The following is a 71,804-nucleotide window of genomic DNA, read 5'->3' as shown; positions in this document are numbered from 1 at the left end:
GTTATATAGAAAGGATCCTAAAAGGATTATAATAACTTTTTTTTTGACAATAAAGGTTTATACTAACTTATAAATATAAAGGTCAAATATCTTTTGCTCAATATATTATTGTCTACTAATAAGTCTCGTGAACTTACCTCAGTTGATAGGGACATCACAATATATGCAAGAACTGTGTTTTTTTTTTTGTTTTTTTTTTTGTTTTACAATGAGTTTGGGATCGAACTCATGACTTATAGGGTACTACCCAAACTTCTCACCACTAGACCAAACTTAGTAGCTTTGCGGGAGCTGAATTCTGTATTACGCCTTATTAACCAATTTTTTTTTTGGCAAAAATATAAAAGACAATATGGTACTCCGTACATATATATCATAAAGATCACTACTTTAGCTTAATTACTATTAATGTTGACTTTATGATTCTTTTTGTTGAGTTTAGAATTACTTGAATATTCATGTGAAATTTTGGCTTAGAGTGAGAAATAAGCATGGGAAAGTGGAGGAAAATTGTGTCATTACTCATGGATAGTTATAGTATGGTGACATATACGAAACCTTTTCTATTCATTGCATGTGGAAGAGGATTGTCTCTCGAGGATATCTCATCGGAATAAATTTAATGTTTATATTCACCCTTAATTTTTTATTTTTATGATTGAACAGTTGTAAAAAAATAAAATGAATAGTTTAGATTTAATGGAAGAGAAATATCACTGAAGACAATCTCTTCCTATTGCATGTGTCTAACAAACAAAAGATAGTGTAATTAATTAGTGGTCTCAAAAAAGATTGTAATTGGACCAAGATTGTATGTTTTCCACTATTCAGACAGATTCATGCGGTAATAAATCTTAGCTGTTGATTTGAGATTGTACGGTAGATCATTCACATAGTAAAACAATCTTAACTGACTATTTGAATTAGACGATTGAAAGTTGTGTTACATCGGAAAATCCAATTTCTTATAATTGATGATTTGGTCTCTTAATATATAATCGGTACAAAAGCACTCAAGGTATGGCTAAGCATTAAAGGATTATTTTTTTTCTTCCTATCTTTGACGTTTAAAAGACTTCATTGCACCATTACTATATGGATATCTCTTTTGACTTAATGTACTTTCCCTTTGTTTTAAGTTCTTGCCTTCGTTCGTGGTACAATTGGAGAACCACCTAATGTTGTACCGTGGATCAAAATGATGTCATGACAAAGAAATATATCAAATTTAGTCATTAGATTATAAAAATATATTAAATTAATCCTTAAATTATTATTAATCCATTAATATATTTTATGAACAAGCAATTCATTAATATTATTGATCCATCAAGACAGATCACAAACTCTGGCTTTAAAAAAGCCCCGCTAGTAAGAAATGGAATTGTTGCCCTTTAAATTATTTAGTCTTGAACATGATATCGAGCCTTAAAAAAATATTAGTCTTTGAACTATCATTTCTCTCATACCGACATCAATTGTTACAATCATAAGATAAGTTCATTGATTACTACTTCAAAATATTCTCATATTTATTTGAGATTATATTTACATGTTATTATTATTATGGATGTGATGGTAGATCCAATTTTTACAACGGGGACTACACCGTTGTCTGTTGATTTATTGTTTCTTTCTTTTTCTCGTGAGCTACTATGGAATAACACTTTTTTTTAATAGCAAAATAAAAATGTTACTATAAATAAGTCATAATGGAAGAAGTACAATGAATACTAAACCCTCTAAATTAAAAAAAGATAAAAAATACAAGGTAACTCAACAAAAAAAACTAAATACATAACAATTCACTCATAATAGAAAGTTTGTATAAAACACTCATATAATAAAGACAACCCCCCTTCTTTCAAAGGGTAAGAACCTCTTTTTTTTTTTTTTGACAATAAGAACCTCTTATTGTTAGTTATGTTGGTTAGTCGAAAGAATTGTCTCAAGACACACATATATATTGCACATATTATGTGAATTTGAAGTTGCTATTATAAGATCTTATAATTATAAGTGATATTTAATACAAACAACTACAACAACTTAATTTAAAAAAGAACTACTAAAAAAATTCTATATAGCTAGCGGCCTATTTAATGGAAGAAAATATTTAAATCTTTGTAACAATTAGCATATGATTCAAAAAATCAGTTGTTAAATGAGTCTCTAAAGAGGGACTAGTTTAGATGTATATGGCACCCCACCAACTTTTTTTCTTTTTCATTTGGCACATCACACATTTATTAAATTGCCTCCATTTGACTATATATGCTATGCATGTAACATATATATTATCGTTAGTTATACGCTAAATCCCATCCAAAAGAAAAATATTATAAGCTAAATCATGCATGAAAAAATGTACATTGTCTTTAAGAATTATAATCGGTAGTCAATAGAGGTTGGCTCACATGATAAAGATCGTGAATTTTCACAAAAACAAAAAAAAAAATCTAACCAAAGAGAGTACTTAATTAGAATATCAGTCACCTAATCCTGAAAAACAACCAAAGAGTCAACATACAACTCAAATTATCCAAACTCAAATTTCATTCAAACCTTCTAAAACTCCCCTACAATTATGTTACATAAGCACTACAAATAAAATACCCTAAACGTTTTCTCACATTATATAATCTCCTTACCTCTTAGAGTTGGGTATTGGGTCTAACTCATCCTTACAAAAGGACTTGTAAGGTGATGATTGTCTCTACCGACTTGTAAGGTGATGATTGTCTCTAGTATATAAACACTTAGTCAGACCATCTCTCAACCGATGTGAGACTCTTAACACACTCCCTCACGCCCAACACTATTGGGCTTGGTGCGTGGATTTAAACGGTAGGTGGCCCGATAACGGAAACCTGATAACAGGTGGGCCAACAGATCATGGAGAGGCTCTGATACCATCTTAGAAATGAGTATTGGGCCTAACTCAACTTTACAAAACCGGCTTGTAAGGTGAAAATTGTCTCTAGTATATAAACACTTAGTCAGGCCATCTCTCAACCGATGTGGGACTCTTAACATAACCTTTTTTTTTTTTACTCAAACAATTCAAAGATTTTCCTTCATTATAATATAAGGAGTGTCTTTCTAAAAATGTGATTATAAGTTGATCTCTTGGCGGTGTCTATTTTGATATTTTTATTAATGTTTTACTTATATACGACGCTTCTATTTTGTAATTGTCTTTCACTTATCTCTATTCGTCATGTACATATTAATTTTGGAAGAAATACAATCCAGCATAACATGTGGAAAATATTGCGAGCACATTAAAGATAGCTAGAAAATAAACACGATTATTAGATGGTCGCCTTAAAAAACAACTTGATATAAGATGGTATGAGAGTGAAGATAGCATTGATCACAATCAATCATTTTTTTTATTGAATATGACATGCTTGTATTATATTATTTTATGTTATATTGTATTAATTTTTCTCCCAAAATAGGGGCTCAATTTTATAAAAAATTAGCAAAAACATTTCTTTTTTAAATAGAGGAATATATGAACAACACGTGTCTTTCTATTGATAATTTCCCCACCATCAGAAAAAACCACAGCCACTAATATATACCAAAAGAGATTCTTTAATTTATACTCCTCCGATCCTATATATAAGATAAAATTTACTTTTTAAACTAAAATGTTGTCTAGATACATCAACTTTATAATGAATCTAAAATGTAAATTATATTTTCTTAAAAAGAAGTATTTTCTTCTCATTTTTAAGTATTTTCTAGTTCCATAAGCTTAGCTCAGTCATCTAATACATCAATTATACAATGAATTAAAAAGTAAAACTTTTCTTATATATAGGACCGGAGGAAGTATAAACTTAAAATTAAGTCAATTCAAAGGAATCCTTAATCTTAAATTAAATACTCTCTTCAATCATATTTATAAGTAAATTTGACTTTTTTACTATATTGAGAAATGAATGGACATCTTATATTTGGGCACATACATCTATTTTTACTAGATAAATATTTTTTCATATATTGTCCATATAAGCTTAGCTCAGTTAGTAGGGACATGACACTATATGTGCAGGAGTCGAGATTCGAACCCGAGACACTTTACTTATTCACCTTTAAGATGAATTTTCTAGCCACTAGGCTACTTGACAAAAAAATTATACAATGAATCTAGACTATATTATTAATCTTGATAAAGAAAAGTTTTACTTTTTAGATTCATTCAAGAATTAATGTATCTAGAGTATATTATTGTCTAGATACATCAATTATATAATGAATCTAAAAAGTAAAACTTTTCTTATATATAAGACAAGAGAGAATATAAATTTAATATTAAGTCAATTCAAATGAATAGTTAATATTAAATTAAATACTCCATTCAGTCATATTTATAAGTAAATTTGACTTTTTTACTATATTAAGAAATGAACGTACATAACTTATATTTGGGCACATACATCTATTTTTACTAGATAAATTATTTTTTCATAAATTGTCCCCGTAAACTTAGCCCAGTTGGTAGAGACATGACATTATATGTACAGGAACCGAGATTCGAACCTGAGACACTCCATTTATTCACCTTTAAGATGAATTTTCTAACCACTAAACTACTTGACAAATTTTTTTCTTCATAAATTACTTTTACAAACTTTTAATAATAAATAAAAAGACATTATTTATATAAATTATCTTATATATACTTTGAAATTAAGTCAATTCAATGAATCTTTAATCTTAAATTAAATACTCTTTTTAGTTGTATTTATAAGTAAATTTAATATTTTTACTATATTAAGAAATGAATGTACATCGACTCATATTTGGACACATACATCTGTTTTTCAATGTACTAGAAAATGAAATTTACCTATAAAAATGACAATAACAAGGAAGTTGAAATGTATCATCTCAAAAGGTGTTTATCTCTATCTCTATTGAGAGAAAACAGTGACTTGGATTGAGAGATAATGGAATGATTATGTGTCATTCAAATATGACTCTAATTTGGCTATTCCCAAAAGAAAGAGTAAAAAAGTGAGAAAGAGAAACATCTTTTCAAAGCCACAAAATCAACTTGTGGCTCAAATTCATTGTTGCATATGATGTAGCAACTTTTTTTGTATCAACAAAAACAACACACAAACCACAAACACAAAACGTGTCACTCTCTCTCTCTCTTTAAACTTTCTCTCTCTACACTTTTTTGCTTTTTTAGTTTTATCCAAAAAATTTATATATTTATATATAAAAAAAAAGACAAAAACAAAACAAAAAAACAGAAAAATGTTGGAAGCCAAAGACCCTGCGATCAAGCTTTTTGGGAAGACGATTCCGGTACCGGAGATCTCTTCTGGATCCGGTGACTCTACCGGAGCTCCGGCTTCATCTTCTGGTGATGCTGTTGATGATGGTATTGCTCAAAACCATGCTTCTTCCTTAAACTCTTCAAATACAAACATGGATGAAGAAGATAGAGAAATTGATCAGGTATGAAGAAATTTTTGATTTTGAGAGTGACCCTTTATTTGAAATGTGAAAATAATTAGTGGGTTGGTGTTAGTTTTTTTGTTTCATATCATTGAAGATTCTGTTGACTTGCTGTGTTACTTTCTATGTGTTGTTTTTTGAAGGGTTTAGTATTTGGTTTGGATTTTGTGTTTTTTGGATCTGTGTTTTTTTATTGGTTTGTTTCAATTTTACAATTTTATATTTAGGTTTGTAAGGTTTTCAATTTTCATGGTGTTTTTGAACTTGCTTGTATTGAAGTTTATGATGGCTTAAGGTTGATATTGGATTGTTAATATTGCTTTAATGAGTTCATTGTTTTGAATTAATTCTTAAGATACTTGATTTTATTAGCATTATTATCTCAAAAATTATTGTATGAGTATAATTATTTGGAAAAACCCTAGTCATGAATTAGTCATTGAATTTGAACCTAAATTGTATTATTTGAATCAGAGTCTATCTTAGATCCATTATGAATTCGTTATTGAACCTAAATGATATTATTTGAATCAGATTCTACTTAGGGTTATGAATTCTTTATTGAACCTAAATGATATTATTTGAATCAGATTCTATCTTAGATCCGTTATTAGGTCACTCGTAAATTTATAATATCAAGATCTTTTTGTAGATTGTTTTTATCATGGACAACTTACTTATATCTGAATACTTTCTCTATTTAACTGTGGAAAATGCTTTCTCTACTTGGCTTTTTGCATTTCGTATATCGGTTTTTCCGAATAAAAAAAGATAAGATTTAAGAACTGTTTTAGCTCAATTTGTCATTCTTTCTGCCTTGGTTTTCTTGTTCCTTGTGTTTTTGTCTATAGTCATCTAACATGGTTAAATGCTGTAGTACTGATTTGTTCTCTTCTTATAAAATGGCTTTTCATACTGTACCATAACGAAACAAATTAACAATATCTATAATCGGTGGCCTAATATTCATTTACAATTGTTTTGTTTGACTTGGAGAAATATATGTAATTGCAGAAGGAAGAAAGTTAGCATACCAAATTTATTTTTGAGACATTCTTTTCATAATAAAATAAAATGTATTGTTTGTACTTTGTACTAAATTTTTTGTCTATAACATCATACTCATCGAGTGCTTTATTGAACTTAGGACACAATGGAAGAGGAACTGAGCAAGTGTAAGAAGGAAAAAGATGAAACTCTCGCCCAATCGTCACAAAAGAAAACTGATCTAGACACTGCATCAAGATTAGTGGAAGAATCTATTAACCCCTCCACCGAGGAGGAGCAAAAGTCTAATGAAGAACAGGCTGAGAATGCACAGGATAAGACCTTGAAAAAGCCAGACAAAATACTTCCATGCCCCCGATGTCACAGCATGGATACCAAGTTCTGTTACTACAATAATTACAATGTCAACCAACCACGTCATTTCTGCAAGAACTGCCAGAGATACTGGACTGCCGGTGGGGCCATGAGAAACGTTCCTGTAGGCGCCGGTCGTAGGAAGAACAAGAGTTCTAGTTCTCACTATCGCCAGATAACTATCCCTGATGTAATAGCCGTTCAGAATTCTCAATCTGACTCCCCTAATGGAATCCATCCTCCTCCTCTGAACTGTAACGGCACGGTCTTTACGTTCGGGACCGGTTCACCCTTGTGTGAATCAATAGAATCTGCATTGAACATTGTTGATAAAGGAGTTAATACTTGCACCAATAATGGATTCATTAGACCGGAAAATCTAAGAATTCATGTTCCCTATGCTGGTGAAGAAAATAGCAATGAATCTCCTGACGCATCGACAACGCCAGCGGAAGATGCAACTGTCAACAATTCTCTAGAACAAGCTATGCCGAATTGTAAAAGCTTCCCACCTCAAGTTCCATACTACCCGGGTGCCCCTTGGCTTTTACCGTGGAATCCATCCCAATGGAGCTCTCAAGTACAACCACCACCTGCTTTTTTCCCACAAGGATTTGCCATGCCAGTCTATCCTCCACCGGCTTATTGGGGTTTTACTGTGCCCGGAGCATGGAACAATCCATGGCTGGCACAACCGTCTTCGCCAAGTAGTGCAGCCGTTAACTCTGGTCCTAACTCGCCAACCTTAGGTAAGCATTCAAGGGATGAAAGCACGCTAAAATTGAACGAAGCAGCAGGTTCTGACGAAGGAAACAATAAAGAAGAAAAGTCCCTTTGGGTTCCCAAAACATTGAGGATTGATGACTTAGGAGAAGCAGAAAAAAGCTCTATATTGACAACTCTTGGGATTAATAACAATAAGACAGATTTGATTCGCGGGGGAGGACTTTTCAAAGCATTCGCATCAAAGGACGATGAAAAAGATGGCATGCAAAACTCACCTGTCATGCAGGCCAATCCTGCAGCAATGTCTAGGTCAATTAACTTCCATGAGACCTCATAAACATGTAGCTTATAAATTAGCTTTTATTTATTAGATGCAGCAGTTGAGCCAGTTGATACAGTTGCTATGAAATGTAAACACATACACATTCCCGACACTTATACATCGACACTGGTAATAACACACCTTTAATCTGAAGTGTTTCCGCACTTCTTCAAGAAGTTGCAAACTGTAAGAACACATTGGTTCTTTTCTTTTTGTTTTGGTAAGAGTTGGTTCTTATTGTTGATCAATGGAAGAAATTGAGAAAGACGAGTCTTCTCTTTGCAGAGTAGTTTCACCCCTTAGGTGGCGGCAGCTAGGCAATTTTACATTCTTCCGTTTCATTTAGATTGCTATCTTATTACATTCTTCCTTTTCATTTAGATTGCTTTCTTAGTTCATGTACATATATGTAATCTTATGTGACAAAGTGTCTTTCAAGATCTTGAATGTAAGTAAATAAGATTGAGAGTTCAAATTGAACATTTTTGTTGTGTTTTGCTGCTAGTTTAAGACTGTTATCATTTTGGTACAATAAAGATGGAAATATCTTTATCATTCTGGTTAACTCTATCTTTGTTTGAAACTTACTCCAACCAACTTACTCTTACTCTGACCGAGGCATGCCTCGACAGGCGCCACGCCATACTCAGGTGTTCCATTTGGAAACTGAATAAATAGTGTGTGCTTGAGATTAGAAACCATTTGTGTTCATTATTATTTTTGGAGTGTTATTATTACTTGTGTTTCAAGTGATTTGTTTAATTAATAACACCTAAAATTAGGAAAAGAAAATATGGTATCTTAATGGTATAAGATGAACTTAGATAAGAAAAAAATTGTATTTGTGTATTGCATTAAAGACTGAAGTAAGAAAATTGCTTCTTAGATAGGATCTTCAAATAAAATTTACATAAAATTAACACAATACCAAAAGAGGAAGTTTGAAGAAGTATATTACTAATATTGCAAATTGTTTATGCAATGTTTTAGAAATTGCAAATATGTGTATGATATAAATTAATGAGTCAGATTTCAACTTTCTCCACTTCTTAGTGGACCTCAACCAGTTTTTGGTTGGAATCATTGCCTCAGTTGTGGTGAGATTCAATGAAGTAAATAAATAAGGTCTCATAATCGATAGTTGGTTTGGTGGTGATTGACGTTGAATTTGGTAGAAAGGACCACGGTTCGATCCCCCGCAATTGCGATCGGGAGGGGCTGAAACCACTTGATACCATAACTGACATCCGAAATAAATTATGCGGTCTTGTGGACCGGACCGGATACCGGTGTTGAAAACCAACAAAAATAAATAAGACCTCATATGCTAAATGCAAAGTCATATGATATACCAAATAATTATTATCTTTAGGTAAATCCAGATCCTATTCCCCATTAGTGTGGGTCAATTTTGAAATTCCATTTTCAAAGTAATGCTAACAAAGTCAAAATATTGTTGTTAGCAAAACTATTTAATAATTACAAAGACCGTAATATGTATGGATTTCAATTTTACTTTCTCCCTTATGTAGGAACCTTTAATTGGTGTTTTAGCACTAATGAAAGTTTTAAAAGTCTTTGATTCTCAGCAAACTTGAACGATAGTCCATTAATGACTAACCTTACAATAAGTTTATTATACACTAGATTCGTTGCACGGGTTTTGTAGAGTGTCAGATATACGATTTAAATTGTTATATAATAAAAATTGTAAATAAAAAATTTAAAATGAAATCAAAATATAAATATAGTGAAATTGAAAGTAGATGGTATAAATGAGCTAAATTCTAATATGGACCACTTCATCAAGTGGTCCATGGTGGACCAGTCATGAATAACATTATAACGAATACGATTTTTACAAAATCCACCGTTTGATTGAAAGCTTATATCATATAGATCATCCATAGAAAAATTGAAAATCATTTGATATGTTATTGAGACACATCAAGATTAACGGTTTATTAAATAAAGTAAATCTTGATGGATCTCAATAACATATCAAATGATTTTCAAAAAATTTTAAAAAATTTATGGATGATCTATACGATATAAATTTTCAATCCAACAGTGAATTTCGTAAAATTCATATTCGATAGATCACTTGTCCACGGTGGACCACTTATGAAGGTGATTCACCGTAGCATTAGCCTTAAATATATATCTTCATTTCAGCAAATTTTGCAAGGGGAACAATATGTTGATTGTTATATGATTTCTATTTGTAGGTATAAGTAAAAAATTGATTAGATTAATTTATTGGCAATATATAACAATATATAAACTAATTTAACTTATCATAAAATATATAAGAACGCATAAAAACAAAAGATATGTATTTAGGTTAAAACAACTCTAGCATAAACAATCATGTTGTCAATGGACCTGCAACAATTGGTAAACATAAAAATTGACATATATTGCAATAAAAGCAAACATGTAATATGATGCAAAAAGAAGAGAAGAGTGATGTTTTGGCAACAGTAGCAATCATGCGTAATAGAGAAGACACAGTCCAAGAGGATGAAGGCACCAAAGGATAATTTTGGAATTTTTCTATAAAACTGAAGATAATTTTGTAAGTGTAATAAATTTATCAACATATTCCCTCCCCTCCCCCTCCAAATTCCCTCGATTTGGAAGGGAGCCTCCAAATTCCGGGGAGCAAAAAGTGGCTTTTGGAGGGATTTTACTCCCTTCCTCTCCCCTCCCCCTTCTAGACAATGCCTATCTGTTATAGATTCCTTTGGCAATGACATCGAGACCTTTCAGTTATTGAGACCAATTTTTCAAGAATTATTGATCATGTACTCCTACTTCATCCTGGTCCGATAAACAAGTTTGAGGTCTCCGACTCTGGTTGTGATCTCATTGGTGCCAACTCTAGCGTTTATATTGATGGGTGGATTCTTCATGTAACCAGAAGGTCTATTAAAGAGTTTATGTTGGATATTTCGTTAGAGCAACGCTACAAGATATGAATCTGAAGCCTGTTCCCCCTGTAAGCTTTGAGTTGCCAAGAAAACTACTCGAGTTCACTAGTGCATCGAGGGAAGCTCGAATTATTATGGAAGATTCTTCATTACATTTTTGATGTTCTAGTTATGTTTATGTTAGACTGTTCTAAAAAATCATATGAACAAATAGTAGATAATCAAATCCCTTGGTCATTAAATTTGAGACCAAATCCCTAGCTATTGCACACAAATGATACCCTAATTTAACATAAAACTCCTTAGTATATAACTTGTTAGATGCTATTATAATGTTCAATATATTCGAATACTCACTTTGGCCTATTAATCTATTATCACCTGCTTTTTGTCATCAGTGTAAAGAAAATATCCAATAAATTTATCAAATGATGACTAAAAAACTGGCTCCAAAATCCTCATGCTATGTCATACAAAATTGAAAACGAATTCTCACTTTCAACGCACAGAAAATGAAAGCAGCTACCATAAAGTTGAGTCAAGCAACATCTAAACTACAAAATTGTCCTCTACAAGTATGCTGTCAAGTGCTAGCAGGGTTCTAAACAACATATCAACAAGATTGAATAGATAATTTTTCAGACATGGAGCATAAGATAAATAGTTTGAAAATCAAGACTCTTTGTCTTTTGATGTATTATGAGGCAGTCTATCAACAACATTCTCGTCTACAATTCTATAATGTTTCGAAAATTGGTGGTGGATAACTCCGCAACACTTATCTACATAATCTCCATATTTTTTGTACAATGCAGGGACAGTAATCATCATGAGGGTTCCTGTCACCAGAATTAAAATATTTACAAAGAGTTAGGAGTTTATAAATAAATCCACAAATTGCGTTGAGACTAGATATAACAGATGCTGTTCACACTTCAAAAAGAAAAATGTGTTTCAAAATGGCTCTTCACTTAACATTATGGATTTAGATAGAAATTAGGATGACACCGCATGTTACCTAGTTTTAAATCACAGCTATACTCATACAAATTTCCAATCAGGATAAAGAAAACCATGCAAATAAAGTTCGACAACGTTATATTGTGTATAGTTGGACAAAATGACAAATACCAAACAATAAATGGCAGCAAAATGAAAGCAATAGGTTCAAGTGAAGGAATTTGCAGTACACAGAAGAGAAGAGAAAGGAGGGTCTCAGTTAGAGACATCACAAACTCTTTTTAATTTGATAAATTTGTGATGCAAACTTACCAATATATGCAAGTGTGAAGAAGGAGAAGATGCTGCCAATGACAGACAAGAGCCACAAGCAAATCACCACCTGTTAAGTAGAAAACAAACACCGAATAATGTTTTTAACTTCCAAATTCCATAAAGTCGTAGGATAATTATGTTACGGTTATTTTTTTAAAGTTATTTCTATAATTTTGCCTATTTGATGGGATCTTACGATCCGTGTTACGATCCTACGATTTACGATCTTTCTATGTCCAAACGATCTTTGGTGGGATCCTGATTTTGACAACCTTGACTCAGAATAGACCATAAAGTTCTGTCAGAAGTCATAACAGAACATGTTGGCAGTTATTGTTGAAAAACCAAATGATATATTTGAGGAAATAGCTTCAACAGAGAAGGTTCAGGGAACATAGTAATAGCTCTTGTGTTGAATGAGCCCGTTCAAAACTATAAGCAATCATTGTTAAATTTTACTAGCATGTTACTTTTATATAGTGGCTTGCATGAAGAGGGGCCTCTTGACCTACGTGTGGCTTGCACGAGGCAGTGCCATAGGCCCTACATATTGAATAAACTAGGCCGAGTCTTTTATAAGGAGCTTGGTTGCAGTTAAGCAGACTCGGATTTGAGTATTGTAAATGGAAAAAATAAGCATTAGATGAGCATTGCCCTCTATTTTACTGCCTTATCTTAAAGTTATATATATGGGGTTTGCTAATTTAGACCTTAAATTAGCAAGGTGCACCTTTTCACTTGGATTTGAGTATTGTAAATGGAAAAAATAAGCATTAGATAAGCATTGCCCTCTATTTTACTGCCTTATCTTAAAGTTATATATATGGGGTTTGCTAATTTAGACCTTAAGTTTAGATAAACAAGTTTGGCACTACATTTGTCATAATCACTTTCACTGCTTATTATTTAGATGACAAATCCCCATCGAAAATCCCTAAAACATTGTAATCTGAAACAAAACTAACCTTAAAAAAAATTCTAAAATCCTTGCCAATAGTGATGTCATGAGCTATAAGGAGAACATTATTGACTTTGACCCGAAATGAAGCAGCGACATTGTTAACCATTTCCTCTGATACTATTAGCTCAGGTAAATTTGGTGGTTGTCTGCTCAAAGAGAAAAGGATAACCAATAACATAGTGTTAGTGTTAAAATGGTGAAAAAACATAATACAAGCGAGGACAGCAAGGGTACTAATCATACTTATTTCTAAGGGCAGCATAGTTAGAATTCAGAAACAGTATTACAATCAAAAGCAGCAAGACATCTGAACAAATTGTTAAGAATGGTAGATCTGTCCACTCAAGTAGGAACCAGGCAGCCGTAGAAACAACAATGACACCGAAGGAAACTTTCCACCGCTTCCATAGTAGAACATCGGAAACTATAATAGAGAAGAGGAAGGAAAACATTAGAACTGGCATAATCGTATTAAATCCAAAATAAACTACAAGTCTGCAAGAAAGCAGAAAGATGCTCCTCAGCAATTTTTTCCAGTTTTGTAAACATAAGAGTTTAATTTATTCAAACAGATTTTTTGCAAATTTGATTTAAAAAATTTATATTGGAATATCAACTCTCAACTATAAAAATTTTCAATCCCGAATCCAAACTATATTAAGATTAGGCCAACACAGGATAATAACAGAATAAGAAGACCAGAAAAAGAAAGATACATCAAACATGAATGACTGCATGTGCATAGTGAAGCTGAGCTACAAAAGATTCAATATACTGTCTGGGTTGTCAATTGCAGACCACGAAAAATAGCGGTATTTCCGCTATGCGGCATTGTTAGAGTGCCACTATAGCTTCTATTTGACAATATTTGCCACTAAATAACGTATCACGGAACAATAGTGATTTGTTCGAATTCCGTTATGCTATAGCCACTATTCCGTTACGCTATAGCGCAGCTATAACCACTATCTATATCATCATTTGAAACAATGCATATGATGAAACAAAACAATTTGTTAACACTTATCAGGAAATCACAACATTACCAAAGGTGGTAGGAGGCTGAGCATCTGACTCAGACATTAAATTAACTCTCCAAAATGGAAATCCTACCAACTAGATTGCGCAGACCTGCATACAAAATCAATGTGTTAGTTAGCTGAATTACTATGACAACATCATTCACAACGATCAAGTACTATCAAAATCATTGTTCAGCATTCAATAGTCTCAATTCTCGACCAAATCCCAATACTCCACCAAAATCCATATATGTTAACAAATAACTATCAAGTTGATCCCTAACTTTATCCACTCACTATCAATTTAGTCCGTAGCATATTCTGAGAAGGATTAATATGAGTAAAATTTGACAGAATCAAGGACCTTTTTGAAATATTCATAAAGTCGGGGTCCTATTTGAGAGCACCCTACAAATTCAGTGATGAATTCGGTGGTTTACTAAAAAATAAATATTATTTTAACCAACATTTGAGATTTGTATTAACCAAATTAGTAGTATTTTTCATTTTCAGAGACCAACTAGGTCTTAAATTATATTTTTCAATGGCCATTTAGACATTTACTTTGAAAAACTTCATTTTTTTTTTAAATAATATTATCCATCCCCATTGACTCAAAGTCAAATGATGATGAAACAAATTGAGATTTTTCCAGAACTTGAAAAACAACTTCAAGCTTAAATTAAATTCCCAAAACGAAATTCATAAAAATTATCCTAAAAACTAAAATTGTGATCAACCATGACAAAGTCCTGAATTATTATAACACAAGCTAGCAGCTACATCAGGATCAACAATTTTCAATAGCAAAAAAATCCCTTTGCAAATAATAACAACAATATATGAAATAAGAATAAAAAAATTTAAACTTGAAACCAAAATCACAGCTTTATGTACCTCGAAGATAAAAATGAAATCCGAAAACGACAGTGGAGTGCGGAGAATGCAAAGCGGGAAGATGAAAGGGAGAAACTTGATACTAAAATTGGAAAGAGAATTGGGAATTTTGATGAAAATGAAATTGAATTAGGGTTAAGATGAAGAATTAGGGTTGGGATTGAATAGTTTAATTTTGAATTGAATTGGTTGTAACGAGAGAAAATGATTGGAATTAGGAACGACAGATATAAAGAGTATATTCCTTTCCCACTCTAAACTAAATTTTATATCCATCACAAATTTTAGCTCAACCGTAAAAGAAAAAAAAAGTTAAAATTGTTTTTCTTTCGATTAAAAAACTATAATATTTATTTATTCAGATCGATAAAATACATTAATCGAAATTATCATGATCCTGTTTGGTAAAATAATAACGGACAGTTGATAAGCTAGCTGATTACGGATGAACTCAGAGAATAGCTTATAGCGAAAAAGCTATTCTCTAAGCTATAAGCTATAAATCTGGTCTTACCAAACAGAGTCATATATATTCAAGTTCGCTAACAACTAAAAATGATTAATCGACGAAAAAACTCATAACATTCGAGTTAATAGCATAAAACGGCATAATGTCTACATATGTGATAAAGCCTACCATTGATATGATAAAATTCAAGTGCCCGGAATAATCATGCTTTCAGATATGCAACGATGACGACGCTAAAGTCATTGAATCTGCACTAAATTTGGATCGAAGCAACTCTACAAATCTCAACAAAACAAAAACCATACTAAGACGGAAAATTAAAACAAACATCATACCAAGACGGAAACTCAAAACAAACAATTCTGCACTAAGATGAGATTAAAACAACACCATACAAAAAAATACAATGAAGAAAACTCAAACGAAACTAAAAAATGTGTCAAAATTTGTATAACCTGAATATCATGATAATTAGGATAAATTATTAAAGCTTCAGAATGCGTTTTTCAAATTTTTTTGCCTTGAATAAAAATTTCGGAACATGTTTTTCAAATTTGAACTAGGAAAACTTCGGAAAAGGCATTCCGAAGTTTTTATTTAAGGACAAAAATAAAAATTCATAGGAAAAAGAGAGTCATGTTGGAGGGGAAAGAGAAAAATTCTCATCACATATTTGGGCCAAGTGAATCTTTCATGATCTACCCATTCACCAATGGGCCTTCATGATACTCTATTTTTGGGATTCTCTTCTGCCACCCTATTTATTTTCTCTCACGCCCTACAAATTTTAAAAAATATATATGTCCGCTATTTAGGTAGATGAACATCCTACCAACCCTGTGTTTTTTATAACGTCCGCTATTTAAGTAGCGAACAAATTTTTTTAAAAAAAATATGATTTTTATAATATCTACTACTTAGATAACGAATAAATATAAATAAAAACACGTAGGATGCATAAAAAATAGGTAGGACGACAAAAAAATATCTCCTCTATTTTAGCACATATTTCACCTAAATCCTATAAACTCATATCACCCCAAACCAAATAAGTAACACAACGACACATCAACTACCTCATTGGTGCCCAACTCATAAGATAAGTGACATTTCATGGCATGAAGTACAACTTTCTAGGAATAGGATTAAGATGCCATGTTCGAATCGACCTTAATGTGAAATATTTCCTTTATAATTCAAATGAAAAGTATTTCCACCAATCTTTCATGATTAATGAATTATGAAGATAATTTGTTGACAAGGATTAGTGCCAATTCATGTATCAGCAATTAATTAATGGAATATATGAAAATGACTAAAACAATAAGTGAGGAGCGATGAAATTATTTCGTATCCTTTGGGTTGTTATGGATTGTAAACGCAAATCTTCCATAATTGCTTCAAAAATTAATAATGAATAGTAATAGTATCGGATTTGGAGTTCGGGTGTAAATTGTAATAGAACAAATCAGAGTCTTATTAAGAGCATCCACAATGAAATTCACGCGCAGAGCTTGCATTCTAAATATCCTTCACTGAATCACGCACAAGAATCATTTCCAAGATCGAAAGATCAATTGACTGAAACAAGTGATTTCTCCCACCTTGAGATCACAAAGTTTGCTATCATTATTTGCTGCCTTCTGTTGTTTTGTGGTCGCAGTTGGAGCGCAATTGTAACATCATTTTCGATCAAACTCCAATACATGTACTTCCCTTTCAACTTAGTACATTTTCAAGTCCTCATATTCCTAATTTCATTGGTGTTTTTTTTTTATTTCATCGACTCAATGCGACATTATTTGATTTTCCATCTTCGTGTGGTGCTTGCTTTTTCGTCTTCTTGTGATGCATGTTTTCCCGTTTTGTTGCGGTGTTCATTTGATTGACTATTGATTCACAAAGTGACTATGTTCGTCAACGATATAGATCCGGAGGCATATATATTTCGGTTACTTTGATTTTATCACATTATTTGTAGATATGAGTAAGCCGTTTTATGTTATTTATTTGATTATTGTGAGTTTGTCAGGAAATTCTTCCTTTTCGTTTTTAGCGATGTTAAATTTGTACTTGAATATGATGTACTTGCCGATTTAAATAACACACTAACACATGTGGCATCTAGGATGTACTTACCAAACCTAGTGGCTTAGTTCAATCATGAATTTGATTAGTAACACACTAACACATGTGGCATCCTCTCATTTGAGTAATTTCTAACAATAAGTAAAATCTTTCGACGACCATCACACCGTTTTTATCCTTTATGTCAGAGCAGCCAGCTATTTTCAGCAATCAATTTCTATTTTGTGCAATGAAAATTTAGGATATAAAGCTATGCATTTTAATTTTATTACACAAATGAAGCATAGACACTTCTCATTCAATTATTGTTTCAAGTACAAGAAGAATATACTTAAAGTCTTAAACAATATTGTAAAGGTTCTATTTCAAAACTAAGTACCCTTGAGATTTAGCATATATTATGGAAACAATTCCTTTTGAAAAAAAGGAAGAAAAAAAATAAAACAATATAAATCAACACATATTACATGGACTAAACCATCTTAGTTGCGCCAAATATTGCCACGCACACGAACACAATACTGACATAAACACATAAATACCGGTAATAATTTAAAATATAGACGTGGTTGAATATAACTATATATGTCGGGTGTGATCATATCAATGTCCCATACCAACATTTGTTAGATATTGGACACACCGCCGACACATGTCAAATACTCGACTATCTTCAATATGAGATGTCGGTGCTGCATAGATTGATACATCTACACTATTCAACTATGGCTTAGCATTTTTTTTAATGTATGCATTTAAAGGGTTGGTTAGTAGAGGAACTGTCTTCCAGTGTAGGTTTGTCCAAAGGACCAACTAGGTGGGGCAACATTAAATGACACAATACTATGACCATTACCAGTGGTGACTACAAATGAAAGACTTTGTCCATTTAAGTAAGAGTTGCTCTGCCAATTTTGTCCCCAATTTCTTGACATGGCTTGCCATCTTGTCCTTGAACCTTTGATGGCTACAGAATGAACATCACCAGCACCTCCAACATTGGTCACAAGGACTAAGTTGAAATATGAATGACCATTGATTGTGAACCTTATTCCACCTCTTCTTCTACATGCTACCCTTTAATCACAAACCATATATTCATAAAGAAAAAAAAAATATTAGCTTCAAAGCCAAACATGTAGTAAAAGATTAATGATATTGGCAAAAATTACAATTGCACACTCATTTTGTAAGATCTTATTGTAAATTCTTTTTAAACTAAAAAATCTAAATTGTGTATCAACTAGATGTATGCAATCTTACACTATAAGTGAAGATGTTGTTTTTAGAATTTTAACTTATGACCTATGAAGCACTGACACGACTCTGACAATGTCAACACCAATAACAATTTGAATAAAATAGAATCATTGAATATAACCACATATGTCGTTGTTATATTTCGGTGTCAGACATTTCTTAAATCTGAAGTGTCAATGCTACATAGTTTGTGGCCTCAAGTCACATGGAAACAACCGTATTATTAATGTGCCGGGACCTATGGAGCACGAACACAGACACGGACACTGACACGTCGACACCGATAATAATTTGAAAAAATGACATAATTCAGTGTAATCATAAGTGTCGGTATCGTGTCGATGTCCGAAAAGTATAAGGACATTTTAGATGGGGTTTGAGAAAATGACATAACAGATGGGATTTGAAGAGGGTAGATGTATGCAATCTTTAGTACCTTACATGTTATTAATGATAAAGGAAATAAATTGAGAACATTAAATTACCTTCTATAAACAACAGGAACAATACCAGCTTTATATTGAGCAATGTGTTGGAAAACAGGTTGAGAGAGATCAAAATGGTGATTGGGAGGGTCACACCAACCACCAGGTGGACAGAAATTAGTGGCAGTAACAACAATGGAGCCAGGGAGACACCATTTTGGATCATTTGCACATTTAATTTCATAGCATGAACCACAACTCAAACCATTGTTGAATAATGCAGTGCTAAGTGCTGCTGTATTAGTCCCATAACCTTGACTATACAAGTTTCCATATCCACATGCCCCACCTGAAATTTTGAGATTTTTGTTATATACCCATTATAGTATAGAACCTAAAGTACATAACTTTACCAAAAATATTTGTTAATTAATTATCAGATATGTGTTACATACAGTGTTTTAAAAACCGAACTGAATTGGACAGTAGCTAAACCATGAACTAGTATTTACTATAGTTTGATTATTTTACTAGTTCGATCACGGTTTTTCCTGGTTAAAGCAGTTTAAGGCAATTCAACCATGATCGAGAAGTCTCTCCGGTTCAATTTTCGGTTTTTAATTGGTTACATATCCACAAAGTATAGCTAGAACCTAAAGCACATAACTTAGACAAAAAAAATTCTGTTAGCTACTCAAATTGCGGTTGCAACTGCAATATAAAGAATTTTGAGGTCTCTTGCAACTGCATGCAACCACAATTTTGACTATATCATCCGCATTTTACCGTAATATAAAGATTCGCAACATAACCGTAACTTAAAATCATGGCTATGTTTATGCAAACATTAATTTCATGCATAAATATGACGCAGAACAGAAGCGTGAAGAAAAAGCAAGCGTTAATCCTATTATAGAACACCATAGACATGTGCCAGAAGCATACCCATTGTGCCAGAAGCATCACTGCCACCATAGAAGGTTGCATGAGCATTAATCCAACCCCAATTGTTTCCATAACCATAAACATGTGAAATCATGGAGAACATAATTCCAAGAACAAGAAAGCTTTGATGAGACATTTTTCCTGCATAAATGCAACAGAAGAGCATTTCAGACAAAAAATCATCAATGTATAGTAAATTATGCAGTAACTATATATAAATAATTGAATTAAAGACAACATAAAGAAAAAATATGAAGACATAAAGGAAGAGAATTAATTACAAGAAGGTGAAAGATTGAAATGAGTTTTTGCATTGTTTTGGGGGAATTGGAGTTGGAATAAATAGAGAGAGGTCAGTCAACATCAAAGCTGACAGAATTGGGACCATGCAAATGCAGAAAAAATGTGAGGGAGTTAGAGGCTTTGGAACTATGATTTATGGAAACTGTGCTTTTCAATATGGTTCAAGACATTTACTATTTTACCATATGATAGTACAAATTAAATTATGAGTCAAATGGAATCATTGTGAGGTTTGAGGAATACTTACATATAGTCTAAATTGTTTCCTCAGAACTTTTGTCATTTTATAATTTTAATTTCAAATTCACATGATGGCGGCTGACGGAGGTTGGTCTAGATAGTAAAGGATAATCGGCGTTGTCGATGATAAGAATTCGTTGGTGGATAATATACAAGTATTTTTGTTAGTGTTATTTGAGCATTTGTGTTCTTGATAGTCTCGCGGAATTTGGTGAGGCTCGGAAATCCAATTGCTTAAAACAAATTATGAAAAACAAAATTGTCACAATAATTTTTTTTTGTTAAATAGTATAGAAATTTCAATGCATCCTTAAGGTGGATAATTGGGATCGTCAGAATTCGAAATCGGGACTCTATATATATATATAATGTAATGTCCTAAGCTAAGCATTGCAATTTTTTAAACTATTTTATCTCATTCATCATCAAATATACATTTCCTCCCAAATGGATAACTCTCCATAAATCTCATTTAAAAGATTTATAATACCAACTTGCCGAACATCATATTAATTATATGGAGTTTCTTTGCAACATCAAGATTCAAATCTAAAATTTGTCCCTCTAAGAAACATGCAATTGTGATTGAAAACGACAATGTATTAAAACAATGACATAGACTATGGTGCTAAGATGATACAAATATGTGTAAGAGGGCCACCATAGAATAGTATGCAACATGCATAAGTCCCTTCTTAGAAAGCAAACTGAGTTGTTAATGGTGCAATCATATGGATATCAATCCCATCATAATAATTCTATAGATAATATTGAAAATAATTAGTACATATGCTTCTCTAAAATTGTATAATTAACCAAACAGATGACATCCTAAGCTGGCAACCATGCAAGAATATTTAGCCATTAAATTAAACATGTGGTATTTAATCACATATGCATCCACAATACCTACTTAGTTATAGGGTTTTTTCTAGTCCTCTCGTTGTCAAGAGAAGGGGCACCAATATTTCAGAGTTCGGCCACGAGATAAGTAAAATTTGGTCAAGAATTATTTTCATAGGAATCAAACTCAAATTCTCCCAAAAGATTCATCCTGGGGGGAAGCTTATTAACTATTTGAGTCCATTTTTTTTTACTTTCACCACCAGTTTAATCTAGTTCGGGGGTTAGTTATGGCATCCATCCCCTCTGGATTGCAGTTGCGGGAAATCGAACTGTGATCTCCTATCAAGTTCAGCGTCAATCACCGTTGAACCAACTAGTTTACTTAGTTATAGGTTTCATTAATGATTAAAATATTAATTTTTGTTTATATTAATCATGGTATCATTTGATTTGTTATCTAGTGTGCATAATTAATAGACACGGTTTAAAAATTGAAGAGGAGCAAGAACACTCTCTTTTGACACTTATTTTTTTTATCGGATGAAATCACACACTTTAGAATTGGAAATGGGTTCACATAATTGAATGTTGGAGAAAAAAATTAAAAAGAGTGTGTTTTTAACATTTCTCAAAATTGAATTACCAATAAAAATAAATGTCACACACTTGCACCTCTTTTTTTGATTTTTTTTGAAAAAAAGTTACCAATAAAAATTAGGGATGAAAAAAAAAAATTTGTCTCAAGTTGTTTCTCTAAGGGTCCGTTTGATCTGCAAAATATAAAAACTGGACAGAACAGTACAAGACAGAACAGCACAAGACAAACGTTTAAGGTATTGAACAAACTTTGTGTTGTACGATGTTTGATGGACAAAAGGTTATTTTGGTATTTTAGACAACTTGTGCTAAGGACAAAAAGTTGTCCCGTGATTCTGTGGGGGACAAGAATTTCAAGTTTTGTCCTGTCCCTTGGCCCCCAGTTTGTCCAGTACCAAGAACAGTTTTAAAAATCAAACACAGTACAACAGAAGTTGTCCTGTTCAGTCCCTTATTTTTTAGCAGATCAAACGCACCCTAGTGTTAGAGACATCAAAGCTAAAATTGATTTCATTTTGTATGTTTATAATTTTCATATATACATAATACAACTTTTCCTAGTAGTATAAAAACTTCATTTTGCTTAAAAAAAACAAACTTCATTTATCATACATTTTTAACATCCTCTTATTTTATCCATCATTATGCTATATGTAATCTATATATTATTTGGACCTCTCTAAGATTTCTTACTACAATTTATCAAAAGTGGATCATTTTTCTTTTAATTAAGGATTTTTCTTTTAATTAAGCATTTTTCTTTATAGTCTTAAAGATTTAATGATATTTATTCATAGTTAAGATTTACTCTACGATTAAGTCACCGACAAGTACTTACCAAGTCACAAATTTTTTTTTTTGAAACATACAAGTCACAATTTTAAGAATATGAAATTCTATTTAAAATTCCCAATGTCACATAGTTTCAATTTTAGACAAAAGGGGTTATAATTATAATTGAAATACTTAGGATGAGAAACATCATCGATGTGACCATACTGCATATTTGCTATGCTTGATATGTACTATATAAAAAGTATTTTTTTTTTTTACAAAAAAGAGGGCAAGGCCCAAAAAGATTATTTTTTATTTATTTAAAAACCAAAAAAATGGCCATAAGAGGTCCGTTTTTTTTTTTAATAAGCAAAATTGAGCTATAAGAAATAGAAGGTGTGCTTAACTCTTACAATTCGAACTTGAAGTAGATGTAATTAGATGCTCTGGATGCATCTTCTTCTTTTTTAACGAAAAAAATATATTCATTCATTCAAATTGGCAAAGTACATCAATCGAAATCATTACATATTCAAATTCGCTAAAAACTAATTAAAAAGATGAATATGCGAACAAGCTCACAACATCTGAGTTAATAGCATGAAACGGCTCAATGTCTACAAATATGACAAAACCTACAATTGTTATAATAAAATCCAAGTGTCCGGAATAGTCATGCCTCCGGATCTGCAACGTCGACGGCTCTAAAATCATTGAATCTACTCTGAATTTGGATTGAAACAAATCTGCAAATTTAAACAAAACAAACACTGTATAAAGACAGGACAAACACTATATGAAGACGGGATAACAAACAACTCCGCACTAAGGCCGGACAAACGAAGAAATCACAAAGGAAAAACTCAAATGAAACCTAAATTTATGTGTAAATCACTTATTGAATTGAAAAAAAATAAAAAACAATCAAGAGGGGTGATTTCGGATCAATCAAAATTGATCCTAAATCACCCATCTTTAATGGATGAACCGAGAAAAAAACAAAAGAAGAATTAGGGTTAGTAGAGTGTGGCTGGCAGCTGAGTGTGCTCTGGATGCAACTTAATGGATCGTTACACTAATAAATAAAAAAAACAAAGGAAGATTTATTCTCTAATCGACCTAATAAACCAAAACCGAAAAATATATATTATGTAATCAACTATAGATTGCAAAATAGTGAGCGAAACCTAACATAAAATTTGAAAGAATTCTTTTTTTTTTTAAGTCAAAAAATTAATTAAGCCAAAAAAATTTTCAATAACTAAGCCAACTAGTTTTGCTAATATGAAACGTATGAGATTTTCTTTTGTCATCCTACTCATTTATTCGCACGCTCAAAGAATTTAGAAAAATACTTATGTCCGTTGTTTAGGTAGTGAAACACCCTACCAACTTTGTTTTTTATAACGTCTGCTATTTAAATAGCGGGAGACATTTCTCAAAAAAATTTCATTTTTATAATATCCGCTATTTAAGTAGCGGAAATGTATAAATAAAAACACGCATGACGAGCGAGAAATAGGTAGCGTGTCAGAAAAATATCTCAACGTCTTTTTCATTAAAGGAAAGAAAATGATAATGATCACTAATCTAGTAATCTTATAACTTTCTTTAAAGCTAAGGCTTTTGCTTCACTGGTCTGGGCAATGACCCGGTACATTATGTGGCACTACTTGTTGTCACAAAAAAGAACTTCGACATAATCCATATTTAAATTTAAGATGAAAAATTCCAAATAAAAAGAAATATTAATTTTATACAAGAAAATACTATTCTTTAAATATTAATATTTAATGATGGATTATATAAAGAAAATAAAATTTATACCGTGTTTTAAAAAAAATAATTAAAACTTTGTATTAGTTTTTTTTTTCACATGATGTAAATAATGCAGTGTCGGACCGCCTACTATATAAGAGAAGGGACGCCGGCTGTTACACTCGTGGTTTTGGTACATTTTTTTTTTGTATTAGTCCTCTTTTTCTTGGTGAAGGAGTCCATAAAATAAAGTTTTTGTCAAAGATTGCTCCAATTAGGATTCAAACTCAGATTCTTCCTAACAATTTATCCTTAACTGAGCTCATTAATCACTTGAATTCAATAATTTCATTGGTTTAAGTACCACAATGAACTTTCTTTTTTACTCGGTGACACTTCTAACTGACTAACTTCCCTTGCTAAATCAAACTGAATCTCTTTTGATCCAAACCATTGTGTATTCTAGTTACTTTACTTTTTGGGTTGGCATACATGAATGTAACAAATTAATTAGGTGTTCTGGCTTTTCGGAGAGCCTACATTGGGGGAAATTAGTACATTGGATTAAGAACAGCGACACAAATAAATTTGGATACAACATCTTCGTCTAAAACCTTAAGACATTTAAGTATATGTTTCTTCTCAATTAAATATTGCTCAACATTTACTCTTTCATCCAATAGACCAATATGTGACTTTTTAACTTACACTTGATACATCGATTTTCTTTCTCTCAAGTGTGAGACTCTCTGCACATTCGATCCAGCATCACCAACCACTAATTGCTCCGTCGTCAAGTCTAATTGGATTAATACCACTATTGATACTTTCAATGGTGTCTGGACTCTGGAGTGAATCAACACATTGAATTAAATACATCTTTACTCGTGAATTTAGACGTCACATCTTTATACACAATTTTAATGTATTAAAAGATATATGTGTCTTTTAACTTAAATGTTGTTCGACATCTACTATTTCATCCAATACTAAACTTTTTTTTTGTCAAGTAGACTAGTGGCTAGAAATTTCATCCTTAAGATAAATAAATGGGATTATCGAAGTTCAAACCCAAATCCCTTACATATATAATGCAATGTCCTGCCAATTGAGACAATACTAAACTTTTAATTTACACATATACATCAACACCATGTTATGTGTAGTCACGTACAAATGATTTATTATTAAGTGCATTGGTTCATAAATCAATTATTCATTAATATTTTTACTGCATACATCAATCTTAGCTATTCATTCATTAAGATGCTAAATAAGCAAAGTAGTGATGTTCATTTTGTCGGTAGAGTTGCAATGAATTTTCTAAAATTTTAGCATAATGTAGGGTCAGTTAAGACAATTCTGGGTATTTTTTCACATGGGAAGAACAAGGATACTTTTTTTTTTCTTTTGAAAAATATATGAACAAGGACACTTAGCCCTACCACCTGGACATAATTCGTTGCAACATCATTTTCGACGTTTCTAAGTTGTAAGGAACACATGGTTTGTGCAAAAACGCATTAAAGTTGAGATCGATTGGTATTAGGGTATAGGATATAGGCTATCCTAGAGTTGCTTATATCCTAATCTACGTCATAATAATTTAGTTAAAGCATGACTTTTTTTTTCTTCAAATAGGCAAAAAAAAAAATGTAGATTTTCTGGAAGTGTATAATCATGTCTAGTTTACCGGTGAGTTTGAAAAAATCACAAGGAATTACTATAACTACAAAATTTACATTTTTGGGTGCAAAAGAATTACTGTACCCCATGATTTCATCAACCTAATCAAACATGCACTATTTATATCATTTTCTATACGATCTTGGTAACGAGTATCAATTACAAAAATTTATTATTTAAGGTGTTTAAAGAGTAGCATTTTCCTATATTAAATAGTTATAATCTCGTTTTATAACTAAAGTTGTGAGTCTTTGTGAGCTTAGTCTTAAAATCGATAGCGGAAACCTGATAACATGTGGCCCAGCGGATTGTGGAGAGATTTCTATACCAATTTAAAATTGAGTTTTTGGGCCTAACTCAACCTTACAAAACCGACTTGGAAGGTGAGGATTGTCCTCACTTATAAACACACATTTAGGTCATCCCGCAACCGATGTGAGACTTTTTAACACTTAGTTTAATTACATTTTATATGAAAGAGTCGAAGTTTGAACTCTGAACATCCATAAATTCACCATTATAAAAAAAAATCCATATAAAATTTATAGCCATTAAATTTGACAAAACAAAAAACTAAAGTTTTGTTATATATATTAAATTTTTCTATCAAGTACAAATTTGTACATGTTAATTGAAATTCAAAATAGTAAATTTATATTGGATTTGTGTTGCATATAGTCACAAGGTTGTGGAATATGCAAGGTCGTTAAGACCACGGCCTTAGGCCTATGAGAAAATGATTTTTTATTTTATATATATATATATATATATATATATATATATATTAGTATATTATTGCATAGAAACAAAAATTAAAGGTTGACTAATTAGTAATTAATTGGTGCACAATTTACATACTAATTGGGGATTTGGCAAATATAAAAAGTGAAGTGCTTGATAAAAAAAAGTGAAGTCATGTGTGCTTAGCAACTTATGAGCTTCAAATTTTTGAAATTTTTTAAAGAATGAATATTTGGTATGATGTAATTAAAGATATATCTATAGATTATTTAAGAGGGTTTATCACTTATTTAAAATTTATAGGGAAGTGGATTTGCATTAGCTTTTGAGTCCACCAAAAAATTTGGTCATTGAAATGGACATAACGACAAAATTTCGTGAAAAAGCTAAAAAATTAATAATTTATTTAATATCAATTTTTAAAAAACAAATCGCTAAACGCCCTGAAACCTTGTATAGTTATGCTACAACTAGGTCGTCTAATTGATAAGATGTAAAAGTTCAAATTTTAAAGCCACTAGGTTTGATATAGTGGTGAGGGGTTTTGGTAGTACGCTATAGGTTATGGGTTCGATCTTCAGCTCATTATAAACAAAAAAAATCCAAATTTTAATCCTAAAATTTAAATTTAACTAATTAAAATTTAAGGCCGGATTAGATATGTTGGATGCATGCAATTAAACGGCATTCGATTCAAATCCGTATTTTGATCTCTATATTTCACATCTTAGTATATCATAAATAGAATTTAACCTCATTTTCCTAATTAGCTCTTTGGTCAATATATCTCATTTTATTTGATTTGATTCAATAGTGAATTTTATTAATCCAACAGTAAAACCTTGTGCACGGTACAAGATGAACTCACTTATACACTATAAAATTGACCTATATGTCTCACTACTATAGGCTAAAGATACATTTTGGATAATTTATTTAAAAAAGTAACATAAAATAAAATTTTAATTAGATTAATATGTAGTGTAATAAGTTGTTTTAATCATTTATATTTTATTTAGTTTTTCAATTTTATTTCCAATGTGATATCATGTTCATGAGAGGATCATGTATGTATTATTATGTGTTAAAATATTGGTTTGTTTCAAAAAAATATTGATTCGAGTCATGTCACACTACTCCTTTTTGTTGAGAATGTGTAATTCATAACTGATCTTACATGTTTGTTAGTTAGTTTTGATCAATTGAAAGTTGGTTAAAACAGTTTTTAGATAGTTAGTTAGTTAGCTAAACTACCAAGTTAGTTAGGAGTTAGTTTCTAGGCCAAATAGTTTGTTACTTGTATCTTAAGTAACACATATAAATACACGTATGTGTATCACTTGTAATATACTTTTTACTTGGCCCATTGGTGGATGAATAAAAATTTGTTTTTTGCTTAGTCTTTTATCTTCTTCCACCTCACAAAACCACAACTCTGTTTTCATTCATCACAGTTTTCTGAAAACTGTGAACTTGTGCTCATATGTGCCTTGAGCCTATGCACTGTGTGTATGTGCTTTGATGCTTTTGTTGCGCCAACACTTTTATATACACCTTTACATCATCAATATTAAGGAGTTTGAATAAGTACATGCATAGGGATTTACAAGTTTAATTATAGATTACAAAATAACTTATTGACAAATAAAATTATACAACCGACATTTTTATTTATACAACCAGCTTTATGTAAGGCAGATAATACATACATGTGTTTCTTAAGCATGTGACCGATATATAGTTTGATTTATATATATATATATATATATATATATATATATATATATATATATTGAATGGTGTCAATCTCACAAAAAAATCTTTTTTAGTACAAATTACTCGTTAAGAAATATTAATTTAAAGAAAATAAGTTTACAAAGTGTATTAAATTAAAAGTAAGCTAATAAAAAAACATTGAGTTCATGAGTAGTTAATGAACTCTCCAGGACAAATTATTTTAAAGAACTTGAATTTTACTTATTTCACAATCGAACTCTAAATTATCAAGATTCCCATCTCCTGAGAACTAAAAAATTAATAAAAAAAGTTAAAAGTAAACTATCAAATCAAATCAATCCAATTCATCAACACAAATAGTAATTTTATGACATAATTAGACTAACAAATAGTAGATTTAATGTCATTAATTATCAAAATTCTTTTTTTTTTTTTTGATAACTTTTTTCTTTGTTGCTTCCCGCAAGTTGATCTCTCAAATCACATTACTTTTCCGTAAATCTAAGTCGGTAAATTTTTTTTACAAACAGTTCAATGATAACAAAAATAAATGAAGGGCATAGATTGTCATCGTAAAATCTCGGATTTTTATTTAAGATTTTTTCTTAAATTATTCGCAAAAATAAATTAATAAATCAAGAGAATTATTAAAAACAATATATATAATTTTGGGGCGTTACGGTCCTTAGATTTCCCCTGTAGAATATGCTGGGGAGACAATTAGGGATGGCAACGGGTGCCCATGGGTGCGGGTTTGACACTTACCAAACCCATACTCGAAATCATCACCCAAACCCAAACCCAAACCCAAAGGTTGTTCGGGTGGAAAAACAACACCCACGCCCACACCCATTGGGTTCGGGTTTTTTCCACCCAAACCCAAACCCGCAGCACATTTGAAAATAATTTGCAAATTTAAGAAATTAAATTCCAACATAGACTTTGAATTAAACTACAACTAAAATTAAGGTCTTTCAAGGAAATTCAAACATAGACTTTCAAGAAATTACAACATAGACTTTTAAGAAATTAAATTACAAATAAAATTAAGGTCTTCCAAGAAAATTGAGGGAGACTATGGGGGTAATTAGGTAATTATAAAATATTTCGGGTGGGTGTATGGGTTTCGGGTGTGGGTTTGACTGATACCAAACTCACACCCATATTATTGGGTGTCACCCGAACCCAAACCCAAACCCAGTCAAATCGGGTTTCGCCCGTTGACTTGGGTTTGAGTTCGGGTGGGTCTCTCGGGTTTGGGTTTTTTTGCCATCCCTAGAGACAATCCAACCTAAAAAAGGATTCTCCACCGTCACATGATGTCTAGTGAAACTTACACCATCAAACTTTAATTTAATGGTGGATATAAACACACATGCACAATTCATGTCTTATCAATGAAAAATTCCAGCACGATGTATAATATAGGTTAGATTTGTTCCCAATAATTAGTTGAGATTTTTTCATTGAAGTCAAGTATCCTTTAATGAAACATTGCTCACACGAAAGAGAGAACATATCTTGTGGACTAGATTGTGTGGGGCTCAATGTTTGTTGTATATGTGTCTTATTACCAATGGCCATGACTCTACGAATAATATCCAAGTAAATTTGTAAAAGAATCTTATATATTAACGTCTATAATAATATTGTGGAATTTTGAAAAAATTTCTTGAAGAATATAAAATGCATGTAAATTATTTTATTCCACAATAACAATCCTTGCAAAACAAAAATTAGAATCCATGTCAATTTCACATTTGAAAAGTCTCGTACACTAAAATTCAAGTTCAACTTGTTTATTTCATTTGATTTATCTTCGGCATTCATTTCAATCCACTGTGATTCGTTTGTTGTAGTTTTTGAGTTTAATCATAGTTTTTATTCACATTTTAGGTTAGTAATGTGTTTAGAGTCATAACTTGATTCAAGGTCGAGAGCAGGCCAAAAGAATGTGATTTAATATTTGTTTGTGAGGGTTGCACGAGGGTCAAGCATATTAAGGTTATCAATGGATTTTTTATGTGAAAAAACCAAACATATTAAGATAGAGAAGAACCTCTTTCATCAAAGAGGCAAGAGTAAAGATAGGACATGAAAATATGTTAATGTTGTAGATCAACCTAATCCCTAATACTTAATTGAGTAACATATAGTGTAGGCTTAAGCACAACAGATATTTGAATATGCATAAAAAAAAAAAAAATTAAAAGATATATATTAATCTAAATCAATTTTTTTCTATTAACCTAATAGCCATCACATAGACAAATAAATGAGGAGGGGGAAGGGGTGTCGTAGGTTCAAACCCACACTGATGTCCCAATAGCTCTAATCACTGCACTTAACAATTTTCTAAAATAAAATAAAATAATTAACTAGTAACCAAAAAGTCAAAATCTACATTGGGGATTAATAATGAGTAGTACTGACCTAAGTTAAGAAATTGTAAGTTTATAAACAAAAATTGATGTGATAGTATATGAGCTTGAGTTGATTTCATATATTTGTCTAATATTCATTGTGTGGTGATGTTTGATAACATACATGCATATTTCATGATATTGATAGTAAGTAGTTTATTATCATCGATGTTTTTCACTTCAATATAATGATTCTAACGGGTAATTTAGGACTTGAATTAAATCTTTCATAAGTTTTTCAGTTAACAGGTTTACGGTTAGTTTGAACTTGTAATGTTTAGTGACTTTTTCGAGTAAAACTAATCTAAAGTGTTATGAGTTGAAAAGGGAAAATGCATCAAAGTAAATTGAGTTTTATACATCAATTGAGATTTACAGTCATATGCGGATGTGTTTATGTTTTAGACAATATATTTTCTTTCTTGGAAAAAAACTTCCTAAAACAGCTAAAGATTCCTCTATTTATAAAGATTCCTTAATTTATAAGAAAAGTTGAAAACTTGAGTAACCGTCTTCGATCTTTGCATGTATGCCACGTGTAGGATAGCTATCCTTTCAAAAATGTTCACTCAAATCTTCATTTGTTGTTTGAATTTCAATTTTTGGTGGAAAAACTCCTTCTCTAGCGCGTTTGTCATTTGTTTTTCGAATTCCCATCAAAGTATTTCAAACTCATATTATTGAACTATGTACATTTCAAAATCTAGCTAATTTTCAAATCTCTTGTAAAATGTTACATATAAAATATGTATAGTGAAAGTCAAAATTTGTATTGTTATAAACAATTATAAAAAAGACTCATTTTCCTTGCTCTAAAAATATTTATCGTCCTCATTTCTTTTACCTTTGCAAAATTACAGTATCAAAGTTTTTTTTTTATGAAACAATGTAATACTAATAGGCATCACCACACCACCCAATTCAATCCCAACCAATAAACTTTTTTTTTTTAAATAATCCTAACAAACAATTAAAAACAATTGGCCAGACTATTATAACTTTTTTTAAAAAATAATTTTATAGTGTATCAATTTTTTTGTTACATTTTTTTAAAAAGTTTCAAATGAAACACTGAGCTTCTCATAAAAAAATTATTTTAAACATTTTATCATTTTGTTATAACAATTTTTGATAATGAAATTCCAAAGAATCTCTAAAATAAGAAGTTATTTTAAATAGCTTCTCAAAAACCATGTTTGAGAGATATCATTTTAAACATTTGATTTTTATGTCAGATTACTCTATTAATTTATAACAAATGAGTTCGAAATAACTTTTACTATTTTTAATTAAGTTCTCATAAAAATCATTTTTAAAAATACAAAGTAAAAATCGATTTTTTATAAAACTAAAACAAATAGGCAGATAAACTCCATGTGATTTTGAAGCAGTGCAGAAGAGTCTGCACTCGCACCCACTAAAGGCAGAAAAAGAAAAGAACAAACCAAGGGAAAGAAACTAGCATCCAAATCAAACAAAATAAAATGTGGTTGGCATTGTACCACAGAAGGGTGGTTGGCATGAAGAAAATAAACAAATAAATAAATGAGTACATAAAAATTCATGTAATAAGTAAAGATAATACCCGAAAATGTGGGTAATTTGGACAAAAGGCGTCAAACTTGAGACGCTAGAAATCAAAACTGAAAGTCGATGTGATTCTGAGACCCAACTTGAAAATTTCTGGGAGAGAAAAAATCTATAGTTCGGATGAAATCTATCTACCTAACCATAATAAGGTTGCATTCCAGGAGTAGAAGTACCAGAAAATGAGTTGGGATGCATATGAGCATGAGGTGAGGCACTGGCGGGGGGCACTGCTGCCGGGGAATAGCCAGGAACAGCATGACCAGGTGGAAAACTACTGGGTGCCGATAAATAATTTTGTGTAACTTCCTGCTGGTTTGTATCCCATGATGGCATTTGTCCCTGTAAACCAGGGTACACAGGAGCAGCTTGAGTATTCTGCCACGCAGGAACTTGTGTTGCACGGAGACTGGGATCGAGGACTGTATAGTCTCTGCTTTTGTCACTGAAAGCCTGAAACCAAAACAATTATATTTGTACAAAACTAAAATCAGATTCAAAGGTTAAAAGAAATACTATAAAAGGACAATCAAGTGTTGAGAAACATACACTCGAGAATTATTTCTGATCAAGAAAATGTCCAACTTTATCATGTTCTTCCCTCATTAATATTAACACAAACATATTTTTTTTTATACCTTTACATTGAGATCAGTATGACGAGAGTATGTTAGATGAAGCTTACAATAGCCACCATCATATATGCAATGTCCCTCCAAAGCTTCTTTGGCCGCTGTTGCTACCGTAACATCTGAAAGGGGTAAAATGGTTAGACATACACATGCTGAATAGCCACAAAAAGATATTATTTGTTGAGCACAGGATGCACAATTAAAATAGATGAACAAGTAAGTTCTGGAGTTGCAAGAGTGATAATTAACCAAGTAAAACAAGAAGTCTAAAAAGGTCAAAGCCAACTCGAACTAAAATTTACATTATGATTTTACAAAACCACTAAAATAAGTGTCATAATATAGGGGTCAAAACCAACTCGAACTGAACTCAGCTTGATTCATACTATGATTTTAGAATTTTCAAAATTTTCATTAATAAACTATACCGTTATTTAATTAAACAAAATCAAATAGAATAATAAACATTTTATCGTCCAATACAAACCAAAGAATAATAAACATTTTATATAATTTAATCAATTTTTGGTTGAGCCTATCAAGCTCGGACAGGGTGGTCATGTTTTTGGTTTGTGTCGAATACGATGCCACTTAAAAAGGCCATAACTATTTTACATCAATAAGCATCATCTGCAATCAACATTGAAGCAGACGAAAGATAATCATCAAATTGCACGAACATGAAGCAAACAGTGACCCACTAATGATAATAATAAATACTTATATAAGCAATAAGAGATATCTTAATTATACTGCCATTTTAGCGTAATAATTCAATACTGACATTTGTTTATGCAAGTTTTGTGTAGATATCCAATCATGTTTTACAATATTGCCAAACTATAATATTACTTTAAAACTTGTTTACACTGTGAGAGATATAGACAACAACAGTGGATCATATAGTGAAAATAAAGAATACAAACTAAAGAGCGTCAGTCGAATAAGATCAATACCAGGGTACTGAATCAGTGCCTGAGTTTGTCCATTCTTTTCAAAGATAGCAATTTTTTGAACAGTGCCAAATGCAGAAAACACCTGTAAATGTATGGCAGCATCATTAAATATAAATCACCAATAAATTGTAATTTTAATGAAGAATAAAATTCTCACCGTGTGAAGAACATCTACGGTGACAGCATACTGCATATTTTCAACTAATGCCAAAAGCACATTACTCTCAGGTTCTTTCCTCTTTCCATCAGGACCAACAGGCTGAACAACATGAATTGTTAGCACAAATACAAAAATATTAAATATATAATTGAAGAAAATATGAACAATATACCTGTAATGCGATGTCAATAGCAGTCTGATTAACAGGAAGCATAGGATTAGTGTAGTCCCTACAAAGACAAAAAATATCGATATAACCAAACCAGGCATTGAAGTAGGACAAATATCATCTACAGAACATTTATAAAATAGATATTTGACAGTGCATATTCAAACAATGTCCGGCAGGAATTAATGATTAAAAGAATTTAGTGTCTGAAATGAAAATATATTAACGTTGATCCAATAGACTAAAATTGACGACTAGCAAAATAAGTCACAGATGTAGTTAGACAACGTGATTAGTAACCTTTTAATTCTAATTCTAAAAAATGCAAGGATAGATGAATAAAAGAGGCTTATTCCAGAAAGCATGCTTACTTATACATTTATGGTTCACTAAGAAATAACAATTATTCTAATTCTGAAAGTGCAAGGATAGAAGAATGTGCAATCATCTCCCATAAGAATTATATCCGTGGCAATTATTCTAGTTATGTTGAAGTCTTAATTCTGAAATATATTAAATATTAATGTTCCGATATGATTATAAAATTACCGACATTCACAAAAATTAGATTTATGCAATCATCTCCCATAAGAGAATAATACTAATTACATAATAACAATAAATTCATCTAACATATGGAAAAGGCTTTGAGATATTTCTGACAACTCAAAGAGACACACCAATGAAGTGTAAACACAACCAGAGGAATAATATATGATAGTTTCCTTGCACCCCCATTTCTACCTGCTGCGATTGGATTGGAATTTGATATTGAGGTCTCGGTGCGCTGAGTATGAGATACGCAAATTGCAAGAACCAACATTCTCTGGAAGCAAGTATCTGGATATAAAAGCAATCACTACAATTAATGATGAGGGTCAAGAAGAAAGGAGGAAAAGTAAAAAAGCAAAGCTTGCCTTGGTATGCTTCTTCCGTCGAGTGCATTCCTAGCAGAAGCAGCAGTCTCAGCATCAGTGTACTGAATCAGAGCCTACCCAAAAATAACAGAGTGAATAATGATAAGATACATTGAAAGAAGTGAAATTTACTATTTCACTAACCTGAAAACCTGCAGTCTTTTCAAATGTGGCAATCTTGTGCACAAAGCCAAACGCAGAAAACACCTGAATCAAGAATAAAGAAATGATTGATTCTACCCCAAATCATCTATTATGCACAAGAAAAAATAAGATTGTACATCACAGAGTTTACCCAAAGTCCTAAACAAGGCACATGCAACCTCATACACAAATCCAAATGAACTAGTCAACTCAGTATCACTTACCAAGTGGATAACGTCAATGCTCACATCTCCAGCTTCAACACCTTCGATGGTTACCAGCAATACATTTCCGGGGACATCTCCAGGTCCTTTGCTGTTGACAATTTCATGTCTATTAGAATATTGAATGTAAACAGTCTTGCCACGAACTTGAGCAGGCTCTGAAGATGAAGCATAATATGAAACCATTGAAATTGCTTGATTTAGATCCGCCTGGTAAAACATTTATAAATTAGAAATTAGAAACTTGAGTTGGAGAATCAATAAAGCACCAGATCAAGATATGTAATCAAATATAAGAAAGCATATTATATGCAGCACATGAATATAGTTTATATTTCAACTCATCAAACATTGTTAGATCACCAGACGTGGAATTGTGGAAACAAATAAATTTATGGTCTGCATATTTCCGGTTGAACTCTACATGCATTAATTAAGACTTCTAATATTTCCATCCCTACACTTAACTTCATTTATATTTAAAATCTAAATTTGCTAAACATTCTATCTAAAAACTTCTCCATAACTATACATGTCTACAATCTAGTCTGTAATTCAATCTCATTCATAAATACTAGAAACCAAGAATATTTCCAAATACCAGCCTAATAACAGTGTCAAGTACATATAGGTAGGTATACAGAATACATATCACCGACTCCTTACACACCATTTCTTGTATCCCAAATTTTCTTTTCTTTTTCTTTTAAACTTTTGAATCAATTCAAGTTAAATGTTAGTTTGATAAAACACTATATGTATGCTATTGTGTTTACCAACAATGACTAACATCGAAAAGAAAAGAAAAAAAAAACCTTTTTACAAACTTTTTTATTTCACTATATAATATTGATATTTTAGCTAGATTACATTCCATATTTACTACTACTAGGGTTTACTTGTGATTGCATCCTCTCGATTATTTTTTAATACAATCAAATCCCTTCAATTTTCAAATTGAAAAAAACAAAACAAAAAACAGTCTCTCTCTCAGTCTGGTGTCCAATTCTTGTGACAAAACCAACAATTCACATAGAAGACATGACATTTTATTAAGCTAAGCATCTTAGATAGTAGCCTCACTAATCAATAATGACTTTAATTTATCTCAATACATGATGATCCCATTGTTCAAAATCACACATCAATCATATTCACTGTCATCATAATTGTGCAGCATAAAAGTATATTAACCTAAAACACATTTCGCTACAGCTGTACTCATAAATAACGATGAAACCTAAACATTGACTCAAACACAAACACCAAACATGACATCGATACACAAACACCAGTAATAATTTGAAAAAATTAAAGTGATCAATGTAACAAACTAACAGTTGTCAGTTTTGTGTCGATGTCACTATCTAACACTTGCACATGTCAGACACTTAACATAGACACAGACACCAGACATGACATTCATAAGCAGACACCAATAATAATTTGAAAAAATGAAAGTGATCAATGTAACAGACTAGCAGTTGTCAGTGTTGCGTCAATATCAACCGTCAAACACCAACACATATCAGACACTTTACACAGACACAAACAACTGACAAGACAAAACGATTCGTGGACACCGGTAATAATTTGAGAAAATGAAAGTGATCAATGTAACAGACTAACTAACAGTTGTCAATGTCAATTGTCAAACACCGAACACACGTTTTAATCTGAAGTGTCGGTGCTACATAATTTTCAACATATAGATAAAATCGAATTGCTTAGTCTCTCTCAGAATTAATCAATAAGCTCACTAATTTCTAACACTAACAAAATTTCATCAATGAGCTTAACTAAATTCATCACATGAAACCCTAACATATTCCTAATCCTAACACACAAAACAAAACAAAAAAATACAGAAAAAATCATAATTGAAGAAAAATTCATGAATGAGCTTACAAATTCAACAAAAGCTTGATTCCGATTAGCACCAACATTACACTTAGTATTCATGACTTTACCGAAAGGACTACAAATATCAGCGAGTTCTTCATCAGAACACTCCCATGGAAGATTGCGAAAGTGAAGAACCTTCGATGGAGTTTGAGTGTAACGGAACTGTTGCTGGTGGTTTGAAGAAGACATCGAGAATGAATTCAATTGAGATTCAGATGAATGGAAAATCCGCCGAGAAAATGTGAGGCAATTTTCCGAGAAAATTTTTGAGTGATGAGAAAATTTTTGTGCTTATATATGCAAGATGGATCAGTGGTAGCTGACGTTGATACACTCACCTCACCTGTGAGGTTTATGCCTTATATGGAGATTATTATATTCTTATGTTTATCTTACGGTAATGTTTTTTTAACATTATGTGTACTTTTGACACACAATTAATTTGGATTGTTTTTATTTTTGAGGATGTAGTTTACGCCGATTATAAGTTTGTTAAAGTAGTTTGTGAAAAAATAAGTTATTCAGTATTAAGTTATAATTTTTGTGTAAGAATTGTTATATTTTTTTTAACTTTTACCACTGGTTTAATCTAGTTCGGAGGTTAGTTGTAATATCAAGTGGTTTCAGCCCTCTTTTGATAGCAGTTGCGAGATTGAATCGTGGTCTTAATTACCAAGTTCAGTGTCAATCACCACTAAATCAACTAACGATTGAAAATTGTTATGATTTCTGTTAGTGAAAACTTATGAGTTAATATAAAAATTTATTTATCTGCATTTTCATAAGTTATATTTACATTCGGGCTTCGGCCCTCATTATCATAAAAAAAAAAAAGTTATATTTACATTTGTAAAAACTTGGTGGTGACTTAAAATAGGAAGAAAGATTTCAGCTATGATTGTATTTGGTGGTGGTCGAATCCCGCTGCTTGTCTGCATTACTAATCGCTTGTTTATATAATGCGTTGAGAAGGGGTGGCAGTGTCTTGAGGGATTTCTATATCTTCTGTGCTCTCAATCTTGGTGCGAAGAAATTGTTTTTTTTTTTTCTCACAAATCAATATGTTTTGTGGCACTATAGGGATTCTTCATAGACCCTATCATCTCTACCTTATTTATGTAATTTCTCTTAAAGGCAAATCTTGTGCCTTTTTTAATGTTATTCTTTGGGTTCCTCAACAAAAACGGTTTAATAAAATATACTTTTAATTTAGTTTATTTTTATGCAATGTGAGAAAAATAATGATTAAAAAGCTTTAACCATATTCGAATTGTAATTTTTTGTGTTAATTTTTCAATTTTTAGGACTGTACTTTGATAATCTTGAGTTCAATCAAAAGGTAAGTAGAGTCTAGTAAAAAAAATATTTTACTAAAAAATTGAACTTAAATTTTCTTAAACAGTTTCAAGTATATGAGAGAGATGAACAATAAATAAATAGGATAATGAAGAGGCTTTACTCATATGTACTTATCTAGAAAGGAACACGAATGAAGAGGGGGGAGATTTTTTTATTTTGTAACCATTAGCGGTGGCTAAAGCCGACACTTTCTAAAGCAGCTGACTCAATTATAGGCTGCTTTGGCCATCACTAAATTACCTAAGCCGTCTCTAAGTTATGCGTCTGTTTTAAAAGATAATTATTTTTTTCAATGTTGTGAGGGTGTTTTCTCACAGTAATCAAGATTGGTTCTAGCTGGGATACAATCATGGAGGAATTGTCAAGTGAACACTATAACCTTTGATGAGGCTACTCCAAAATTGATCAAACACCATAACCTTCACTTCATCCAACGTTAACACATCTCCGGACCTTAATTCCTTTACAAGGTAAAAATAAGAAGATTTAAAAAAAAATCTCCCTTCCAGATCCGGAGTCCAACTTCAAGAGTCTTCCTCCACATGCATAATCTCATTGACTCCAACAACCATCTCAATTGAGCAACAAGATTTTCCTCCCATTGAAAGAGAGTCTTATGCCACGAAAAGATCTAATTCCATCTTTTACCTTCTCTTACTTCCAAACTACATACCCAACTATCATTTTGATTAGAAAATGAAAACAAACACGGGAATTTTTTTTCCGGCTTTTCACCACCAGTTGAATCTGGTTCGGGGGTCAGTTCTGGCATCAAGTGGTTCCAGCCCCCTCCCGATCGCAGTTGTGGGGAATCGAACCGCGGTCCTCCCTACCAAGTTCAGCACCAATCACCACTGAACCAACTAACGATTGGTACAAACACGGGAATTTTAGCGAAAGGGGTGCATCACCAATCCATTACACACTTTTCTAACCGTGGACTTCATTAGCCAATTTTTAGACTCCACCACCTTGTCTAAAGCAGAAATATCCTTCCACCATTTGAACGACGAAGAAGAGATTCTAAAATCACTACACATTATTTATTTCATGCGCGCACAACCAATTTATCAAAATGATCAACGATAAATAATAACAACTTCAGCGCCAACGCGACCCACTTAACTTGGTAGGGAGGACCACGGTTCGATCCCCTGCAATTACGATCGGGAGGGAACTGAAACCACTTTTTGCCAGAACTGACCCCCGAATCAGATTAAACTGGTGGTGAAAGAAAAAAAGTATATTTATTTTCCAGGCTTCTCTTGAAGTATCGTTTTCTCTTTAATCCAATTTAACATTAAAAATTTACAAGAGGAAACACAATGACCAATATATAGTGCCAATTTAACATCATGGGAACTAGCATAGATAAATTTTTTTGTATATATTAATAGAATTTTTTTTTGACAGATATATATATATTAATAGAATTAATAATATGAAGAACAAGTATTGCGTTCAAGTAGTTAATGAACTCCTACTTAAAAATGAATTACCGGTTTAAAATAAAGTGTGAGCCTAATTTTTTTTTATGGTCAAGTAGTCTAGTGACCAAAATTTTACCTTTTAAAGTGAAATAATGAGAGCACAAATTTCAAATCTAGGTCCCTATATTTTAGATATGCAATGCCCCTACTAATTGAGTCATTCTTACGACAACAGTGTGAGTCTAATGTTAAATATTAAGATATATACATGAAAAGAAGAACGTGTGATAAAATACCAAAAATTGAGTTATTTTCTCTAGTACATGAATCTTTTACTAGACTTGTTTCCATAGTGAAAAAAAAAATCTATAATAACAAAAATTGAGTTATTTTCTTGACATAAGAATGACGGGACAATTCAGAATTTAGTTTAATTGTTAACGACATTATTCTTCTTATGTTATCTTCTTCTGTAAACTTTGAGATTAAGTTTGCTATGAGGCAAGCGAATTTGGTTGCTCATACTCTTGCTAGGGCAGCCAATGTTTGGACTAGTTTCCATAGATTTGAGATTATTCCCTTATGTATTGAACATTTATTAGTTAATGATATGAATTAAGTTTGTTTGATTAAAAAAAAAAATAACGTGTAGATATTCATGAAATTGATTTATAATAACATGAAAATATATATATTTTTTTTGTGATGATAACATGAAAATCTATAATGACGTGTAGTTATTTTCTTGACATAAGAATGACGTGTAGAGGGGATATGCCCACTCTCCACTTGTTTCTACTAAGATTGGTAAGAATATGCACTTGAGTTGCCAAAGATATAATCGGATAAGTATAAATGGTAATAAATATGACCTGTCAAAAGAATTGTAAGAAGAATTAAACCAAATAATTTTTGAATATTCCATTAAAAAAAATGATGTGTAGATATTCATGAAATTGATTTATAATAACATGAAAATCTTTTTTTTTTTTTGTGATGATAACATGAAAATCTATAATGACGTGTAGTTATTTTCTTGACATAAGAATGACGTGTAGAGGGGATATGCCCACTCTCCACTTGTTTCTACTAAGATTGGTAAGAATATGCACTTGAGTTGCCAAACATATAATCGGATAAGTATAAATGGTAATAAATATGATCTGTCAAAAGAATTGTAAGAAGAATTAAACCAAATAATTTTTGAATATTCCATTAAAAAAAAATGACGTGTAGATATTCATGAAATTGATTTATAATAACATGAAATTTTTTTTTTTTTTTTTGTGATGATAACATGAAAATCTATAATGACGTGTAGTTATTTTCTTGACATAAGAATGACGTGTAGAGGGGATATGCCCACTCTCCACTTGTTTCTACTAAGATTGGTAAGAATATGCACTTGAGTTGCCAAACATATAATCGGATAAGTATAAATGGTAATAAATATGACCTGTCAAAAGAATTGTAAGAAGAATTAAACCAAATAATTTTTGAATATTCCATTAAAAAAAATGACGTGTAGATATTGATGAAATTGATTTATAATAACATGAAAATCTTTTTTTTTTTTTTTTTGTGATGATAACATGAAAATCTATAATGACGTGTAGTTATTTTCTTGACATAAGAATGACGTGGAGAGGGGATATGCCCACTCTCCACTTGTTTCTACTAAGATTGGTAAGAATATGCACTTGATTTGCCAAACATATAATCGGATAGGTATAAATGGTAATAAATATGACCTGTCAAAAGAATTGTAAGAAGAATTAAACCAAATAATTTTTGAATATTCCATTAAAAAAAATTGTTGACTGAAAAAATTAATTAACCAATTAATAATTATATATAATCCCATCTTGGTCAATTCATCTTGAATCCATCTTGGTCAATTCAAAGTAGAATGATGAAATACAATATTGTAATTTTGTTGCTTTGGTCATTTTTTGCCGCATCTGTTAAACTTGAAGCACAAGCATGGTCACTTTCAGAAGTTGAAATCCAAGCCAAATTGAAACTTCTCAACAAGCCTGCAGTGAAAACGATCAAGGTATAAAATTCGATAAAACCTTCATTTATTTGTAAAAACTCAATTTATTATATATTTTTACATTATTATTTGAGTAACCTTTGTTATAGTTTGGAGCTCTTTTTTTTTTTTGATAATATAGTTTGGAGTCATTATTTCTGAGTGTAGGGAATAACATTTGATCTATTATTCTTTCAAGGTTTAAATATGTTTTTAATTAGTCTCAATAAATATATCATTTTTCGGTTTTAATTTCTGTAATTTGCGGTGACTATTTATATATTTAAGGGTTTTTTTTCCCATCTTGATCTGAAATACAAGATCTTCACAATTCATTCACGTGTAATCTCTTTTAACGATCAATTCCTCTTCAATTTCTTACAATTTTTTCATGCTGACATCTCTCTTTTATTTATTTATTTTCTTTTTGTAAAACCATATTTTTTAACATCGATCTGGTGACAAGGTTGAATAAGATCACCTAATTAGAGAATAGATAAACTCTGTTTGCAAGATTATGTAATTGGACTTCATAATTTTGAAGAAAATCACCCTGTTAATTTTTTTTAAGAGTATTTTGATTTTGATTTGATTTTATGTATTGGATTAGAAGTCCTATCCTACTCAAGATACATGACATTTTATGCAGAGTAAAGATGGAGATATTATTGATTGCGTCAGCATCTACAAACAACCTGCATTTGATCATCCTATTTTAAAAAATCACAAAATTCAGGTACAATATTATTAATATTAATAAATAGACTAGCTCTTTAGTGCTCAATTAACTGCTCCTTTCGTTTCACTGCATAAAAAGTTGTTCTTTACTGGCAAAAAAAATAAATAGTTGTTCTTTAAAGTAATATTAATTACGTAGTAACATGTCACATATATAGATTAAGGAAAACGAATATACTCGTATTAACCAAATATTGTCATAACTACATAAAAAGAACAAATATTGTCATAATTGCATAATAGATTAAATAAGTTTTTATTTTTATAAATATACTAAATTTTATTTTTCATCCTCTTAGAATTTTTTTAGTTAATATCGGTCTCCAATTATTTTTCGTCACAAATTTTAGTTTATGCTTTTAGGTTAACGTGTATCTTTCAAAACTTTGTATTAAGCAGGCTAAATTATGCTTTTGATCTATTCAGGTTTTGTTTAATAAAAAATAGCGAATAACTGATAAGTTAGCTTATAGCGTGTGAACTTATAGAGAAAAACTTATAAGCTATCTTTTAGCTTATATAGCGAATAAACTAGCTGATTGAATCTGTAGTGTTTGTTAAAATTAGCGATTTGACTAGTTTATAAGTATGAAATAACATAAAAAAAAATGTTTAATTAATATTTAATTTTTTTTTTAAAGTAAGAAGACAACGGTAAATTGAAAGAAAAAATGATAAGCTATAAGCTCTTAAGCTTCTTAATATAGTGTCTTAAAAAAAACTATAAGCTAGTTAAATAAGCGATACGCTCTTGTAGAAACCAAATCTTTGTAGGGTATAGTAGAAAACCATAAAAAAATTTCCTCTCATTCTTCTCAAACTAATAGAATGTTTATCATGTCTCTTTATTTAACAGAAAATACCAACATTTTTTCAAGAATCACAATATTCAAGTGAAAAACATGCTTTCAAAGAAAACATTGAGGTGTTTCAGACATGGCAGAAAAGTGGAAATTGTCCGAACGGAACTGTTCCCATTCGAAGAATTTTAAAGAATGATTTATTGAGAGCTGCTTCTGTTGATCATCACTTTGGATTAAAACCTCCACCATTGTTTGTGAATTCCACAAACACGAATTTCTCCGAATCCAGTAGCTCCTTCGCAGTTATTTCGGAAAATCATTCGGTACATACATTTTTTATTTTATTTTTATAAGCATTCGGTACATACATTTTAATTAATGGTGATATAAGTGCAACTTTTAATTTTTTATAAACGACTAAAGTTTATAATTAGTTGTTAATGTTAGAACTTAGAATATATATGATGATGCATGCAGGGAGTACATATCCAAAGTACATCAGGATCAGGTTACATAGGTGCACAAGGTGATATTAATACTTGGAATCCAAAGGTTCAATTAGCAGGTGATTCAACAACTGCTCAAATGTGGCTTAAGTCTGGAAATGGTTTCGATTTTGAAAGCATAGAAGCTGGCTGGACGGTTAGTCCTCATATTACTTACTTTAAAATCTATAAATAAATTTCTTAATCACTTGTTAATTTGATGTAATTTTTTAGTTATTATGCATATATATATTTATGATATATATATTGAATAATTTAGTCACATAAACATGATAATATGCTCTATTTTTTGGTTTTAGGTGAATCCAACGTTATATGGTAACAATGACACTCGATTGTTTTCCTATTGGACTGTAAGTGCCTTTTTATTATTATTATTATTATTATTATTATTATTATTATTATTATTATTATTATTATTATTATTATTATTGAAAGATCAATCAATTCGAGAATGGATCCTTTCATGTTGGAAAAAAACTTGAGGAAATAATGTTGGAATCTAAGCCATTAAGTTCTAAATATAGAATATTTAAATTTAAAAAAAATGATGTAAAGTTGATCAATGGTTGTAAAGTGAAAATTGAGAAAAATTGAGAGAAGAAAAATTGAGAGGATCATTCACAATAAATTCAGATTTAAATTTTGTTGGTATTTTCAAATATTTGTTATGCCATGAAGCACAGACACAAATACGAATATCAGACATGATAAACGGTCTGACACATTCACTAATAATAATTTGGAAAACTAATATAATTCAATGTAATCATAAGTGTCGGTAGCGTGTCAACACATGTCTAACATCGAAGATACCTAATTTAAGGAGTGTCCATATTTTATGGATAAACTAACCACAAATTTGTAGGGGAAAATCAATTTAACATTATTTTTTTATTTGACTCTATGGTGCAGAAAGATTCATATAAATCAACAGGTTGCTATGATCTCACTTGCTCTGGATTTGTCCAAACGTCCAATGTTATTACTCTTGGTGCTGCCTTAATACATGTATCAACTGATTCTGGTCCACAAACTGGCTTCACTGTTAAAATATTTTTGGTAATTAATAATAATAGTATTATTTTCATATATTCATTTCATCTTCTTATATGCATATATATCTTATTGACTTTCATATCATTCCAAGAATGATTTTTATTTTTATTTTTGACCTTTTTTTCAACAAACTTTTTTCCTTTTTTTATTTATAATAGTGCTGAGAATCGAACCCATAATCTTTAGCTTATTATTCAATCTCTCACCACTGGACCAAATCTAGTGACTTTTTTCCTTTTTAATACATATTTGTTTAATACATATTTGTTTAATTTATTTATTTTCAATTTTTTTTTTGTTTGTTGTGGTTTTAGGATGAGTTAGGGCACTGGTGGCTTAGTGTGGCAAATTATAACACATCTATAGTTATAGGTTATTGGCCAGTTGAATTATTTGCCTCTTTGCAACATAGTGCCTCAGTGGTTCAATGGGGTGGACAAGTGATTAGTTCACAACTCAAACATAGAACCCCTCACACAAAAACAGAAATGGGCAGTGGACACTTGGCAGATGGTGGATATGGTCATTCATGCTTTATAAATAGTTTAAGGGTTAAAGATTATTCACAAATGCTCAAATATCCAGAATCTACAACTGTAGCTGCTCAAGAACCCAATTGTTATAATTTTTTCAATGATGTTAAAGATGGTCAAGAACCTGCCTTTTATTTTGGAGGACCTGGACCCTCTTGTGTTTGAATTTTCTTTTAAATTTAGTGGATTTTACTATCATTGTATCATATATGGTGTTACTTATGTACCCAAAAAAATTGGTTTTACTTGCCTTTTATAGCATTTTATTGATCATTTTTATTTTGCCATTTGTTGTATTGATTGCCTTTTTTTTCCTTTCTATGGAAACTTAATTGAAACTAGACATGCCCAAACAAACATTTGGTTCTTCTTCATGGATTTTTTTTAAACAAAAGGGTTATTGTAGTAAAAGCCTAACATTAACCAAACGTGTATTAATAAATACTATAGATACTAAATAAAAAGGGACCAAACCAAAAACATTCTTAAAGATTAAATAATCTAAAATTAAAAAATTAAGATGACCAAACCTTTTCGGGATTTTGAAGTTTTCTAGGACCGATGCATCTCAGAGCGCTTGGGCATGGGGTTGCGATTCTTCAACCTCCTCTTCGGCTTTGTCTTTATACTCATGTACTTGTTCGATGCCATTAACTCACGCCTTCAAGTCTTTGTTTCAACAATTTGTCCATTGTGGCTTGGATGACATTAAGTGAACCGTTGTTAGGGGATGACCCAACCGTCGTTGATTTTGGTTATTGATCGATTGTGTGTATTTTGCCGCAACGCCACGGTGAGTGCCAAATATTCTTGTTAAGGTTATTTATGAGAATGCCTAGTCAACCATGGTGTTGAGCTAAGTCTTGGTGACGAGCTTATCTCATAAGAAAGGGCAATTGAGTCTGCTCCCCTCCTTATGCAGCCCACATGGACTATTTTTAAGGACATGTCGTTGAGGTCATGCCTTAGTCCATCTATATCCTCTAATCTAACCGTTAAATTGATCATTTAGGTGAATTGATCCTCTCTCCCTATGAGGTGGGTCAAGCCCAAATGGCTGTTAGGATATTACCCAGTCCAATATATTATCAACTTCTCTAAAATTTCATGTAAATTATCTTATCGGTTCTTTGTCAAAAAAATTATCTTATCGGTCTATTTGAAATAAGATTATAAATTTACTTCTGAACAATCTAACATACAATGCCACTAGATTCAGTCTAATGAAGATGAATTTTTATAAAACGCATGATGTCTTAGGTTCAATACTTAATGACTCTATTGTAAACAGAAAAAATCTAATAAACCAAACCTGACTTAGAAAATAAGTCTATGAACTTGTGCTTTAAATTTTTGACATATTAAAACATTGCGAACCGAGTTTGGCCGAGCCTACTTACACTATTATTATATTATTTTTTTGCGAACTAGATTGTTGCATATCAGTATTCCATGTGACTATTAATTAATTGTTATTACAAAATAAGTAGAGAATCTTGAATTTATCCAAACCTTACATATAATGAGATGCTCTCATAAACTAAAGTTATTTTTACGCAACCAATCGTTAGTTGGTTCAGTGGTGATTGGTGCTGAACTTGGTAGGGAGGACCGCGGTTCGATCCCCCACAACTGCGATCGGGAGGGGGCTGAAACCACTTGATGCCAGAACTGACCCCCGAACCAGATTCAACTGGTGGTGAAAAGCCGAAAAAAAAAAAAGTTATTTTTACGCATATTTACAATTTTTTTTTGTAAGTAGCCTAATGACTAAAAATTCACATTTTAAGATGAATAAATGGATTATCTGAAGTTCGAACTCAGTACTGCATATAAAAGGAAATATCCCACGAAGACATTTACAATTATTTTTTTAAGCAATATTTACAATAATTATGATTATATTTATTTATTGTACATTAATATCATTTTTTGAAAGGGTACATTAATTTATTTTTTTTGGACTAAATATTTTCTTTTCTTTTCTTTAAGATCAAGTATATTTTTTTTTTTGACGCAATAAGATCAAGTATATTTATTTATTTAGTATTTTAATTTTAATTTAATTTTTTTTGCTACCATCATCATTGATATAAGAAGCCACTTTGTCCAACAAAACCTAAAGTGTGACATTACAAAGATTCTCTCTTCAAACGACGAGACGACTTTTGATTCTGCGTTCAAAATCATCTCTCTATCGTAAGCATCCTCAGATCTCACCAATTTTTCATTCAATTTAATATTTTTCTCAAGAATATTTTATTTCAATTTCAACTTTTATTTCAATTTCGTATTCCTAATTCCGTTTTATATTGTTAGTAGAATCACCCATTGATTTGGGGGTTGATTCGTTATCGTAATGTGTGGTTCGTTTTGAAAACCTGAAACCCAAAACGATGTCGTTTTTGCTTAATTTCTTATGCAAAGTTTATAATTTGGATTTTCCTTGTGCAAATTGAAGCACACTGATGTGTTTTTCATGAGATTGATCTAAATCTTTGTTTAAAAATGCAATTTTTATTATTTTTTAAGATTATTTGGTTTATAAATTGTGTTTATGCTGTTTTTATGCAAGATTTAGAGTAAAATTTTATGTTTTTTGTTAGTGTGTTCAAGTTTTATGACATTTCGATGTTGTAGTTTTGTTTGTGTACTTATGCAGAGTAATTTGATTTGTGTAAAAAAGCTTTGAACTCGATGTAGAAGTTGAGAGATTAAGAATTTAATGTGATTGGTTATCAAAGAGATTATTTGGTTTATAAATTGTGTTTATATTGTTGATGAAAGATTTGGAGTGAATGTTGATGTTTTTTAATCTGTTTTTCAAGTTTTTTGACTTTTGGAATTGTTACTTGGAACCTTTGCAGGGTAATTTTCTTTTTGTAAGAAGCTTTGGGTTTGATTTAGAAGCTGGGATTAATATTTTTTTCTGTGATGGGTGGTCAAAGAGAAAGAAGTAATTATGGTAAGCGTCCACGATCTCATTCTGACTATGATGGAGGAAATAAAAGGAGGAATGTAGGTGATGATAGGGATAGGGAGCAGTTTGTGATTACTAAGGATGATACTGTTTTTCGCTATTTGTGCCCTGGGAGAAAGATTGGTAGTATCATTGGTAGGGGAGGTGAAATTGTTAAGCAATTGAGGGTTGAAACTAAGGCTAAGATTAGGATTAGTGAAACTGTGCCCGGATGTGATGAGCGTATTGTTACCGTCTATAGTTCTAGTGATGAGACTAATAACCTTGATGATGGTGGTAAGAATGTGTCACCTGCTGAGGATGCTTTGTTTAAGATTCATGATAGGGTGGTTGCTGAAGATTTGCACAGTGATCAGGAGGAAGAAGGCGGTCCCCAAGTGACTGCTAAGCTGTTAGTGCCGTCTGATCAGATAGGTTGTGTTCTTGGAAAAGGTGGGCAGATAGTTCAGACTTTACGTAGTGAAACTGGGGCTCAGATTCGTATACTTAAGGATGAACATGTGCCTCTGTGCGCCTTGAGATCTGACGAGCTTGTGCAGGTAAACCGGTTGGATTTTCTTAGAATTACACTATAAGCCCCTTGAGATCTGAACGGGTTATTAATTTTTTTTCCTTGTTAACATAACTTTTTATAAGGTTAGTGCGAGTGCCTTAGTGGTTTAATTACTACCTCTATCCCTAAATATATAAGCCCCATTTGTAAAGTAATTTCCCCCGAACATATGTTTAATTTCAATTCCCCCCGAATATATCTTTAATAAGCATCTTGGAAGATGAAAAACCAAAGTTAGACACTTTCATATACAGAAGGGTGTTTTAGGAACATTAATACACAAAATGGACACACTAAATAAACTACCCAATTTTCTTAATATATGTGAAAATTGCAAAATTGGCTTATAATAAGAGACAAAGGGACTGATGTAGTATATTTGTTGCCCGAGTTTTCTTTCTTGTATGAATTTTAGAACACTGTTAAATCTGAGTGGAAAAATGACAGTATATTTGTTGCTTATAATGAGTTTTCTTGATTGGTTATGAAACTCCAGATTTCTGGGGATACTGCAGTTGTGAAAAAGGCTTTGATTCAAATTGCATCTCGACTTCATCTTAACCCTTCCCGCACTCAGCATTTGCTTGCTTCAGCTGCTCCTGCTGTATATCCCAGTGGTGGTTCACTATTGGGTCCAACTTCAGGACCTCCGATTGTGGGCATTGCTCCTCTTGTTGGACCTTATGGGGGATATAAAGGCGACACTGGTGACTGGCCGCCACGATCTATGTACTCGGCTCCGAGGGAAGAAATATCTTCAAAAGAATTTTCAGTTCGATTGGTCTGTCCTACTGGAAATCTTGGTGGCGTGATAGGGAAAGGTGGTGGCATAATAAATCAAATTAGGCAGGATTCCGGGGCAACAATCAAAGTTGATAATTCTGCAAAAGGAGATGAATGCTTGATAACCATTTCAACAAAAGAGGTGAACTATTTATCACCATTCACCAGTGGGCGATTTTTCTTTTTGATTGTATAAAAGTTGTGGTAATGTTTGTACCGGGTTTGTGAGGTTTGATAAAATTTGCTAATTGACATTCCATTGAAAGGGATATGTTATTTCCTAGCTTGCAAAGGGATATGTTATTTACTAGCTTGCAATTTTTGTTTGTCTTCAAAATTTTATTTCTGTTGTATTAATATTTTCTGAGTTTTGCTAATGCAGTTCTTTGAAGAAACTTTCTCTCCAACAATTGAGGCAGCTGTGCTTTTGCAACCCCGATGCAGTGAAAAAAGTGAAAGAGATTCTGGAATCATCTCTTTCACTACCCGTCTGTTGGTATCATCATCAAGAATTGGTTGCCTTATTGGTAAAGGGGGATCTATTATAACTGAGATGAGGAGGCTAACAAAATCCAACATTCGCATACTGTCAAAGGAAAATCTTCCTAAAATTGCTTCTGAAGATGATGAAATGGTGCAGGTAAGAGTATTTTTTTCTCACTTTGTTTGGTAACATTGTCTTCTTAGTTTGATAAAAAATACTAAAATTTTGTCCTATAATGCTGGCTTTGCCTGTATCCGCTTTCTTGATTAGATTTCGGGAGACCTTGATGTTGCCAAAGATGCTCTTGTGCATGTTCTTACACGGTTGAGAGCAAACATTTTTGATAGAGAGGGTGCTGTCTCTCGAGTCCTGCCAGTTGTACCATATATTCCTGCTCCAGTAGATAGCTTAGATGGTCTTAGCTACGACACTAGAGATAGCAAAAGACATGGACGTGGACATTCCTATTCAAGTAGCTATGGAGGATCACATGATTTAGGAGCTGGCGACACTTATGGAAGCTATGGTGGTTCACAGGTACTTCTATATAACGACTTCTTCAAGAGTTCACGTTAATCCATTATTTCTCATCCAATGTTTGTAATATTGTTCCGTTTATCTGTAGCTTGTTGGAAGCAGTGCTTATGGGGCCTATGAAAGTTATTCTCTGGGACGGGATAGTACTGTTTGGTAACCAATCTTCCTCAACTCTGACTTTTTTCTTCACCTTTTCCATTTCTTCATTCCTATCAATATTTGTTGTTGATGAATGAGATAGCTGCTCTGTAGACGTACCTAACAAACAATTTCTAAGATAAATCTTAGATATTGGCTGTGATATTTTTAAGAGCTGGAGCATTTGATTTGGTGCTACTATTGACCTTGTTTGAAACATGTTAGAAGTTTGAAGTTTCTTCATGGAGATCTGATTTGTGTACTATTTATGGGTGCATTTATTTTGCAGAAATGAACTTTTCTAGATTTTTTTTATTTTCATGTATTGTTTGATCTATTATTATTTTTGCAAACCATAAAAGGGGGTGAATGCCTCCCTGTTCACAGAAAAGTGCGAGAATGTCTATAAATATTTGAAAAATATAGTGAAAACAAAATGAAATTTTTCGAATTCAAAATGAAAATAGGAAATGTTTTCTTTTCTCAATCATGCCCTGATTTCCATAATCAAGTTAATATACATTCCAAATTTGTTCATTCTTTCCTGTCTGTGTTTGAAGAGACTACCGTTATATTTTGAGTGTTCTTAAGTTCACCTGTTTTTGATTATTTTGTATTTGTTTGCAGGTTGCCTAGTCAGAACAATGTTTCTAGGAGGAGAAACCATGCTTACTAAACATGATGAGTCTCCCCAGGTAGATTACAATTTTCATAAACCACTTGTCTTTTATTTAGCAACTTCCTATGATATATATATAGGTCAGTCACATTATTATATAAGCGACTGATATCTTAACCTGACCAGCTTCCCGTTTAGAATCTGATGCTCTTGTTTTACCTTTGTTCCCTTTCCCTTACCATCCAAACAGCCGAGATGTGTGAAGCCCGCAGCCTGCCTACTGCCTAAACCAGGAGACCAGATGAACCAGGATTTGACAAATTTATGGCCTACCTTGCCGCATCTACTTAGAGGACCAAACTTATGTGGAGCCTATTAAAATTCGCCATGTCCATTTTACCTTAATTACCAAGCTTGATAACTTATGCTACCAAGAACCTATAAAGCTGGCTTGCCTTTGTTTGTTTTCTTATTGTTCTCGTTCCTTTTGACTTTGGAACTAAGAAACACCACTTAGCTATGATTTCCAGTTGTATACTTTTATTGCCGATTGTGTTTAATTTTTTTTCTTCATATTTCACTGTGAAATTCAATGAAATACTATCTTTGTTGTTATTTGAATTTCATGTGACAAATTTGGTGGAGTTTTGGAGTTATCTATATTGCAGGGTGCCAGTATTTTGCTTGCAATAGATCGTTGTAACCAGGTAAAGGTGTAAGCATTATTTGATTCTGATAATCCCATACTAATGGGCGTTGTTTTGAGTAACCATACTTTCAGTTCAAGGTATTAAAACTGTTGTTAATTATGCTGTTAACTGCACTACCGAAGCTCATAGTCAGTTAGTAGTTTGAGAACAACAATGGTTTGAAAGACATGCATGATTTTTGTTTGAGCTTAATTAGCATTGGCATTCAGCTGCATTGGATAATTTCTCATTTTCCATTTTCTGATTACATGGTATCAATTTATCGGAGTTCGGCTATACAAAATTTTGCTTACAAAAGAAGACGTCTGCTATGCTATCAGGCCATTGGGTCACCTGTTTAGGTCAAAGATCCAAGTCTTTTGATACACTGTCAGTGATTCAATGGCCCCTGTGCAAGTGTGTGTGTGTGTGTCTAGTGTTACTTCTATAGTAGTTTTTCAAGTATTTGTTTGGATTAAGTCGTCCAAGGATGCTATCAACCAAGTTTCTCTTGGTCTTTCACTTCTCCAAGTAGTTAGATAATGTTAACATGTCACTTTTTTGGTTGTCATTATATTGATTGCTTTTACTTGCATATTTGTAATTTTAAACTGAATGCGACTCGATTTATTCTGTGCAACTCATTTGGGGCTGGCTTTTGAGGTATAAATATACGTAGTTGGATACTGATGAACAATTTGGTTTATCATGTTCTCAATATTGTTTTATCATCTCGTTTTCTGCTAGCTTGGTATATTGCATCGATCTGCAGAGTGTATAAAATAAATCATTTGTGGACTTCGACACACTGTTGTCAAATAGTAGCTATAGCAGCGCGATACATCACTATGGTGTATTGGAATTTTAGCAAATCGCCATTGTTCCAAGATACGTTAATTAGTACAAAGTGTTGGCAAATAAAGCTGTAACGACGATATAGGACTAAAGCATAATGAAATTTGAACTAGGCACTATTTCCTACGAATCCATGATCTTCATCACAACATTGCTTCAAACGATCAGGTTTGATTAGATTCTAGATATTTTAGTACAGTACATTTAATGATTGACCAATGTTATGTTAAAGGCAACAAAAAGAAATGCATGAAAATTTGACAAATTAATGTTGAACCAATTAGAAAAAGAGAGATATGTTGGTGGCCATAGAAAGATATTAGTCAATCATATTCTGCCAAAGCTATGTTTATGCAATGACAACTTGTTCTTGGTAGCATTTTGTTTTTTAAATTTAATAGTGACATGGCTAATGATTCTCTCAAGCTGTTGTAATCTGCCATGATATATTTGATGAATTTTCAACTGAGCTTAATTTCAAACAGGAAAAGGATCAATTTTTCAATTGGGCATTTTATGAAATGCCAGTAGATGAAAATTAGAAAATATTACAACTAAAGAGTCAAGATGAATGAGCCTGTTAACATAATCTTCGTTATTTATCATTATTAAAATAGTAAAAAAAAATCATTATTAAAAAAAAATTAAACTAATAACCGTCATATAATGATATGAACGTACTTTGCACAAAAAAATAGGACATAGCAAAGTTGTTTGAAGGGATATCTTAAAAAAGTATGTAGTGGTGTTATCTCTGAAGAGTGGTGTTAAATTTTTTAGGAAGAGTTTGTCATTTATTTGATACTCACAAGGTTTAAGGGATTAGTTTTTGCAGTTGCATGTAGAGGATATTTTGTTTACGCAAAAAAGAAAATAATAAAAATTGATGGAATGCATGGTATGCTATATACAATCATACAAAAAAACAAAAACAAGTACTCTGTATTTTCTGAGGTAAAATTCAAACATCTGCAATAACATTCAATCCCTTTGTCTTTATGGCTAAATGTAGTAAATAACATCCACCTAACTCAATGAACAGTGTACTTTTTTTTTCTTTCATTTCATCAACTTAATAATCAATATTCAATAGTACATATTTTTTAAGTGTGATGTAGGAGCCTAGTTCTCTTAATTGACACATTATAGATGTGATATTATAAGCTTACTCAGAAGTGGGGATGCATCTAATAAATTTCTCATTATTTCTTGGATTCTCCACCCATGCAAAGTCACATCTAGCTATAAGAAACCTCCACATTACTCATTTTTAATCAATTTTCCTTTATATAAAGGAAAAGTATTGGACAGTTATAGTACTGTTCCTTCTGCAGGGATCCTAAAAACTTATTAATGCAGTTTCAGTTGGCAACTTGCCATTACCATGTCAAGTAGTATAAACAATTTGTTTATATAAATCTTATCAGAATGTTGTCTATGCTTCAAACCTCATTCGGCTATTTTCTGTCAAGAAAGTTCTTGGTGTCCAATTGGCTTCTCCTTCTCTACTTGTTACCTTAGATACCCCCTATGAGAATGAATCCATGTGTGTTTTTGTCAAATATGAAAAGGGTCTTTTCTTCTCATTTTTATAGGGAATGTTGTCTTCCTCATTTGGGGAAAAGTTCCCTAAAGTCTTGTAGTTCTGTTATTATTATGGCAGTATAGACACTATTTGATTGGTTACACTACTAATCATTGTTTTATGCAAGAATGATTAAGTTCTAGTTTGAACTTTTTTTTTTGTCTTAACCCTCGAGTTCCTGGTGAAAAAGAGTCTTGATAATGCTTATGCAAATGTCGTCTAATGTCTTGCATGTGGGAATGAGGTCATATATGCAGCCAAGGATGACTTGCCGGAAAACTATTTCGATAATTTTATGACCCAAATTAAATCATGTGGACAGCCAAGGCTCCTAAACTGAGTTTGCACTAAAAGTATATGTCTTATTGTTTTTATGCAAACTTAGTTTAAGAGTCTTGCAACTGAAACAACTAGCTAGACGTTGTAAGTTCAATGTGACTAGTTGTCCGGCAAGTCGTCTATGGCTACATGAAGGCCTCCTTTTTTCATGCTAGATTTTTGATGATGATATATTTATACACATTTTGGAATGACCAATGGTGAGGTAGGACACACAAATAGTATCTAAAAACAATATATATAATTTGTTGGTTCTTTGATTTTATTAACTTGTTGGATTTTGCAGGTATATTTCATCATTTTGTCAATGCTTCAAGTGGTTACCTTCTTATTGTTGCTTAAAATTTAAAATATCAGCATAGTGACTAGGGTAATGTTTTACAAGCATTTCCATTTGTTTCTTGTTTTTTATTTTTATTATTGTCCCTTCAAAGACATTTGATAAAATTGGAATAATATAGAAAACATTAGCATGACCCCTGCACAAGGCTGACACACACAAATTGAGAAATAGTGTTTTTATTATTCAGTTTAGGGGATATCTGTTTTTTTTTTCTGCTTAAGTAGCTTAGGGTCCATTTATTTTTAGTATTTTCTTTCCATTTCCACCAATAAAATAAACATTAGAAAAGAGATCATGGAAGTGTTTGAAAATAAATTTTATGAATAGATTGAATATCTTCAAATGTATATGATTTTAATAACATGTTTGGTTTCACGTCATCTTTGTTTGTGCTGATTGCACCATGAATAAACTCTCTAAAGCGAGGTTTCCAACTAAACGTGCGGTGGTATTGTGTTTCCTTGTTTCAGAAACACGCTAAATTTTAGACCGAATTACTTTTTATCACTTCTAGTCAAACTCGTATTTAAATGTAACTAACGCATAGATGCATTCAAAGAAACCAAAATGACCATGATATTATGAAGATACAATTTGTGGCTTTTGGTTAACGCAAACATCGAGTAGTTCACAATTGTGAAGAATTGTTATAGCGAATATCATGAATCGACAAATGCTTTATTTTAATTGGGTCCTTTATGGTAAGTGGGTGTCGACTTTCAGGTCACCCCACTTTGTATGGTGATGCATGTGCTATTAGTGTTTCGTGATGCTTTGTGAGAACATCATTCGTAAGAAATAGCAATGCTCTTTATAAATCACCGAGACATGATTTTCTCTGACATAAACCAAACTAAACCTAACCCAATATTTTTTCTATAATGAAAATAAATTGTGATCACAAAAACAGAATTGCCTCAAAATTGTTATGTTGAGTAAAACATGTTCTATTTTTAGAGATAAAGTATGCTTTATGTCCTGCAACTTTATGCTGTTATGATGGACACAAATTTAATGCAACCTGTTAGACATAGCTTCCCTGTATATCAACAATCAATGTTCTCACATGTATAATCTCTCTAAAAAAAAAAAAAACTTATGTTCTCACATTTATATAGCTAGGTGCAAGCGCATCGGAAAATCACACACACAATTATGAATTATGGAATTTAAACGTGGTAAAAATGTTCAACCTAATAGTGTTTTTTTTAAACAAAGTTCAACCTAATAGTTAAAATTTATTTGTGTTGTTTTTGAGAAATCGAAACTAATTAATTTCATTCATTAGAAAATTTTCAACTGTCATAGGGTAGTATATAAAAAACATAGGACACATAAAAAATAGAGGTCTTCTAAAGGTGTGAGCGATTATTATTCATTTCTCTATTAACAAACGCCACAAGATATTTATTTTTAGATTTTACTTCATCTTGGAATAAAAGTTATCTAACCTTAATTTTGTTAGTTGTCATGTCCCTTCTATGCATTGAATTATAGCCAAAAAAATAAGTTGTCTTTTCTGAATGCCAATGGCTGTTAGAAGTGTTTGACCAAATGAAGCACTCATAAATGCTAAATATAAAATGATTTTTTTTAAAATATTACGTAAATGCTTTCGAGATAAAAATTAATAATTTCCTCCATCCCAAAATATAAGAACTAGTTGACCACTGTACGCACACTAATGCATAACTTTGATTACAAATATTTTTAATTGTCCATTAGTAAAAATTATAGAAATTTGATACTCGTCGAAACAAATCAAACAAGATCCTATAAGATAATATTTACATTTATATACTTTTAGAAAAATATGGTCAAAACAAAACATATAAATAGTGCATTTAATCAAATAAGGTCTTATAAAATGGGACGGAGGGAGTAATATTTTATGGGATTAATAATAGTATAATCTTAAAAGTAGTGAATTTAATATCTTAAAATTTTTAAAAAATGTTTTTTATGTTTTCTTTGACAAAAAAAAAACTTTTTTACTTAAATTTTTACTTTTGTTCTATTTTTGTTTCCTTAACCATTGTCCAATGTTTATGTTTAACATGATTTTTTCTTACTTCCTATGAATAAAAGCTATAATTTCCAACTCTCCAAATATAAATATTTTCCACCAACTAGACAAATAAAATATAACAGAGGAACTCAAAATAAAAATAATTTCTCCTTCAACCCTTCATAGACCAATATTAAATTTTTTTTTTGACGAATATTTAACTTAAACTAAAAATATGGAAGAAGAAAAAATAGAAGAAAACTTGCAAAAAAAATATTAAAATACCCTATTAAAGGCTTATTACACATAAAATTGTAAAATTCATGGATCTAAAGGAAGGGGAAATTGAAGGAGAAAATATAAACAAAGATAAATTACAAAGATATGAAACCTTCTCCTACGAGCAATCCCAACATGAGAACAAGGAGACCAATTGTGATTGATTGACTTGGTGATATGAAGGTTTGTGAGTAAGCAAATAAGGTAAAAGCTGCACCAATTAATCCAATCAGAAGTGCCTTCATTTGTTGCTTCATCTTCTCTTTTAGTTGATAGATTTGATCTTGATCAAGATGTTAATCTTTGTGTCAAAGTTTTGATGGTTTGCTAATGTTTAATTTTGCATCAAAATATATCTTTTATATTATTCTTTCTTCCAAAGTCAACGCTTGTATGAGGAGATGATAATATCTAATAAGCATATAATAATATTATTAGATTGATAATTGATCCAGTTGACAATAAAATATTCCCTCAAATGAAATTGGTTAGGTGACAAGAGAGGCATTTGTAAAAAAAAATTATTTTGCGAACAAAATAATCAATTCTAAAAGTTTTCATCTATTGATAAAAGAAGTTAAAATCTACTTCAAAGGATAAAAGTTTTCATATATTTTATTAATAAATTATATAACATTATTTTGCAACATAATAATAACTTTTAAAGATTTTCATCTATTTTATTATGATTAACAAATCGAAATTAGTGTATTATTTTAATAAAAAAAACTCTAAAAACTAAGCACTAAGTTATGAGTATGTCTAATATAGGGCTCTACATATTGGTCAAATGGCCGACCTTTACAAAAAAAAAAAACGAATTTTAGAATAAAAAAAATGAAGAATAAAATCAATCTTTTATTAAAAATATTATATGTAAAAACTTTTTTTTGAATGACAAATATATATATATATATATATATATATATATATATATATATATATATATATATATATATATAGGGGAGAGATCAAATTACACCGGTGTAACATTTGAATAATGTTACACCGCTCAATAACGCTTTAACGAATACAAATTTTACAAAATTCACCGTTGGATGAAAAATTTATATCGTATAGATCATCTATGTTAAATTTTTTAAAAATTTAAAATCGTTTGATATGTTATTGAGATAGATCAAGATTAAAGGTATTAAATAAAAACGCATAAACCATTAATCTTAATCGTTCTTTTTTAGTAATTTATGATAACAAAAAATTTGTAATAAATTAAAATGATGAAATACTTAAAACTACATTTTAAGATAAACTATTTACACCAATTTTTTATTTGAAACTTGTTGAATATGTTGATTGTTGTATTGTTGTTGGAGGTCCCACATTGCTTAGGTTTCCGGGACGTGAAGTGTATAAATATGTGAGGGCAACCTCACCCTATGAGCTAGCTTTTTGGGTTGAGATCTAAGCGTATTTAACATGGTATCATTGCCGAGTTAAGGACTGCAATATGGACATTTGACCCATGACCACGCAAGACGTGAGAGTGAGTGTTGAATATGTTGATTGTTGTGTTGTTGTGTTGGAAGTCTCACATTGCTTAGGTTCCCGGGAAGTGAATTGTATAAATATGTGAGGGCAACCTCACTATATGAGCTGACTTTTGGGGTTGAGATCCAAACATATTTAACAAAACTTTTATAAAAAAATCTTTGTTGAAATTTCTTTAACAAAAAAACAATACACCATAAAAATCATTTTTATAAAGTTTTAAAACAAACTCACCCTAAATTACTTCTACTTGGAAAAAAAGTTGACATAGAAAGGATGCAATTTATTGTTTTGTAAAGCGGACACTAGAAAAAAAATAAAAAATAAATTAAAGACGGTATACATACGATACGAGAGATCCTATTAGATTTTCTTGTGAACAAAAACTATGAATAAAAGTTATAGGAATTAATACACCAACCAAAATTATAGATTAACTTTGCCAAAAAGTAACTATGAGAAATCAACTAGTTTATCCGATTCATGAGATGAGAGAAAGGTACCTATAAGAATTACTAAAAATAATTTGAATTCAAGACACACTTCAACTCTTTCTTCTATTTTTTATTAAACATACGATTGGGTTCATAAAGTTACCTCGACCCTTGTTTAGGAATATTATGACTTTGATTGGACACATTCCATGAATCTTATACCTAGCACACTTTTGTTTCATGAAATATGTATCTCAAAGCAATAAATTAAAGAGCAAAATTCATTGATTCATACTGAATCATTTATAAGCAACTAAAAATGAGTGATAACAAATTTAGTGTATTTAGTCAAAAAAAGAAAAAAAAAATTTAGTGCATGTAATTAGAGTTGGATATATAGCTCATTCAATGAGTGATACCAACTGCTTTTTAACATACTCTTCCGAATGAGAAGTTCTAACAAATACTCTATTTTTTCCTTCATTATTATTAACCATTTTATATTTTTTTATAAACAAAAGTTGTTCTCATAAACTTATACCCAAATATTTGTGTGGCAGTACATCTCGTTTATTTTTCAAATATCCTATTAATTTTATCTAATTTGTGATTATGATAGTTTACGGACAATGAGTAATATTATTATTTTATACTTTTATTGGTAGAAGATGCATGAACAACATGGAACAATCCTCCAATGTACTAATTATTAGGTATGGCCTAATTACCTCACAATAGAAACCCTTACATTCCCCACATTCCAATTTAGGCTTCAAATCTCATATTGTTAGAATATAAAAAAAATGTTTCACCACATTAATATTTTTAATGGAATCAGGTCTCAATATAATCTTAAAGAGTTGTCCTGTCGAGTCCCTTATTTTTTAGCAGATCAAACAGACTCATAATCTTAAAGAATTATGATATGTATAAAATGTTACAAATATTGAACTATTAAAGGGACCAAACACCGTTACCACTTGGCCGATTGAGATTTCTTAATCCACCAATCAATTAATATTCACAATTTAGATATAAAAAATATTATTAGATAATAGTGCAAAGAGATTTTGTAATGTCATTAGAAATAAAATTTGTTTAATTTAATATTTAAAATGTGGTGCAAATGGAGTCAGATTAGTACTGCGCTTCCATACCCATTTAGTTTTCAGATAATTATACATATTTTATGAGTGTGATCAAATGCAATTTATTTAGTCACGTGATCATGTAAAAATATCTCTGTATATTTCTCTGTATTTGTGTTCGTACACATAACGTGGAAGTACACCGTAGTATGTATGTATATGTCTGAATAGAGGAAGCAGGTTGTTCACACACTGAATCAAATAAATGAACACGATTCAATAATGTTGTTACTTTTCTTTGAACCAATAAGAACTCCATACGTGGTATTATTAGGTTTCACTCATTGTCAAACATTTGTTGTCTAATCAAACATTCAAAGATCTTAGTAGATGTTGACTTTGTTTATAAAAGATTCAATGTCTACCGTTTGATGACTTTGAATTTGATCAATGAACTTGTCTAGTCTTACTGAAACTTCCAATTATAGCCAATGCTGGCATGCTTATTTTTGTTAAATCAATTTTCACTTTCCTCAAAATGGAAATGGTTTAGTTAGTGTTGATGTGATATTATTGGCAAATTAAGCTAATTGTAAACTTTTTATAAACTAATCTTTTGTATCATCGAGCACTAATTATTGTGTCATCATCATCTCACTTTTAAAGTATTTAAGCTTCATTTTTTAAAATAATGTGAAACTTAATTTGCTTCCCACTTGTCACAATAATCTCCTCAAGTGTGAGCAATTCAATCATTATGCATTTATGCTTCACCTCAAGCGAAAACTTTTTTATCCATACAAATCTATTAATACACATATGATATTTTATGAGTATAAATAATATATATAATTAATATTATAAGACCTCGAAATTTTGAAATGATGCCCTAAAAAATTTGAGGCCCGAGGCCATCGCACACCCTGCACATGTGTGCAGGCCGGGCCTAAATACACTTGCGCCACCGTTAGCCGCACTCAATGAGACTCAATGTGGTGTCTAACATGCACAAGTGTGTCAAGTGTTCCAAGGTGCATATATAAGTAATGAATAATATTATAACGAATACGAATTTTACAAAATTCATCGTTGGATTGAAAATTTATATCATATAAATCATACATAATTTTTTTTTAAAGAAATTGAAAATCATTTGATATGCTATTAAGATCAATGAAGATTAACGGTATTCAATAAAAATCCATACACCGTTAATTTTGACAGGTGTGAATAATATATAGAATGATTTTCGATTTCTTTAAGAAAAATTATGGATGATCTATATGATAATATTCAACGAAAATTTTATAAAATTCGTATTCGTTATAATAATATCCTTAACTTGCACACCGTGAAAAACTTAAAGGACTTGTGCATTGTAGACACCACATTTTTTTTTTGTCGATAGACGAAATGACAAAGCCATTAAAAACTCACACACACAAAGTGGAGTGACCGGGGTTCGAACCCCGGTCCTGACGTTCGACACTAGCAATTTTAACATTTCTATCAGTTTAGCTAAAATTTGTGGACGACACCGCATTTAACTTAGATATTAATACCAAAATAATTTGATTATTTATTATATAAAGTACTTAAATAGTCTGCGATACAAAGACACCCAATATGCGCTTGTGTAAGGTTATATTATTTCTTAAGGTACAATGTCCTTTTTCCTTTCTTAATGATAAATTAAACCAACTTTATGAGTAATTATATTAAATTTAATTCTTTTTATAATTAAGACATTGAACTAAAGTGATTAATGAGTTCTCTCTAAGTCGAATTGTTCATAAAAATCTAAATTCAATTCGTGGTAGAAATAATGTTTGACTAAATTATACTTACCCCACTACTTAAGTCTTAATTATTAGGACCTCTTCTCTTAAAAACGAGTGAGTTAACACCTAAAAATTAATATACCAAAAAATTCTTAGTCTTAATATTTTTTTTTTGGTACAATCTTAATTGTAATTCTTATTACTAACTATTTTATTTTTTCTACAAATATTTTTTCTTTTATTTTATGTAACTACAAATAACTTTCTTTGTCGTGTAGAGCTTTACGATGAATGAATAGAATTCACATATTTGTCGTTTATCACTTTCTTCTCAAAGATAACTAGAACTTCTAAACTAACAGCTCTTCTTTTGTTTTTTTTAGTTTCACACACTTTATGTACTTTTGAGTGGATAACATCTACAGGATGAGGTGGATATTTAATCATATATATTGCTCAATGTTTGTATATTCTTATTTCTTGGTAAAAAGAAGGTGTACTTTTAGGATAAATATCATCATCTTTTTTTGGTCAATAAATAATTAAATATCAACATCTAGTACTATGTACTATAAGAATAATAGAGTACAAACTCATTTTGTTAATTTAGATTGGAGATACAGCTTCTCCATTTTGACAATGACATTACGTACTTCGGGGTTCGAACTCCGGACACTTCATTTATTCATCTTTAAAGTGAAATTTTTAACCACTAAACTACTAGATAAAATAAATATACAATATAGTTTAAATTATTTTATTTTTCTTAAAAGAAATAGCATACGGATAACATAAAATTAATGGGCTACATCCAATGTAATTAAATTCACTAAGGTAAGAGATAATACTCTAATCAATTAAATTTTTCCTATAGTTATACGCCAATTACTACAGCTATGACATCATGAAAAAAACACCGTGACATAAAAACAGTTACGTGAAAACTCAAAATTTTGGTGAAGTGTTCCTAGTCAAGTTTTCAAGAACAACAAAAAAAGTTAAACTTAAAATAAACGTGTAAAAGGACAATTTTTGAAACAAGATGGCAAGGTTCTTTGAATCCTAAAATGAAAATCAAGTATTTAAGGAGTTATGTTCCTCACACACAACACTGTCTTTTCTTAACAACCTCAAATTCCTCAAAAATCTTTCTCTCTTCATTCTTTCTTTTCCCTTATCTTCTAAATCATTTTACACACATTCTTAGTAAAATTATTGTTACACAAACAAAATATTTTTTCTTCATCCTTATCTAATCTCTCTTGAAAGGTTGGTTGGTTACATTTTTTTCCTTCAAAAAATTTCATGTATTATTATAATAATTCTAAATTCAAAGTCTTTTGTGGGGTGTGTTTGATTTTTGAGTGTGTTGATTGATTTTAATGTTTAATTAATTATTTTTTTTAATTTATTGTTTTGTTGTTAGCATATCAAGTTGAAATTAATGTGATTCTTATGTTTTAACTAGTTTGTTTAATGAAACAGGAGTTATAAATTTAGTGTGTTATTAATTATTATGGATGCAATGGAGAAAAATTCAAGATATGTAAAGAGTGATAAAAAAATTGAATTGCTACCTGGATTTAGGTTTCATCCAACAGATGAAGAACTCATAACTCATTACCTATCTCAAAAAGTTCTTGATAATTGCTTTTGTGCTATTGCCATTGGAGAAGCTGATTTGAATAAGTGTGAACCTTGGGATTTGCCTTGTAAGTCTCTCTTTCCATTACTTATATTTCATATTTATTTTTCTTCTAAGGTTTTCGCATCAAGGTTTAAAACCGATATGCAAACACGATATAATGTTTTTTTTTATTTTTATTCTGCTTCCTTAAATCAATCGCAAAACAATACTATCATTTTAGTTGTATCAGTTGTATCTAACCGCAAATTTTGATAATATATAATATATATAAAGAATTGTAACATAAATTGTAGATGAATACACCGTATTTGACTGTATTTTTTTTTTGCAATATAAAGAATTATAACACGACTGCGAATAATTTTTTTTCTTAGTATTTTAATTTTGTGTATCTAATTTTTTATTTTTTTTAAATGGTGTAGGGAGGGCCAAAATGGGTGAGAAGGAGTGGTATTTTTTTTGTATGAGGGACAGAAAATATCCTACCGGTCTAAGGACAAATAGGGCCACAAATGCTGGATATTGGAAGGCAACAGGTAAAGACAAAGAAATATATAGAGAAAAGACACTAATTGGAATGAAGAAGACACTTGTTTTCTACAAAGGAAGAGCTCCTAAAGGTGAAAAAACAAATTGGGTCATGCATGAATACAGATTAGAAGACACATATACTTTGCAAACTATATCCAAAAAAGCTATGGTAAGTTTATATTTCTTTTCTATAATTTTTTTACTATAGAACTTTGGTTTTAAATTGTAGTTGCAAATTTGCAATCACACACGTGATTAAGCTGCAAACTTTTATATTGTGATATAAAATGTAACCGATGCAGTTGAAATTGTGGTTCTGAAGAAATCAAAATCTTATATGTATTTTTTTGACAATAACATACGCGAACTGCAATTTATAACCATCGTTTAAATATATTTAGTTTTTATGTTTTTTTTTTCTTTGCAAAATATATCCACTAGGTGAATTTAGTTTTTTTTTATTTTTTATTTTTTTAATGTTTTTAAATTTTGTTATGGTTTGTTTTCAGAAGGAGTGGTCTATATGCAGAGTGTTTGAGAAAGGGTATTGTGGAAAGAAAATGCATATTCAAGATTTGGTAAGCTTCAATTCAATTGGAAAAGAACAACTACCTCAATTGATGGATTCACCACCATACAATAGTGAAACAAAAAATACTATTGGAGATTCATCACATGTGACATGTTTGAGTGATCCTAACCTAATTGATTATAATCAAAGGACACAAGATATTGACAACAACATAGTTTATGAAACTCCAATGTTAGCATCTTCATATTCTTCAAACCCTTCTTATGGTAATAGTATTTCCCCTACCTCATGGGCCCCTACTTTGTCACACAAATCAAAACAAATTGGAAATTCACATTCTTCAGATTGTTATATAGTTCAAGAACAATCCATGTTGAATGAAAATAATGGAACAAGTACAAAGACAAAAAATAAGAAAGCTCAAGAATGTGACTTTGATGTTGACATTTCATCTATGATGTACAACAATGAAATATTTCAAAGACCATATGTGAGTGAAGAATATTCATCAGATTCAATAGGACATTTTGAAAGTGGTTATCTATGGAATTTTTGAAGATTATGTTTCGAAGATATTTGGCAGTTTATGATAAAGAAAATTTAAACAAAAAAATAAAATAATTTAGGAGTTAACTTTATTATCATACATGTAAATTAATTGAAGGCAATGTTATCATACATGTAAATTAACTTTATGGGAGTGAAGTGAATGTACTACTACAAACTTAATTGCCTTTTTTGGTATAGTTTTCAAAAGTTGTATTGCTTGACAATTTTATAAAAGACTAAAATATATTTTTGGCCGTTTATATTCTTTTTATTTATTTTAATTTTTTCTTAACTTTTAAAAAGTTTAATTAAATCTCTTATCATACTTTTTATTTTCATCTTGATCTCTTAATTACTTTCGATAGGTCCTTATATATATGTATTTGTTTTGTTCTAAAGTGGTATAAGATAAAGGACAATATACATTATTTATGAAATTAAAATTATAGTAGTGCTATATATATATATATATATATATATATATTACATTTCAAATTCAATTAATCGAGCTTTAACTTAATCAAGAAACTTGATTAGTAATTTTCTTAAGGGAAAACTTAATTAGTGTTAAGAAATATGTGGACCTCAATTAGTAAACGCTCCCTTTTTAATGAATTTGGTAGCATTAGATAGTTTGGTATATTAGTATAACATTAGTTAGTTATGATATGCAAAATTAAAGTACATGTATCATGTTCCCAATTTGATTAATAACATGAACAAGAATAAATTCTTGTACCAAAAAAAAAAAACAAGAATAATTTCAAGGCCATAGAAACACTGAACCTTTTGGAAAAGGAAAAAAGTTAGCACCAAAAACACTAACATAATGTTTCAATTAAATAAGGCTTATTTTTGTTGACTACTACTTGATTCATTATACTAAAATTTTGTGTAGATGTCGCTTATTATGATTACAATAGATAAGTATTGTTTGGTGACTTGGGAATTATTTTATAGGAGAATTCAAAGCACTTAAATTTATTTATATGAAAAGTGGCTAATTAGATTCTTCAAATAAAATCTATGTTATGGCTTCTGATCATTGGAGGAGGTTGTTTTCATCTTTCTATGATATACTAGTATTCTTTAGTAGAAAGTTGAGTAGAAATTGAAAGTTTGAATGAGTAAGACTTGTACCAAATGGAGTATAAAGATTTAAATTGTTTTTATCCCAAATTCCCTATATTGTAAAAATTGTATAAAGTTTACTCAACAACAAGTCTCACATATACGGTAACAATTGAATGTTGCATATTTTGGATTTTTTCTAAAATTCAATTACAATCTAAAAATTGATAGTTTAAGGGGGCAATTAGCATAGTTTATTTAAAACTTTTTTAACTTTATGCTTTTTTTAGGAAATATTTTTTTAAACTATCCTTTGATAATTTGGAAGTATTTACCAAACAACTATTGATTATAAGTTAATTGCAGGTGTCATATGCTATGTGGCATATTTTCATTATTATTATGTAATTAAATACCTCCAAATTATCAAAGGATAGAGTAATATCAACCATTAAGAAATCTTATCCTTATCCTTATCTTATAATTTGAGTCTTTGATACCCTAGTTCTGATACTCCGTTTAGGTCACAATTTAAAATTATTCACAACTCTTAAAAAGAATATTATGTTTTACATATCAAATTACAAACTTTTTGCAATAGAATTGCGCAATTTAGCCAGCCAAGCTACACTAATAGAACTTTATATTTAAGGATGCGTTTGATTCGAGAATCAATAAATATTGGATAAAATAGTACATAATAGAATAAGATAGTATATGACAGGATAAAATTATACCGGGGAGAGATAGTGAGATGATAATTTTTATATTTGAAAATAAAATGGGTATTTATGTTATTTTATAGCTGTAGTATGGACAAAAAGTTGTTATATGGTTCAGTGAAGATAAAAATTCTTGTTTTTGTCATGTTTCTTACTACCTATTTTGTTCAGTCCCATAACCAGTTTTTAAGGGTGTGTTTGATCTGCTAAACAGGGCACTGGACAGGACAAATTTTGTTGTACCCTGTTTGATTTGAAACTGGTTGTAAGACTGGACAAATTAGGTAGCAAGAGACAGAACAAAAACAAATTTTTTGTCCCTACTGAACCACGGGACAACTTTTTGTCCACAGTACAACTATAAAAAATACGAAAATACTCATTTTATTTTCGAATATAAAAATATTATCATCATATATCTCTCCGGTACAATTTTGTCATGTTCCGTATTATATTGTTTTGTCTTGTACTGTTGTGTACAGTCCTTGCTGTTTTACGAATCAAAACGACCCTTAAAAATAGTTAGTTGAACACACCTTGTTCAGTCTAGTCCTTTGTTTTTTAGCAGATCAAACACACCTTAAAAATAGTTAGTTGAAGAAGTGTTTATTTAAATTGAATTAAATTAAATTATATTATATATACATGTGTATTTGATTCGCTAAAAAATAAGGGACTGAACATGACATCTTCAGTTGTATTGTGTTTGATATCAAAACTGTTCATGGGACAGGACAAACTAAGGGCCAAAGGACTGGAGAAAAAACTAAATTCTTGTCCCCCACTGAACCACGAGACAACTTTTTGTCCTCTGCACAAGTTGTCTAAAATACCAAAATAACCTTTTGTCCACCAAACATCATACAAAGACGAAATTTGTTCAACACCTTAAACTTTGTCCTGTATTATTTTGTCTTGTATTGTTCTGTCTCGTGATCATTATTTTTATGAAAAAAAATAGTTATTTGGTTGATGCCGGTTCAACAAAATTAAAAAAACACATGCGTCATTGTTTTTGCGACACTTATATTTGTTTTCACTTAGTTTTAAACCAAGTCATTAAATCTTCATCTTATCTTACTCATTATAAAGATGAGACAAAACTATGAGTCTACTTTCAACATGACTAATCGAAAGTTTACTACTACTAACATGCGTAAAATTTTCAAATGTTGGTTTATGATAAACCATCTAACAAGTAGTTCACCGAAAAAATTACCATGTATAATCAAAATTTTAAACACATGCGTAATCGAAATTTTAAATAATTTTCAAATGTTATTTACTATATACCATCGAACATAAGCCACTAGATCTGGTCTAGTGGTGAAGAATTTGGATAGTATGTTATAGGTCTTGGATCCGATCTCAGATCATTATAAACCAAAAAAGATATACCATCTAACATAAGTAGTTCACCAAAAAACACTTTTATTTTAGCTCCGTATAAGTTACCAATTTATCTATATCTATATCTAGAAAAACCAAGCTTCATCAACATATAATTTTATTTGAAGGTATCCACGAGTCCACGTATATATGCAAACACTTTTCAATCTTAGTGCCTAACTCGTTCTTTTCAAAGAAGAAAGAAAAAGAAGAAGACATTCTAGTCAAACTCTCTAGTTTGAAAGTCTTTCAACCATAAAGAAATAAAACTATAGATGTTTGAAACTTAAGGGTCTGTTTGGTTCGGGGGTTTTGGAGGGGAGAGGAGGTGAGGTGATATTTTCAATTTTTTATGTTTGGTTCAATTTTTTAGGAGGGGAGGTGAGGGAAGGGGAGGGATTCAAAACACATTTTAGACCATTTTTTGCTTCCCCCCAAATTGGAGGGATTTGGAGGGGAGGGGAGGGGAGGCATTAAATGTTATTACAATTTTAATTATGTTGACATAATTATCCTTATATTTATTTTTAAATACCAAAATCATCCTTACTTGCATTTTTAATGTTGCTAACTTGCTATTTTTTTGTGTCAAAAAAAAAATTTGCTACTTTTTATTATAAAAAGAGAACTTGCTATTTGTTTAGGTTTTTGTTTACGTTAATTATTATTCACTCACACAGACATATATAATTTGTTTTCAATTTTTTTTTTGGATTCGTTGATATTTCTTATTTCCACACAATTTTCAATTTGTTGCATCGAATATACAATTTTGTCATATAATTGTTTTGCCTACGTTTATATTTTGTTACATGTTACATGTATATATATATATATATATAATTTTTTTTATAAGATTAAATTTTAAATTTTTGTGTGCAGTTTAATTTTTATAAATTATTTATTAGATTCAATCAACCATCAAGATAAAAAAAATTAACATCAACAAATAATTACATTTGTGGAGTTTCGAGTCTATTGAGTTCTTATATTTAAATATTTATAAAGTGAATAATTTTAAAATTATGAGACTCTTATAAATTATAAGGATAAAAAAGTAATTTAATTATATCATCACTCCCCTCCCCTCGTGAACCAAACATATTTGCAATTAAAATCTCTCTCCTCCCCCTCCCTTTCCCTCTTTTGAACCAAACACATCTGCAATTAAATTTTTTCCCTCCCCTCCCCTCCCCTTCTACTCTTTTGAACCAAACAGACCCTAAACGCAATACACACGAGTATACTCAAATTGATGGTTTATTCGATAAGAATTACTTTTAACAAAGTAGTATATAAGAAATTAATTAAAAAAATGATATATGAGCTGAATTTTAATTCATTTCCATTTGCAAGATATTTATTGAGCGATTGAAGTTTAGTTTTATTTTGTCTTAGAAGTTTGACTATATAAATTTTTTTTAGTTTAAACTTGTTGGACCGATTCTGATTAAGTGATTTTTGAAAAGAGTGTTAAAAAATTAGTAATACACCAATTATATTTAATTGATAAATACCAAATTTATATCCAACAGTTACTAACACTCCTCTACTCAATATTCTCACTATCAAAATCAGCACTTCTCCAATTAGCATATTTTGAAACTTTGATTTGCTTCTAACTAAACTTAGAAAAACAGCATAGATGTAAATGCTACTCCTCCGGTCCTATATATTAGTAAATATTTACTTTTTAGATTCATTATAAAATGAATATATCTAAACTATATATTTTAGTCTAAATACATCTAATTTACAATGAATTTAAAAAGTAAAGATTTTCTTGCATCTTGAGCATAAGAAGTATTGAGTTTTAGTCCGGTCTAAAACATGTTTTAATTTCCATAATGACTAACGAAAGAGCACAAAACACTTACAACATTGACATTTTTTAATGACGTGATAGGTTTATGATTTGTTAACACAT

General features: G+C 30.9%; 8 protein-coding genes and 1 non-coding gene across 12 annotated transcripts; 5 read left to right on the top strand and 4 right to left on the bottom strand.

Moving 5' to 3' along the window:
• The first annotated feature begins 5,003 nt into the window (after window positions 1-5,003).
• LOC123905723 (cyclic dof factor 2-like) lies at window positions 5,004-8,159 on the top strand. The gene is made up of 2 exons (XM_045955429.1): window positions 5,004-5,484; window positions 6,632-8,159. Exons 1-2 carry the CDS (start codon window positions 5,281-5,283, stop codon window positions 7,907-7,909), a joined length of 1,482 nt encoding a protein of 493 aa, XP_045811385.1. The 5' UTR covers window positions 5,004-5,280; the 3' UTR covers window positions 7,910-8,159.
• Window positions 8,160-11,323: 3,164 nt separating this feature from the next.
• LOC123905722 (reticulon-like protein B16) lies at window positions 11,324-15,221 on the bottom strand. The gene is made up of 6 exons (XM_045955428.1): window positions 14,983-15,221; window positions 14,110-14,194; window positions 13,307-13,487; window positions 13,068-13,209; window positions 12,100-12,169; window positions 11,324-11,666 (listed from the first exon to the last, which is right to left on the bottom strand). The coding sequence occupies exons 2-6, from the start codon at window positions 14,144-14,146 to the stop codon at window positions 11,500-11,502; spliced, it is 597 nt and encodes a 198-aa protein (XP_045811384.1). The 5' UTR covers window positions 14,147-14,194; window positions 14,983-15,221; the 3' UTR covers window positions 11,324-11,499.
• Window positions 15,222-17,900: 2,679 nt separating this feature from the next.
• LOC123905721 (expansin-A10-like) lies at window positions 17,901-20,694 on the bottom strand. The gene is made up of 4 exons (XM_045955427.1): window positions 20,451-20,694; window positions 20,170-20,310; window positions 19,285-19,573; window positions 17,901-18,616 (listed from the first exon to the last, which is right to left on the bottom strand). The coding sequence occupies exons 2-4, from the start codon at window positions 20,303-20,305 to the stop codon at window positions 18,307-18,309; spliced, it is 735 nt and encodes a 244-aa protein (XP_045811383.1). The 5' UTR covers window positions 20,306-20,310; window positions 20,451-20,694; the 3' UTR covers window positions 17,901-18,306.
• Window positions 20,695-32,654: 11,960 nt separating this feature from the next.
• LOC123905720 (polypyrimidine tract-binding protein homolog 1-like) lies at window positions 32,655-38,339 on the bottom strand. Of its 3 annotated transcripts, none has more exons than XM_045955426.1 (10): window positions 37,972-38,339; window positions 36,064-36,273; window positions 35,840-35,902; window positions 35,696-35,769; window positions 35,523-35,618; window positions 34,782-34,839; window positions 34,607-34,708; window positions 34,450-34,531; window positions 33,547-33,612; window positions 32,655-33,314 (listed from the first exon to the last, which is right to left on the bottom strand). In XM_045955426.1, the coding sequence occupies exons 1-10, from the start codon at window positions 38,155-38,157 to the stop codon at window positions 33,304-33,306; spliced, it is 948 nt and encodes a 315-aa protein (XP_045811382.1). In that variant the 5' UTR covers window positions 38,158-38,339; the 3' UTR covers window positions 32,655-33,303. The 3 variants fall into 3 exon arrangements, 2 of the variants coding, with proteins under 2 accessions (XP_045811382.1, XP_045811381.1); XM_045955425.1 differs by having other exon boundaries at window positions 32,658-33,314; window positions 33,500-33,612; window positions 37,972-38,338; XR_006808455.1 differs by having other exon boundaries at window positions 33,193-33,314; window positions 33,411-33,612.
• Window positions 38,340-42,669: 4,330 nt separating this feature from the next.
• On the top strand, window positions 42,670-46,676 carry LOC123910202. The gene is made up of 7 exons (XM_045961284.1): window positions 42,670-42,813; window positions 43,442-43,528; window positions 44,387-44,656; window positions 44,811-44,975; window positions 45,139-45,192; window positions 45,755-45,901; window positions 46,213-46,676. Exons 1-7 carry the CDS (start codon window positions 42,670-42,672, stop codon window positions 46,594-46,596), a joined length of 1,251 nt encoding a protein of 416 aa, XP_045817240.1. The 3' UTR covers window positions 46,597-46,676.
• A 1,692-nt stretch (window positions 46,677-48,368) lies between these two features.
• Window positions 48,369-53,807, top strand: LOC123905719 (KH domain-containing protein HEN4). Of its 2 annotated transcripts, none has more exons than XM_045955422.1 (8): window positions 48,369-48,630; window positions 49,299-49,950; window positions 50,461-50,889; window positions 51,130-51,387; window positions 51,502-51,768; window positions 51,857-51,921; window positions 52,534-52,601; window positions 52,776-53,807. In XM_045955422.1, exons 2-7 carry the CDS (start codon window positions 49,366-49,368, stop codon window positions 52,580-52,582), a joined length of 1,653 nt encoding a protein of 550 aa, XP_045811378.1. In that variant the 5' UTR covers window positions 48,369-48,630; window positions 49,299-49,365; the 3' UTR covers window positions 52,583-52,601; window positions 52,776-53,807. The 2 variants fall into 2 exon arrangements, with proteins under 2 accessions (XP_045811378.1, XP_045811379.1); XM_045955423.1 differs by having other exon boundaries at window positions 48,519-48,630; window positions 51,857-51,911.
• Window positions 53,808-56,415: 2,608 nt separating this feature from the next.
• Window positions 56,416-56,518, top strand: LOC123911973. The gene has a single exon (XR_006810831.1). It is a non-coding gene; the product is annotated as a U6 spliceosomal RNA (small nuclear RNA).
• Window positions 56,519-58,595: 2,077 nt separating this feature from the next.
• On the bottom strand, window positions 58,596-58,978 carry LOC123905718. The gene has a single exon (XM_045955421.1). It carries the CDS (start codon window positions 58,878-58,880, stop codon window positions 58,719-58,721), a length of 162 nt encoding a protein of 53 aa, XP_045811377.1. The 5' UTR covers window positions 58,881-58,978; the 3' UTR covers window positions 58,596-58,718.
• Window positions 58,979-64,545: 5,567 nt separating this feature from the next.
• LOC123905717 (NAC domain-containing protein 92-like) lies at window positions 64,546-66,965 on the top strand. Its single transcript, XM_045955420.1, has 4 exons — window positions 64,546-64,704; window positions 64,921-65,147; window positions 65,506-65,783; window positions 66,124-66,965. The coding sequence occupies exons 2-4, from the start codon at window positions 64,952-64,954 to the stop codon at window positions 66,700-66,702; spliced, it is 1,053 nt and encodes a 350-aa protein (XP_045811376.1). The 5' UTR covers window positions 64,546-64,704; window positions 64,921-64,951; the 3' UTR covers window positions 66,703-66,965.
• Window positions 66,966-71,804: the final 4,839 nt, after the last annotated feature.

Source organism: Trifolium pratense, linkage group LG2 (assembly GCF_020283565.1).
Source record: "Trifolium pratense cultivar HEN17-A07 linkage group LG2, ARS_RC_1.1, whole genome shotgun sequence".
Classification (NCBI taxonomy): Eukaryota; Viridiplantae; Streptophyta; class Magnoliopsida; order Fabales; family Fabaceae; genus Trifolium; species Trifolium pratense.
Note: the sequence above shows the minus strand (reverse complement) of the source record. Positions and strands in the feature narration are given on the sequence as shown.

Coding starts and splice junctions, on each gene's coding strand:
- LOC123905722 (XM_045955428.1), bottom strand. CDS start 14,146: ATGTCTGAGTCAGATGCTCAGCCTCCTACCACCTTTG. Junction 13,210..13,306: donor TATGCTGCCCTTAGAAATAA/GTATGATTAGTA, acceptor CTCTTTGAGCAG/ACAACCACCAAATTTACCTG. Junction 11,667..12,099: donor CTTCACACTTGCATATATTG/GTAAGTTTGCAT, acceptor TTCTGGTGACAG/GAACCCTCATGATGATTACT.
- LOC123905720 (XM_045955425.1), bottom strand. CDS start 38,157: ATGTCTTCTTCAAACCACCAGCAACAGTTCCGTTACACTCAAACTCCA. Junction 35,619..35,695: donor GACGGAAGAAGCATACCAAG/GCAAGCTTTGCT, acceptor TTTTATATCCAG/ATACTTGCTTCCAGAGAATG. Junction 34,840..35,522: donor TTCCAATCCAATCGCAGCAG/GTAGAAATGGGG, acceptor TTGTCTTTGTAG/GGACTACACTAATCCTATGC.
- LOC123910202 (XM_045961284.1), top strand. CDS start 42,670: ATGAAATACAATATTGTAATTTTGTTGCTTTGGTCATTTTTTGCCGCA. Junction 42,814..43,441: donor CTGCAGTGAAAACGATCAAG/GTATAAAATTCG, acceptor CATTTTATGCAG/AGTAAAGATGGAGATATTAT. Junction 44,657..44,810: donor TTATTTCGGAAAATCATTCG/GTACATACATTT, acceptor TGATGCATGCAG/GGAGTACATATCCAAAGTAC.
- LOC123905717 (XM_045955420.1), top strand. CDS start 64,952: ATGGATGCAATGGAGAAAAATTCAAGATATGTAAAGAGTGATAAAAAA. Junction 65,148..65,505: donor TGAACCTTGGGATTTGCCTT/GTAAGTCTCTCT, acceptor TAAATGGTGTAG/GGAGGGCCAAAATGGGTGAG. Junction 65,784..66,123: donor CTATATCCAAAAAAGCTATG/GTAAGTTTATAT, acceptor GTTTGTTTTCAG/AAGGAGTGGTCTATATGCAG.
- LOC123905718 (XM_045955421.1), bottom strand. CDS start 58,880: ATGAAGCAACAAATGAAGGCACTTCTGATTGGATTAATTGGTGCAGCT.
- LOC123905721 (XM_045955427.1), bottom strand. CDS start 20,305: ATGTCTCATCAAAGCTTTCTTGTTCTTGGAATTATGTTCTCCATGATT. Junction 19,574..20,169: donor TGATGCTTCTGGCACAATGG/GTATGCTTCTGG, acceptor TCAAAATTTCAG/GTGGGGCATGTGGATATGGA. Junction 18,617..19,284: donor GTTCCTGTTGTTTATAGAAG/GTAATTTAATGT, acceptor TTGTGATTAAAG/GGTAGCATGTAGAAGAAGAG.
- LOC123905719 (XM_045955423.1), top strand. CDS start 49,366: ATGGGTGGTCAAAGAGAAAGAAGTAATTATGGTAAGCGTCCACGATCT. Junction 51,388..51,501: donor AAGATGATGAAATGGTGCAG/GTAAGAGTATTT, acceptor TTTCTTGATTAG/ATTTCGGGAGACCTTGATGT. Junction 51,769..51,856: donor GAAGCTATGGTGGTTCACAG/GTACTTCTATAT, acceptor GTTTATCTGTAG/CTTGTTGGAAGCAGTGCTTA.
- LOC123905723 (XM_045955429.1), top strand. CDS start 5,281: ATGTTGGAAGCCAAAGACCCTGCGATCAAGCTTTTTGGGAAGACGATT. Junction 5,485..6,631: donor AAGATAGAGAAATTGATCAG/GTATGAAGAAAT, acceptor TATTGAACTTAG/GACACAATGGAAGAGGAACT.